Genomic DNA, 72,089 nt, shown 5'->3' on the forward strand with positions numbered 1-72,089 from the left:
ATCTTGGGGAGAAGTGCTTTATAAAACTCTGCTGAATATCCGTCAGGTCCTGGGCCCCTCCCAGATTGGAGGAATTTGACAGCATTGGACAGTTCTTCAACAGTAATCGGTCTAATTTTTCAACAAAATCACAGCTGACCAGAGGCACATCAAGCGAGTCGAAGAAATTGTTCAAATGCTTTTCTCATTTTCAGACGTATATAGAGACTGATAAAATGTCTTGAATTCATCGTTGATCTCCCTGAGGTCTAATGATATCCCAGACGATGTGCGAATTTTCGGAATCTGGCACGATGATGATGATTGACGTAATTTGTGGGCTAATAATTTACCGGCTTTATCTCCTTGTTCGTAGTAAGTGCTCCTAGACTTAACAAGCAGTTCAATAACCTGATCCGTTAATAATGTGTCAAATTTGCCTTGCAAAGTTAAACGCTCCTTATAGGTATCTGGAGAAAGTGATACTGCATGAATATCATCTAATTGGGCAATACAGCATGTTAGCACGGATAATCTGTCATTTTTAAGTTTGTTCCCATGTGCTGTATAGGAATTAATTTCGCCCCTGATGTAAGCTTTCAGTTTCCCAGAGGATAGACACAAAGATGTTTGGGGCTCTATTTGTACTTATAAAAAAATCAATTTGGTTCGAAACAAAATTGACAACATTTTCATTACTAAGCAGTTGAGACTTTAGCCACCAAGGCGGCTGCACGGTATCAACATTTTGAAAGGCTACTTCCATTGTAACAGGGACATGGTCAAATATAACAATTGGGTTATATGAGCATGAGGATATGAAATGAAAAAGGTCTGTCATCTACTAGGAAGTAGTCTATGCGAGTAAAAGTATGGTGGGCCGATGAAAAAAAGGAGTATGCTTTTATAGATGGATTGAAAATTCTCTCGGGATCTGAAACTGCAAATTCTGACATAAAGGTTTGAACAATCCTAGCTGATGTTGAAGGGGTGGGAGGTTTAGTGGAAGATCGATCCAAATGTGGGTCTAACAAACAGTTAAAGTCACCACCTAAGATCAGCATATGTGAAGACATATCGGGAAGTGTGGAGAAAACCGATTTGAAAAAATCACCATTGTCCCAGTTGGGAGCATAAATATTAACAAGAAGTACATTTGTGGTGAACAGTCTACCACTAACAATTACGTATCTGCCGCTGGGGTCAGCAGTCACGTTAGAACATGTAAAAGGTACCAATTTGTGAAGTAAAATAGCCACCCCTCTTGCCTTACTCTGAAATGAGGAATGGAACACCTGACGCACCCACCTGCATCTAAGGCTGGAGAGTTGTGCTACCTTGAGATGAGTTTCTTGGAGGAAGATGATGTGAGCTTTCAATTGATGAAGTTGGTGGAGCACCTTACTGCGTTTAACTGGGTTATTGATGCCCCTGCAATTCCAAGTGAGAAAGTTTAAACCACTTCCACCGGCTGGATATGCTGCTGCAGGCTGAGTCATATCTTCAGAAAGAGAGGACGTGTCGAGGACGAAAGAAAGTAAACAAAAGATTTTAGTTGACTCTAATAGTACAGGTTCAAAACACAAAGACAAGTAAAGCACAACAAACCCCAAAAACCTGTACAGACTATACACAAAGAGGGGGAAAAACCCCACCCCCGGATCCTCCTCAGTCGAAGCATCTCCCCAACTGAGATGCAAGCTAAACCCAAGCTACAAAAAAGTTTAGAACAAAAATCTAATAACTCTACTCTATACTACCTGAGATTTGTGACCGTTTAGCCTGAATAAACCAAATGTGCATAAATTTGTCCCCCGTAGAGTCCAAAGGGAAACGACATCAGTTAAGAGATATTCAAGGTCAATAAAGTGACTTAAATGATAAAACTTGAACTAAACTGTGCAAACAACCCAATATCGGAATTAATACGGTTGAAAATGGAAAAAAGGTCAGCAATGGAGTATTCGTGTATCCATGTATCACAGCCGTTTTCATGTTTTTCTTGACAAAGTCGGTCGCAAGAGCCTGGTCCTTGAATCTGTGCGTGGAGCCATCTGGTAAAGTCAGTCTCAGAACCGCTGGGTAGATAAGGCCGAAACTTCACGTCTGGGCAGGACCACAGTTGGCATTTCACATCTCGGAAGCCAGCCCGCTTCTTAGCCACAGCCGTGGTATAGTCCGCAAATATCGAGACTCTCCTGCCCTTGTAGAGGAGAGGAGATTTTTCTCCGAATCTTTTCAGTATTTCATTGCAGATGTGGAAAAAGTGCACCCGGATGACAAATGGTCACGGAGGTTCTCCATCCCGAGGCCGGCTGCGGAGGGAGTGGTGAGCCCGGTCTAGCAGCGGCTTGTCTTCCAGGCCGAGCAGCTCCTGAAGCAGCTGGGCCATGAACTCAGTCGATCGCAGGCCCTCCACCCCCTCCGGCACTTCCAGGTGACGAATGTTGTTCCTCCACATCCTGCTCTCCAGATCCTCGCATCTATTGTCCAGGTATGACAGTTTGGTTGTAAGTGACTCGATGGTAGCCTCTACCTCAGTAATGCGAGTGCTACGGTCGTTAGCACTGTTCTCCAGCTCTGATAAAGTTACTCCATGAACCTCGAGTTTGCTCTGTATGCTCTCAATAGACTTTTTAAACTCATCTTTAACCGATGATATCTCTGACCTGAGGCTGTTAAAGAGAGAATCAATTTTACCGAAGATGTCGGTTCTGAGGGAGACCATCAAGGAGAACAGCAGCTCAGCAGTCAGTGTTTCGGTGGGGCTAATGTTAGCCACAGCCCCCAGAGCTGGCAGAGAGCCTGGCTCATTGCGGTCTCCTCTTGCAGTCCCCGTTTTCAATCGAGTAGATGTCATTGTGACTTGAAATATCTCAAGGTTGCTCTGATTGGTTTAGGGATCTCTTCAGATGTCTGCCCAAAAGAAAATATTTATGATTTTGTGAAATAAAATATATAAATTTGGTCACTTACTCAGGAGTAGTAGGGAGACACATCCTACGTCCTCGGCTTCCAACAGAGCCCCCTCCACCAACTCATTCTTTAAATAAATTTCTCCTAATGTCTTCTTCTTTCGGCTACTGATAACTTATCTCCATGTACTTTAATCATTGACTCCTAAATTGAGATACCTTTTTATGATTTCATCTTTGTACGGTCGGGTACTGCAGCTTTTCATTCTAAATATAGAAATTATTAGCTGGAATTTACAGTGAGAAACTAATGTTTCCCCTGGAGTTCTGCATTTAACCTTGATACTGAATTTTCTGAAATATGTCTTGACTCTATGAGTAAAGAGGTAATTAAATCATGCGTTTGCTAAGACTGATAGATATGTGTAGGCTCAGTCAATATCAATAGTCATTTATTTGTCACATACACATAAATGTGTAGTGAAATGAAAAATTACCCGCAGTTCAACAATAAGACCAATAAGAATAATAATAATGGATACAAGGAATATGGTATAAATGAAGGTAAATGGTATTGAATAAGAATTGAATGGTGGAGCAGGATTTGGGTACTAATTAGCATACTCATGTACCTTTGTTCCAATTTCACAATATGCCATTTTACAGAATTTTCATTTGGAAGCCTGTTGCAAAAACTGAGCCCCCATAATTTCTTAGAATATCATTAAATAAATGCTTTAAAAAGATAAACATTACCAGGTATTGGAAATGTGAAGGAAGGTGGGAATGGTCACGGTGCATTGGGGAGGAAAACATTATGTAACCTCAATTGGCTGCTAATATGAGACAACATTCAATGATTCAATATAATTTGCCTCAAGTTATTCAGAATTTAATTGAGAAAGTAAAGAATCAGTTTAATACATCAGCATTTCCAGGGTGAATCAATATCTCAAGAAATCATAGGCATGTAAGCCATGATATTGTGTTTATTGATTTTAGTTGGCTATAGTTTCCTCAAATATGCTTCTTGTAAATTGTGCTTTCCATGGGAATTGCCAGATTGTGAAATATCTTCAATATAATTAATTCCCCAAAATTTGGAATTAATTGCATAGGTTGCCTTTGATTTCTTTGAACTAGAAAACTAGAGGCAGTTGAGGGGTGGACCTATGAGAAATACAATAGTAAGAAACATTTCCCCTTGGCAAAAGTGTCTATGACCTGAGAACATAGGTTTAAGGTGAGGCCTAAGAGACATAGAGAGGATCTGAGAAAAAACAAATTCAACCCGAGGGTAGTTAAAACTAGAAATGTGCTGCCTAAAGGTGTGGTGGAAGCAGATATACTCATAGCATTAAGATGCTTCTGAACAAGCACTTGAATTGCTGAGACTTTGTAGGCTATGGAACACGTATGGGTAAATAGGGATAGCTGAGATTTATGAGGTGTCATTAAATACAGGTGAGGTGCTGGAGACTGGAGGGTGGTAAATCGTAGCTAGACACAAAATGCTGGAGTAAATCAGCGGGACAGGCGCTATCTCTGGAGAGAAGGAATGGGTGATGTTTCGCGCCGAGACCATGGTAAGTGCTGTGCTTCCATTCAAGAAAGACTGAATGGAAAAGCCTGGAAAATACAGGCAAGTGAGCCTGACATCTGTGGTCGGAAAGTTACTAAAGAGTATTCTGAGGGATAAGATATACATGCATTTAGATGGACAAGGGCCAATTAGAGATAGTCAGCATGGTTTTGTGTGTGGCAGTACGAGTCTCACAAATGTGATTGTTTTTGAAAACTGTGACCAAAAAGGTTGTTGAGCTCAGAGCTGTAAACGTTGCATAAATGGATTTCAGCAAGACGTTCGACAAGGTTCCACATGGTAGGTTGCTCTGGAAGGTTAGATTGCATGGGATCCAAGGAGAGATGGCTGAATGGATAGAAAATTGGCTTCATGGAAGGAAGCAAGGGGAGACTTGGGCCTTTTGGAAGGGTGGGCTGAAAGATGGCAGATGGAGTTTAATGCTGATAAGTGTGAGGTGCTGCATTTTGGTAGGACAAATCAAAATAGGACGTACAGGGTAAATGGTAGGGAATTGAGGAATGCAGTGGAACAGAGGGATCTGGGAATAACTGTGCCTTGTTCCCTGAAGGTGGAATCTCATGTGGATAGGGTGGTGAAGAAGGCGTTTGGTATGCTTGCCTTTATAAATCAGAGCATCGAGTATAGAAGTTGGGATGTAATGTTGAAATTGTACAGGGCATTGGTGAGGCCGAATCTGGAGTATGGTGTGCAGTTCTGGTCGCCAAATTATAGGAAGGATGTCGACAAAATGGAGAGGGTACAGAGGAGATTTACTAGAATGTTGCCTGGGTTTCAGCACTTAGGCTACAGAGAGAGGTTGAATAGGTTGGGTCTTTATTCTTTGGAGCGTAGAAGGTTGAGGGGGGACTTGATAGAGGTTTTTAAAATTTTGAGAGGGACGGACAGAGTTGACGTGGGTAGGCTTTTCCCTTTGAGAGTGGGGAAGATTCCAACAAGGGGACATAGCTTCAGAATTGAGGGACAAAGGTTTAGGGGTAACATGAGGGGGAACTTCTTTACTCAGAGGGTTGTGGCTGTATGGAATGGGCTTCCGGTGGAAGTGGTGGAGGCTGGCTCGATTTTATTATTTAAGAGTAAATTGGATAGGTATATGGATAGGAGGGGATTGGAGGGTTATGGTCTGAGTGCAGGTAGATGAGACTAGGTCAGGGAGAATGGTCGGCGTGGACTGGTAGGGCCGGACAGGCTTGTTTCCATGCTGTAGTTGTTATATGTTATATGTTATATGAGATGGTGGAAGCTTAATTTTTGGACTGGAGGCCTGTGACTAGTGGCCTCGGAGTTCGGTGCAGTGCCCATTGCTGTTTGCCATCTATATCAATGAATTGGATGAGAACATAACTGACATGATTAACAAGTTTGCAGATGACACTAAAGTGGGTGGTAATGTTGATAGTGAAGATTGTTGTCAAAAATTGCAGCAGGATCTTGATTGGTTAGGCAGGTGGGCTGAGGAATGGTTATGGAATTTAATACGGAGAAATATGAGGTGTTGCATTTAGGGAAGTCGAACATGGGCAGTGAATGTTAGGGTTCTGGGGAAGTGGTGTAGAGCAAATGATAGAACATAGTTCCTTGAAAGTGACTTCACAGATAGATAGGGTGGTCAAAAAGGCTTTTGGCCCATTGACCTTCATTTGTCAGAGTACTGAATACAGAAGTTGGGAGGTTATGTTGCAGTTATATAAGATGTTGGTGAGGCCATATTTAGATTATTGCGATCAGTTTTGTACACCTTATTACAGGAAAGATATTGTCAAGCTGGAAAGGGTGAGGAGATAATTTACAAGGATATTGCCAGGACTTGAGTGCCTAAGATCTAGGGAGAAGTCAGGACTATATTCCTTGGAATGCAAGAGGATGAGATGTGATCTTATAGAGGTGTACAAAATAATGAGAGGAATAGATTGGGTAAATGAACAGTCTCTTGCCTAGAGTAGGGCAATTGAGAACCAGAGGACATAGATTTAAGGTGAGGGAAAGATGTAATAGGAACCTGAGGAATAACTTTTTCACTCAAAGGATGATCGGTGTAGTGACCGAGATGCCAGAGGAAGTGGTTGAGGCAGGTACTATCGCAACGTTTAAGAAACACTTAGACAGGTACATGAATAGGATAAGTTTAGAGGGATATGGGCCAAACAAAGGCAGGTGGGCCCAGTGTAGATGGGGCATGTTGATCGATGTAGGCGTTGGGTTGAAGGGCCTGCTTCTACACCGTATGACTCTAAATGAGATTAATGTAGGTAGGTATTTGATAGTTGGAATAGACAGGAGCTGAAGAGCCAGTTTCTGTGCAGCATGGCTCCACGAAAGGCTCACATTTACTCCCTTTAAAGTTACATGTAGATAGAAATAGGCAGCATCAAAGGCCATAATAATCATCTACTGTTTCATAGAACTAGTTATATTTAATCTGCAAAATCCACAAGAGTAATGTAAGCATTTATAAACGGAAAGCAATAATGATGAATGATATTAGGGAAGAAATCAGCAGCTTATTAAGACACATTAAGGAGATCAATATGTTTAATCATCATAAACTGCTCAGAAAAACAACTAACAGTTGGATCAAATTACAATGGAATATGTTCAGAATTCACAGCAGATTAGACAGTTTTTTAAAAGAGACCAGACCGATATCAAATGTATTTGTTCATTAGAACACAAATTAGCAGCTCTTTTTACAATTAGTGATATATCTGAATTGCCTGCATTTTCTGTTTCGGTTTTAAATATCCTGCATTGCAAATGTATCTTTTTATTTTTGTATTTGGGTTTGATTTAGACAAGATAAGACTGTTGCTGGAGGTGCCCTTCTGAACTGGAGAACTTACTTCAGATCTACCTGGAATGAGTGTGAAACATACAATTGTTCTGACAAAGTAGTCCTGCCAGTGGGTGTTTAAATGTCAGAAGTTCAGAGATCGTAATTTACTCTCATTGACTGCCTATTTATTTGAGCAGGTGAGGACCATTTCTACACTGCCTGCCGTGTCAGATTAAAGGCCATCAGCCATGCATCTGGTGGGAAATGGTCTCCAGGCCCCTGAAAGTAATCTAATATGCTCACCCTGTGTGCAAATGATGTAATAACATGATTTGTCTGCAATAAATCAGGTAAACACAACAGTTAAACCTGAAGAAAAATTTGGATAATATTGGAAATTTCTGCTGGCCGATCCACCAGCTTTGGTTCTGTTCTTCAAAGCAGTAAAAGATGGAAAGTTATTGTCCTGGGCAACTGAAGCTGAAAAGAAAGTTCAGCCCACAATGTCTGTGCTGAACATAATGTCAAGTTAAACTAATCTCTGCTGCCTGCATCATATCATATCATATCATATATATACAGCCGGAAACAGGCCTTCTCGGCCCACCAAGTCCGTGCCGCCCAGTGATCCCCATACATTAACACTATCCTACACCCACTAGGGACAATTTTTACATTTACCCAGCCAATTAACCTACATACCTGTACGTCTTTGGAGTGTGGGAGGAAACCGAAGATCTCGGAGAAAACCCATGCAGGTCACGGGGAGAACGTACAAACTCCTTACAATGCAGCACCCGTAGTCGACTTCAACCACCCCAGGCAGCGCATTCCAGGCACCCACGATGTAAAACATTTCTAAAACATTTTCCCCACACATCTCCTTTAGAGAGCCTAAAAGTCTGAAGGTGGATACGAAGGACTACACCCAGGGTTTTGAAAGAGGTAGCTTTAGAGATTGTGGAGGCACAAATGGTCATCTTTCAAGAATCATTGGTGTCAGGAGTGATTCCAGAAGACAGAACAATTGCAAATTATATCACTTTTCACAAAGGGACTGAGGCAAAAGAGGGGAAACTAAAGGCTGGTTAGCCTGGAGAAAAGGAATGTGTGATGTTTCTGGCCGAGGACCTTCTCATTGTTTACCTGAATTTCATGAAGGCCTTAGATATGGTGCCACACATGAAGCTGCTAAACAGATGAGAGCACATGGTATTAAAGGGGAGATACTAGCATGGGCTCTCATCTTGCTTGAAGCATGGATAGAAGATTGGCTGAATACCAGAAGGCAACGAAAGGAAATAAAGGGGGCTTTTCCTGGATGGTTGCCAGTGACTAGTGGTGTGCCGCAGGGGTCAGTGTTAGGCCCAGGACTCCAGGAGAGATTGTCTGTGATGTGCCCTCCCAAGAACTTGAAACTGTGCACTATCTCCACAGTCCTGCCATCGACCTGCAGGGGGGAGTGAGTTGATCCAGCCCTTCTGAAGTCAACAATCATCTCCTTCGTCTTGTTGACATTCAGAGAGAGATTGTTGTCTCTGCACCAGAGCTCACGCTGCCTCACCTCGTCCCTGTAGGCGGATTCATCGCCGTTGGTGATGAGCCCCATAACTGTGGTATCATCCGCGTATTTGATGATGTGGTTGGCCTGGTGTATAGTGGCACAGTCGTGGGTCAGCACGGTAAACAGAAGTGAGCTCAGCACACAGCCCTGGGGGGCTCCGGTGTTCACAGTGGCACTGAGAGATGATCGAGTGTGGACTCTGACCATCTGTGTCCTGTTACTTAGAAAGTGCAAAATCCAACTGCACATTGAAGTGCTCAGACCAAGAGAGCTCAGCTAACTTATCAGGGTCTGGGGGATGATGGTGTTAAACGCTGTGCTAAGGTCGATGAACAGCAGACGTGCATGGGCGTTTTTATTCTCTAGGTGAGACAGGACTAGATGGGTGGCAGAAGTGATTGCATCCTCAGTGGAGCGGTTCTGCCTGTATGCATATTGGTGGGGGTCCAGTGTGTTTGGGATGGAGGCGTTAATGTATGCCTTTGAGCAGCCGCTCGAAACACTTCATAATGACCGAAGTCAGTACCACGGGGCGGTAAGCATTGAGGCATCTTACTGGGGATTTCTTGGGTACTGGGATGATGGTAGCAGATTTGAAGCATGAGGGAACAACAGCTTGGGTCGGGAGGTGTTGAAGATGTCCGTTCGCACGTCGGTCAGCTGGTTGACACACTATTTGAACACGCGACTGGGGATGTTATCTGGGCCGCCAGCTTTGTGTGGGTTCACCCAGCAGGGTTCTCCTTACATCATTTGTTGTAATAGACAGTACCTGGTCGCCCTGGAGGGGGGGGATGGGGGGGGGGGGAGGGGAGGGGGGGGAGGGGGGGGGAGGGGGGTAGTCTTTAGGGCTGGCTTGTTGTTGGTGGCTTCAAAGCGTGTGTAGAAAGAATTTAATGTGTCTGGCAGGGAGCTATCATCATCTGTACAGGCATCAGGGCTATTTCTCTTGTAGTTGGAAACGGAGCAGACACTGGCTGTGGCTGAAAAGAAGAAATGCTGTCTGGGCTGCCACGTGACCATCTAAAGGCTAACCATAAGGCACACACCCAGGACTGATCATCCTGCAGTGGGCCTGCCTCGACTGAGGGTATCTTGTGATAAAAGGCCGAAACACCCAGTGATGTTGATGCAGATAGAGGAAATCAGCTCCCATTGATGAGGCATAGAATTATGATTTGCAAATTTACCCAAAAATGATGAAGAGAAATCTTTTGAAATAAGAGTGCACAACATTTGTATTCCACTGTCCCGGGTAACAATGGGGGGAGATTCAACTTTTGCATTCAAAAAGGAGCTGAATAAGTATCTAGACAATAGACAATAGACAATAAGTGCAGGAGTAGGCAATTCGGCCCTTCGAGCCTGCACCGCCTTTCAATGTGGTCATGGCTGATCATTCTCAATTAATACCCCGTTCATGATGGGCAAAGATCTTGGATTTGGACTAACCATCTTGGATGGTATGATTTATCCAAACAAAAGGTTTCCTCTTTAAGGATTCTGCGTGAACAAAAAATTATTCACCGTGTTTATTTTAAATCTGATTTCAGCACAGGTCTGCCAAGAGCCATTCAATGGTGTGTAGGAAGGAACTGCAGATGCTGGAATACACTGGAGTACACTGAAGATAGACACCAAATGCTGGAGTAACTCAGCGGGACAGGCAGCATCTCTGGAGAGAAGGAATGGATTTTGGGTTGAGACCCTTCTTCAGACTGAGTCAGGGGATAGGGAGTCATGAGATGTGGAGAAGTAAGGTGCGAAAACGACAAATCAAAGCAGACGATGATAAGGAAATGAAGAATGTTTCATTGTTGGCTGGGGGGAAGGTGAATGGTGAATGTATTGACCAGTCTACACTAATTAATCAGTTGTGCAGTGTTACCAAATAAAATCACTGATTAACCTCACTGAATATGTTAGTAATAAATAAGGAAGCAATTTACAAAAATATATGTTCATGCAAAAGAATCTTAGCATTTTGGCGAGTCTGAAGGCTTGTAACTTTGTCAAAGAAGTTTATTGCGGTAGCAATATTCAGTTACAAAGATAACAATCGAGATTGCAGACGACCATTAAACTTAAACTATTCACATCAAAGTCCTCTTCCAACGGCCTGGTTTTGGGCGCCAAAACCACCATGTGACCTTGCTGGCCAATCCGAGGGTTCGACTCTCTGGACCAATTCCTATGGTCGCTACAGCATGTACATTTCCTTAAATGCTGTGAATGGCAGGAGAATTTTTTTAAACATTATCCCCTAATATGGAAGAATTTCCCAATTTGAAATTATAGACATAAATGCAGTGCAATTGCATCAAGTGTAACTGAACAGCTGACATTTAATCTCTCTTGCTTTCAACAAGTGTGGTGCACTGCACATAAATGGTAATTCAAATACATTACAAATCTCCAAAATACAGCAGATTGAGCTCTGGACACCAGGCTGAAATTATAACCATTTCTCTCTCCACTGAACATGCTTGGCCTACTCAATATTTCCAAGAGTGACAGTTTTTATTTCAGATTTTAGGTCTCTGCAGATTTCATACCCTGTTTTGCCACTTCTAGAAATATTAAAAAGCAATATGATTTAGCAGAAATTATTTTAAAAAATAAAGTCATCCCATAACCTGTGCAAATGGGGTCAGCCACATGTGCAAAAAGTTCAATTTTTTTATCAGAACTTATGTGGTGCACTTGTACAAAATGCTCTCTTTTACCCGTGAGGCTTGAAACTCAGTGTTAATTTTCCACTTCAGCCATCTATTTACATAGCGATTAAAAGGCAGAGAGTATACACAGGTCCATCACTAATTTTCCAGCTGATGGTCTCTACTTTAATCCGGACTGAAGTCCCCGCGAAAATGTGGTGCCTAGACCGGGTGAGGCCGTCCACTTTAAACAAGATCCTTCGTTGATTTTGGTGCAAAGGAATCACTTCAGTATTTGGGTAAAGTGACAATGGTAAGACCCAAATGGTGTGTTGAATTTGCCCCAGAGCAACCAGGGATGTGGATCTCCAGGCCCAGCTGGAGCCGGCAGATCCGATCCCACAGCCAAACGTGGCCATTCGGCAGGTTGTTTTTGCCGGCTGCGGCCGGAGCTCTGGAACTCCGACCCAGCTGGAACCAGCCGTTCACATTGCTGACATACTTGCTGTCTTTGCGAGCTGGCATGTGCCCCTCCCCCATCCCTCATGACCTCTGATGGTCTGGCAAAATACAGAATACGGCAAGGATCCAGAACGAAGGGTGCCGGAAAATCGGTAGTGAGCCTGTACAAATCAAATGGGTCATCAATAAATGCTGTAACCATTGACTTATTTACTTTATCCAAACCAAGTAAACAAGTTTAAGTGGCACATATTTCGCTTGACAATAGACAATAGACAATAGACAATAGGTGCAGGAGTAGGCCATTCAGCCCTTCGAGCCAGCACCGCCATTCAATGCGATCATGGCTGATCACTATCAATCAGTACCCCGTTCCTGCCTTCTCCCCATACCCCCTCACTCCGCTATCCTTAAGAGCTCTATCCAGCTCTCTCTTGAAAGCATCCAACGAACTGGCCTCCACTGCCTTCTGAGGCAGAGAATTCCACACCTTCACCACCCTCTGACTGAAAAAGTTCTTCCTCATCTCCGTTCTAAATGGCCTACCCCTTATTCTCAAACTGTGGCCCCTTGTTCTGGACTCCCCCAACATTGGGAACATGTTATCTGCCTCTAATGTGTCCAATCCCCTAATTATCTTATATGTTTCAATAAGATCCCCCCTCATCCTTCTAAATTCCAGTGTATACAAGCCCAATCGCTCCAGCCTTTCAACATACGACAGTCCCGCCATTCCGGGAATTAATCTAGTGAACCTACGCTGCACGCCCTCCATAGCAAGAATATCCTTCCTCAAATTTGGAGACCAAAACTGCACACAGTACTCCAGGTGCGGTCTCACCAGGGCCCGGTACAACTGTAGAAGGACCTCTTTGCTCCTATACTCAACTCCTCTTGTTACGAAGGCCAACATTCCATTGGCTTTCTTCACTGCCTGCTGAACCTGCATGCTTCCTTTCATTGACTGATGCACTAGGACACCCAGATCTCGTTGAACTCCCCCTCCTCCTAACTTGACACCATTCAGATAATAATCTGCCTTTCTATTCTTACTTCCAAAGTGAATAACCTCACACTTATCTACATTAAACTGCATCTGCCATGTATCCGCCCACTCACACAACCTGTCCAGGTCACCCTGCAGCCTTATTGCATCTTCCTCACAATTCACACTACCCCCCAACTTAGTATCATCTGCAAATTTGCTAATGGTACTTTTAATCCCTTCGTCTAAGTCATTAATGTATATCGTAAATAGCTGGGGTCCCAGCACCGAACCTTGCGGTACCCCACTGGTCACTGCCTGCCATTCCGAAAGGGACCCATTTATCCCCACTCTTTGCTTTCTGTCTGTTAACCAATTTTCTATCCATGTCAGTACCCTACCCCCAATACCATGTGCCCTAATTTTGCCCACTAATCTCCTATGTGGGACCTTGTCGAAGGCTTTCTGAAAGTCGAGGTACACCACATCCACTGACTCTCCCTTGTCAATTTTCCTAGTTACATCCTCAAAAAATTCCAGTAGATTTGTCAAGCATGATTTCCCCTTCGTAAATCCATGCTGACTCGGAACGATCCCGTTACTGCTATCCAAATGCTCAGCAATTTCGTCTTTTATAATTGACTCCAGCATTTTCCCCACCACTGATGTCAGACTAACTGGTCTATAATTACCCGTTTTCTCTCTCCCTCCTTTCTTAAAAAGTGGGATAACATTTGCTATTCTCCAATCCACAGGAACTGATCCTGAATCTATAGAACATTGAAAAATGATCTCCAATGCTTCCACTATTTCTAGAGCCACCTCCTTAAGTACTCTGGGATGCAGACCATCAGGCCCTGGGGATTTATCAGCCTTCAGTCCCATCAGTCTACCCAAAACCATTTCCTGCCTAATGTGGATTTCCTTCAGTTCCTCCATCACCCTAGGTTCTCCAGCCCCTAGAACATTTGGGAGATTGTGTGTATCTTCCTCAGTGAAGACAGATCCAAAGTAACGGTTTAACTCGTCTGCCATTTCTTTGTTCCCCATAATAAATTCCCCTGCTTCTGTCTTCAAGGGACCCACATTTGCCTTGACTATTTTTTTCCTCTTCACGTACCTAAAAAAACTTTTGCTATCCTCCTTTATATTATTGGCTAGTTTACCCTCGTACCTCATCTTTTCTCCTCGTATTGCCTTTTTAGTTAACTTTTGTTGCTCTTTAAAAGAGTCCCAATCCTCTGTCTTCCCACTCTTCTTTGCTATGTTATACTTCCTCTCCTTAATTTTTATGCTGTCCCTGACTTCCCTTGTCAGCCACAGGTGTCTCTTACTCCCCTTAGAGTCTTTCCACCTCTTTGGAATAAATTGATCCTGCAACCTCTGCATTATTCCCAGGAATACCTGCCATTGCTGTTCTACCGTCTTCCCTGCTAGGGCCTCCTTCCAATCAATTTTGGCCAGCTCCCGCCTCATGCCTCTGTAATCCCCTTTGCTATACTGTAATACCGACACTTCCGATTTTCCCTTCTGCCTTTCCATTTGCAGAGTAAAACTTATCATGTTGTGATCACTGCCTCCTAATGGCTCTTTTACCTCTAGTCCCCTTATCAGATCAGGATCATTACACAACACTAAATCCAGAATTGCCTTCTCCCTGGTAGGCTCCAGTACAAGCTGTTCTAAGAATCCATCTCGAAGGCACTCTACAAACTCTCTTTCCTGGGGTCCATTTCCAACCTGATTTTCCCAGTCTACCTGCATGTTGAAATCTCCCATAACCACCGTAGCATTACATTTTTGACACGCCAATTTTATCTCCTGATTTAACTTGCACCCTAAGTCGAGGCTACTGTTTGGGGGCCTATAGATAACTCCCATTAGGGTCTTTTTACCCTTACAATTTCTCATTTCTATCCATACTGATTCAACATCTCCTGATTCTATGTCACCCCTTGCAAGGGAATGAATATCATTCCTTACCATCAGAGCAACCCCACCCCCTCTGCCCACCTGTCTGTCTTTTCTATACGTTGTGTACCCCTGAATATTCAGTTCCCAGCCCTGGTCCTCTTGTAGCCATGTCTCAGTGATCCCTACAACATCATACTTGCCCATGACTAACTGAGCCTCAAGCTCATCCACTTTATTTTTTATACTACGCGCATTTAAGTACAACACTTTAACTTCTGTATTTACCTCCCCTCTCACATCGTTCACAATTGGCCCTGCCCTTAATTTCTTTTCCGCTCTAGAACTTCTGTTCCCATTCTTCCGAGAGTCTTTTGCAATATCTCCTGTATTCCCTTTTACCTCATCTTCATATTCACAATTTGTTAACCCCTCCCCCCCACTACTTAGTTTAAAGCCACAGGTGTCACACTAGCAAACCTGCCTGCCAGAATGTTTGTCCCCCTGCTGTTAAGATGCAACCCGTCCCTTTTGTACAAGTCACCCCTAGCCCAGAAGAGATCCCAGTGGTCCAGAAATCTAAATCCCTGCTCTCTGCACCAGTCCCTCAGCCATAAATTCATACCCTCTATCTCTCTGTTCCTGGCCTCACCAGCACGAGGTACCGGTAGCAGTCCAGAGATAACTACCTTCGACGTCCTACTTCTCAGCGTTTTTCCCAACTCTCTAAACTCCCGCTGTAGCACCTCCTTCCTCTTCCGCCCGACGTCATTCGTGCCCACGTGCACAACGACTTCAGGTTGATCGCCTTCCCTCGCTAGGATTGGGTAGATTACACCCAGTGGTATTAGCATTGACTTCCCTAACTTCGGATAGTCCCTGCTTACCCTCTCTATCCCCTCCCCCTTCCTAGGTATCCCACCAGTTTTCCTGTCAAGATTCAAGATTCAAGATTCAAGATAGCTTTATTTGTCATCCAAAAAAAACCGGATTTTTTTGACGAAATTCAGTCACCCACAGTCCAACAATAAAAGCATTAAAATAGGCAGATTACACAATAAAGCATTAAAATAGGCAAATTACACAACCCCAAAAACACACAAAAAAAAGAAACATCCATCACAGTGAGTCTCCTCCAGTCCTCTCCTCACTGTGATGGAAGGCCACAATGTCTTTTCCCTTCCCCTGCCGTCTTCTCCCGCGGTCAGGTTGTTGTGGTTGCAGGCCGCGCTGGACGGTCCGCAGCGGGCCGACCCAAGCCCCGCGATCCGGGGCGGGCGAACACGCTGCCGCTGTTGCTGCACGTCGGGGCGGTCGTGGCTCCCGACATTGAAGCCCCCGCCCAGCAGAGAAAAATCCAGTAGGCCGCGCCGGACGGTGAAATGTCCGCGACCCAAGCCCCGCGACCCTGGGCGGGCGAACACGCTGCCGCCGCCGCTGCTGGAGCTCCCGATGTCGGCATCCACGCGGCCCGAGCCTAAGACGAGTCGCAGCCGCTCCCGCAGCCTCCGAAGACGGCCGGCTCCGCTGATGGTAAGTCCGATCCGCGGCCTCTGCGAACCAGAGCCCTGGAGGCCGCCAGGTCCAGGAGTTGGGCCGATGGTAGGCCGCAGCAGGAACGGAGACCCGACCCAGAAAACAAAGGTCGGGTCTCCGTTCGGAAGGGACACATATTTACAATTTTACAGTTCCCCCCCTCCCCCCCACACCTACACATAGTACACAAACACAAAAACACGACATCACATCGACAATTAAGACGCATAAAAACAACAAAACACAAAGACAAATGGACCGCAGGTAAGCCGCAGCTGCTATGGCAGCGCCGCCATTTTGGTTCCTACTACATCCTATCTTTTTCTCCCCCGTCCGCTGATATCAGTCTGATATCTACAGATCTCTCCCCAATTTACACTTCCCTTACTTAAATTCACCTTTATATTCTTATATTCCACAAATTACATCTGCCCCCATAATTAATCCTAAACTTCAAATCAAATTGTTTCATGTATACCATGGATCTCTTTATCTCCTTGGGCCACTCATGCAATGGCAACAATATTTTTATGGTTCTTAAAGCAAGTTGCTCTCCTAGTATGTATTGCACTGCCTGATTGTGGTGCCATTCTGCAACAGTTACAGGTCTCCATTCATTTTTGTGGAAAAAAGTGTCCAGTGTGTGAATCCATACAGTAAAGGCCTATAGGAAAGTCGAATCATGTTTGTACCCAATAAGCATATCTTTCAGCAAGATAGTAAACAGCAACTCTAAATAGTTTTATTTCTAACAAGCATCAATGAGACCAGATATAATGCTGTTGGGCTGTTGCTGAAAGAATGCAGAAAATCTAGAAATAAACAAGTCCCTTCTTATCCTCATTTAAACATCAGTGTAGACAAGACTACGTAGTTCCAATGGAGTCATGAATGAACTACACACAAATTTTATTTATCATGATACAAATTTCATTGCGTGTTTTTCAATTTGGTACTAAAAGAAAGAAAAATCCCACTAATATCCATATGTGATTGTTTCCAACCATGCCATATCATTACTTCTGTTGCTGTGTTGTCCAGTGTAATTTGCACAAAAAGCTAATCTCCAAAACATTTTTGATGACCATTCATTTCCAACGATTTGAACAGAAGTTTCACAGAATTCTATGTCTACTTCAATTCCTTTGCTGCAGACTCTGGATAATATCTATACTTGTAGCCATATGGTCGGAGATGATAAGTCAAGTACTCTAAAAGATACATGTTCACAGGATCAATATAGTGGAATGCCACTGTCAGATCAGAACAACATCCAGGCCCCTAAAGAGAAAATAAACTGCATTAAAGAAACATCCAAATTTATGCAAGTCTCATGCCAAGTACAGTCGACCCCCACATTATTCCCTTAAGAATTATGAATTATGGATTTTGGGTGACTAACACTTCATATTTACATAGAACACAAAGTGCTGGAGTAACTTAGTGGGTCAGGCAGCATCTCTGGAGAACATGGATAGGTGACATATTGGGCCAGTGCAAGGGAGGAGGTGCATGTAAACCACTGCCTCACCTGGAATGACGAGTAGGATCCCCGAATGGGGGTGAGAGAAGTTGTGTAGGGAAAGTTGTTCTTCCTGCAATTGCAGTGGAAAGTGCTTGAGGATGGATAGAGGTGTGTGGAGGGGGATAAGCAAACCATGAAATAGAGGAGCAGATATGTTGATAAATAACAGATAGGTGCAAGAGCAATAGGGTTATAGTTGTGAGGAACTTTAATCACACAAATATTGAGTGGGAGTGCCTCGTGCAAAGGGCTTTGATAGAGAGGAGTTTGTAAAGTGCATCCAGAGAGTATTTTTGCCAATAAGTAGATGGTCATACTGGACAAAAGGCTTTACTGGATTTAATCTCGGGGAATGAAGCTGGACAAGTGGTGGAAGTCTCAGTGGTTCAGCATTTGGGTTCAGTGATCATAATTCTGCATGTTTCTAGGTGGTTATGGAGAGGGATACAGATGGTCTGCAACTTGGGGACCGAAATTGGGAGAGGAACATTTTTAAACACACAGGGCAAGACCTCATGAAAACAGGTGAGGAACAGTTACGTGCAAGTAAAATTACATTCAATAAGTGGGTGTTTAAAAAAAAATAGAGGTAATGAATGTTCTGGGTCAACATGTTCCCATGATGGTGAAAGGTAAAGAATGACAAGATTAGCAAACCCTGGCTGGCGAAGGATACTGAGGAGTTGAAGGTTTTTTAAAAGCACAGCTATAAGCAACTGAAAAGAGTTGAGTGCCCTGAGGAATATGGAGACTATGGGAGAGTACTTATAAAAAATAAGGAAGACAATTGAAATGATCATGAAATGTCATTAGCAGAGAAGATTAGGGTGAATCGGGGTTATAATATTGTAAAGTATATTAAGAGGAAGACAGTAACCAGGGAGCCATCAGATGTGAGCGATAAACTACATTAATATGCCTCAAATACAAAGAATGAAAAATATATGATACAGAAAATGTTCCCAGCGAGGGATGATGCTCAAGAGAATGATAACACGAGGAAAGAGGAGAAGTTAGATGTTCTTGGATATTTAAAAGATGGGTAAATCTAGAGCATGATGAGATGTATCGCAGGCTTTCTTAGGAGGTAAGGAAGGAGATTGGTGGTGGCCCAAGCTGACATTTTGCATTGAGGGAAGTAACGGGTGATTTAACGACAGCAAATTTCAAAAGCGCCGTGTGGATACGCCACATAACTACAAGCTTGTGAGCCTGAATGGTTACCCTTACGGGGAATGGGGGGTGAGACCAAAATAAGATGGGAACAGGCGGCAGAGAGTGGGGGGATCAGTTACTTTTCTGATGGGAGGTCCAGTTAACTTAAAGGACTGGTGTTGGGATGTTTGTATTATACTTTAACAATTTGATGTAGGAGGTATGATGAATTTTAATCTGCAATTTGAGAAGGAGAAGGTTAAATCGGAAGTGTCAGTGTTGCAGTTGAACAAAGGGGATTATGAAGGCATGAGAGAGGAGCTGGCCATGGTTGACTGGAAAGGGATCCTAGCAGGAATGACCGTGGAATGACGGCAGGAATTTCTGGGCATAATGATGCAGGATCATTTCATTCCAAAGTGGAAGAAAGATTCCAAGGGGAGTAGGAGGCAACCGTGGCTGACAATGGAAGTTAGGGATGGAATAAAACTAAAAGAAAAGATGTATAACACAGCAAAGAGTAGCAGGAAGCCAGTGGATTGGGAAACTTTCAAAGGACAACAGAAGGTAACAAAACGGGCAATAGGGGCTGAAAAGATGAAGTACGAGGAGAAGCTAGCCAAGAATATATAGGACAGTAAAAGCTTCTTTAGACATGTTAAGAGAAAAAGATTAGCAAATAAAAATGTGGGTCCCTTGAAGGCAGACACAGGTGAAATTATTATGGGTGACAAGGAAATGGCAGAAGAGTTGAACAGGTACTTTGGATCTGTCTTCACTAAGGAAGACACAAACAATCTCCCAGATGTACTAGAGGACAGAAGATCTAGGGGGATAGAGGAACTGAAAGAAATTTGCATTAGGCAAAAAATAGTATTGGGTAGACTAATGGGACTGAACGTTGATAAATCCCCAGGGCCTGATGGTCTGCATCCCAGGGTACTCAGGAAGGTGGCTCTAGAAATAGTGGACGCATTGGTGATCATTTTCCAATGTTCAATAGATTCAGGATCAGTTCATGTTGATTGGAGGATAGCTAATGTTATCCCACTTTACAAGAAATGAGCAAGAGAGAAAATGGGGAATTACAGACCAGTTAGCCTGACCCGTGGTGGGGAAGATGCTGGAGTCAATTATTAAAGAGGTAATAACAGTGCATTTGGATAGCAGTAAAAGGATAAGTCCAAGTCAGCATGGATTTATGAAAGGGAAATCATGCTTGACTATTCTTCTAGAATTTTTCGAGGACGTGACAAGTAAAATGGATGAAGGGGAGCCAATGGATGAAGTGTATCTAGACTTTCAGAAAGCCTTTGATAAGGTCCCACAAGGGAGATTGGTGAGCAATATTAGAGCACATGGTATTGGGGGTAGGGTGTTGACATGGATAGAGAATTGGTTGGCAGACAGGAAGCAAAGAGTAGGAGTAAACGGGTCTTTTTCAGAATGGCAGGCAGTGGCGAGTGGAGTGCCGCAAGACTCGGTGTTGGGGCCGCAACTATTTACCATATATATTTATGATTTGGATGAAGGAATTAGAAGTAACACTAGCAAGTTTGCAGATGACACAAAGCTGGGTGGCAGTGTGAACTGTGAAGAGGATGTTAGGAGGTTGCAGGGTGATCTGGACAGGTTGAGTGAGTGGGCAGATGCATGGCAGATGCAGTATAATGTCGATAAATGTGAGGTTATCCACTTTGGCGGCAAAAACAAGGAGGCAGATTATTGTCTCAATGGTGTCAGGTTAAGTAAGGGGGAAATGCAGCGAGACCTGGGTGTTCTTGTACACCAGTCACTGAAAGTTGGCGTGCAGGTACAGCAGGCAGTGAAGAAAGCTAATGGCATGTTGGCCTTCATAATGAGAGGATTTCAGTATAGGAGTAAAGGGTTTCTTCTGCAGTTGTATTGGGCCCTGGTCAGACCGCAACTGGAGTATTGTGTACAGTTTTGATCTCCTAATTTGAGGAAGGACATCCTTGTAATTGAGACCGTGCAGCGTAGGTTCACGAGATTAATCCCTGGGATGGCGGGACTGTCATATGAGGAAAGATTGAAAAGACTAGGCTTGTATTCACTGGAGTTTAGAAGGATGAGAGGGGATCTTATAGAGACATATAAAATTATAAAAGGACTGGACAAGCTAGATGCAGGAAAAAATTTCCCAATGTTGGGCGAGTCCAGAACCAGGGGCCACAGTGTTAGAATAAAGGGGAGGCCATTTAAAACTGAAGTGAGAAGGGACTTTTTTACCCAGAGAGTTGTGAATTTGTGGAATTCTCTGCCACAGAGGGCAGTGGAGGCCAAATCACTGGATGAATTTAAGAGAGAGTTAGATGGAGCTCTGGGGGCTAGTGGAATCAAGGGATATGGGGAGAAGTTGGGCACAGGTTACTGATTGTGGATGATCAGCCATGATCACAATGAATGGCGGTACTGGGTCGATGAGCCAGATGGCATCCTCCTGCACCTATTTACTATGTTTCCATGATTTTATGACAATGATAGAAAAACCGCTGGTGTTGTGGATATCGAGGAAGATTTTTAAAGGCTACAATAGGATATACATCAGCTGGAAAGCTGGAAGGAGTGATGGCGGATGGAATTTAGTTCTGACAGCTGCGAGGTCTGGCAAGTTGTCGGTGGATGCAGATGAGAGGTAGGTTTATTGGCAGATGGGTGAACATAGGCCAGAGATGAAAAGAAGACAAAAGGTAGTTTGGGAGAGAAGAGAAGTAAATGGTGAAGCCAGAAGAAATTATAAAGTTGACGGGGGGGTGGCAGGGAGAAAGGGGAGGGGGATATGGGACAAAGGGGTGTGCATCCAGATGGGTACAGGGAAGAGAGGGGGGCAAAAAGAGGAGGTTTTTGGAAGGTATTTTTTAAATCTAAAATTGGCGAATTCAATTTTTATAGTGTTGGGTTATAAACAACCCAAGTAAAATATGAGGTGTTGTACATCCAGTTTGTGTGTGGCCTCATTCTGGCAATGGAGGAGGTTGAGGACAGAAAGGTCAGTATGGGAATGGCAGGCAGAGTTAAAATGGTTAGCAACTAGGAAACCCAGCAGCCCTTGACAGACTGAGTGCAAGTGTTCGGTGAAATGGTTGCCTAGTTGATGCTTGGTTTTGACAATTTGTTTTCTACGATAAATGATATCCCCCGTGATTTTGACAGATTTCAGCCAGATCAACGTCTGTATTTTAGATCAAGAAAGAAAAACTTGCATCCTTTCCATCAAACACTAACTTGTACAGGAAACAAAAGTAATATCCCCCTGCAGATGTCAACTCTCAATAATCTGTGCACATTTCGAACGTATGCCAAGGATTTAAATTGCTAATCACTATTTATCCCCTTAGAAACTTTAGACGTCAACCATTTCCTTTTGTCAATAACCTCAAGCAAAAAGGGCTGACCAGGAAATCTGATTTTAAATCACATTCCAAATCACAATTCCCAAGATATAATAGACAAATAAAAATAGATTCATTGACATTTTCAAGTTTGTTTCCAGAACAAATGCAAAGCCACATAGCAAAAAGCGTCTGTGTGCTCAGTGCGAAGTTCTTCCAGTCAACTAAATAGGAGGCAATGGGTGGGCATGGCTTGGAGGTCAATTTGGAAGTTGGGAAAGGGAAATGTTCTGAGAGATCTTTTTATGACTAAACCAAATTGATCGAGAAAGATAAAAGTTTAAAATGTATTTGAATGGTATATGAAAAGTATATGAAAAGGATATGAAAAGAATGTGAAATATGTATATTGATAGGTTGCTTTTTAAGTTCACATCTTTAATGTCTCACCTCTGTAATGGGATAAAAGCAATACTTTCGGTACCAGGATGATTGTGGTATATATTTTTTAATCAAATGATGTTTTGGCGAAAGAGGATGAAAGGTTTCCCTTTTGTTTGTGTCCCTGGAGTCGCCAGCTTCTACATTAAGACCCGCCAAACACTTCGAAATGGCGACATCCTCTGCGCCTGTGGAATAACTGCATTTACCAGTCTTGACGCCATCAACGTATCTTTTCACTGCTTCTTTGCTAAGTACATATCCAGCTCCACCACTCATATATCCTTGCTTAACAAATGGCTTAAATTTTCTTCCAAAGAATATGGGTTGGTCTGGGGAGTACTTTGATAAAAGCCATCGCAGGTTGTCAACAATAACGTATGTGTCATCATCTGCTTTCAAGAACCAATCAGCTTCATTCAAATGATGGTCAAAAACATATTGGAAAGCTTTGATAGTTTTCTTATTAAGTTGACTTCTGCCTTCTTTAACATCCAGTCCCACTGTAGGGAAATCTTTGTTTTCTTTAGAACTCACGAAAAGCACAACGTTACATTTTTTAGCCCAGGTGGCTTTGACATGTTTGGTCTTTTTTTCCAGATTCTGGGGCCCAGTCATCACCCAGCAAAGGATCCGCACTCTCTTATACAGATCATCAGCAAGGTTTCTGTTTTCATCTGGAGGGAGAAGATTCATGGATTTCTTTTGAAAGCAATGGCAAAATATTAATGAGGAACAGCCTAAAGAGGTTACTTTGGAAAAACACAAGTGCTGTAAATGCACAGATTGTAAAGTAACTGCAGTTCACCCATCCTTCCACTTTCAGAAATAGTTATTTTGTGACACAAAGTAACAATTCATTCCGAATAGAATCCATCCACTTATTCAAAATGAAGCATGATTCCAATGGGTCATAGGACTTGGGAAAGAGAAATAACCTGGGACACAGTGGAGTCAGAGGTATGCTTGTAACAGCTCAATCAAGAATTGAACTTCTATCTACGGTGCTTATGAGTCGGTGTTTTTAACATTGTCACCCTCGACTCTCCGTTAGGGAATAATTAGTTATTTTACTTGAATGAAAAGATTGTAAATAGATTGAAACACAAAATGCTGGAATAAAAGTAAGCATGTCAGGCAGCGGACTTATCATCAGCGGAGCCGGCCGTCTTCGGAGGCTGCGGGAGCGGCTGGGACTCACCTTGGGCTTGGCCCGCTGTGGACCGTCCGGCGCGGCCTGCAACCACAACAACCTGACCGCGGGAGAGGACAGTAGGAGATGGGAAAGACATTGTGGCCTTCCATCACAGTGAGGAGAGGACTGGAGGAGACTCACTGTGGGATGTTTCTTTGATGGATGTTTCTTTTTTTGTGTGTTTTTGGGGTTGTGTAATTTTAATGCCTATTTAATGCTTTTATTGTTGGACTGTGGGTGACTGAATTTCGTCCAATATTGGATGACAAATAAAGCTATCTTGAATCTTGAATCTTGAATGGACAGGCAACAGTTCAGGACAGGATCATTATTCAGAATTGTGGTTACATATAGAGAAATGTCTATTGGAAAGTACATCCTGTATTTACAATTTTTACAATTTTATATTTTAGAGGTAACTTTCAATTAAAGCCATTCAAAAACAAGGATCAATTGCTAACTGTAGGAATGTAGCATTATTTAACATGCAAACATACAGATATAATATTTAGTATAAAACACCAAGTGCTGTAGTAACTCAGCAGGTCAAGCAGCCTCTCTGGAGAACATGAAAGGCAACGTTTCAGGTCGGGTCCTTTCTTAAGACGGATTATAATGGGAGGGAGAAAGCAGAGTAGACTTGACGGGCCAAATGGCCTAATTCTGCTCCTAGAACATATGAATTTATGAACATTTCTATTTCCTTTTGTCGTCCTTTTGCCTTCTTTTCAACTCTAGCCTTTTTTCACCCATCTGCCAATCCAAACCTACTTTCACCTGTATCCACCTATCACTTGCCAGGCTTTGTCACACCCCCACCTCTCTTCCCGCACTACTACAATCATTCTGAAGAAAGGTCCCACTCCATAATGTTGCTTATCCATTCCTCCACAGATGCTGCCTGACCTGCGGAGTTACTCTAGCGCTTTGTGTTCTATTGAGGGTTCAAAGGATGGTGGGCTTATGGAACAAGCTGCCAGAGGAGGTGGCTGAGGCAGGGACTATCCCAACATTTAAGAAACAGTTAAACAAGTACATGGATAAGACAGGATTGGATCCTGGCCAAAGGCAGGGAAGGTAGGACTAATGTAGCTGGGACCTGTTGGCCGGTGTGAGCAAGTTGGGCCAATGGGCCAGTTTCCATGCTGTATCACTCTATAACTCTATGACTCTATTCTGTTAGATAATATCTGTAACATCAATGTAACTGTAGGTGGTACCAATACAATCAATTACCTTGACATGACTGAACTCTTAATTATTTAGAAAAAGATATCTTCTAGACGTTTGTTACAATGTCCCAATTTTTTTCAAAACTTAACTTTAAATGAAATTTTGAATACAAAATTTGTTTTGATTTATTTATTTATATCGCAAAATAAATTAATACTTTCTGTGAGTAATTTACTATTTCTAAATAATAACTCTTTACTCCAAAGGGAGGAAATAAACCCGAAATAGAGAGTAAAGAAAAATTAAAGAACTTGAAGCAGTGAATTTTGTGAAAAAATCAAGTTGAAGGAATTTATTGCAAGAAATTAAAGCTGGAAACTCAAGTTAGCTAGAAGATCTGCTAGTAATATCTGGAAAAAGACACAAAATGTGGGTGTCACTCAGCAGGACAGGCTGCATCTCTGGAGAGAAGGAATGGGTGCTGTTGGGTCGAGACCCAAGGGTTTTGTGCCGATTTTTGCAGGAAAACCAGCATCTGTAGTTATATCTGGAGTTGGATAGATTACTTACTAACATAATGTAGTTATGTTAGTACATAACTACATTATCCCTGAAGATCAGCAGAGGGGAAAAAATGAGTGAACTATATAATAATGACAAAAAAAACATAAAGTGCTGGAGTAACTCAGCGGGTCAGGCAGCTTAGAAACATAGAAACATAGAATATAGGTGCCGAAGAAGGCCATTCAGCCCTTCGAGCCAGCACCACCATTCAATATGATCATGGTTGATCATCCAAAATCAGTACCCCGTTCTGGCTTTTTCCCCATATCCCTTGATTCCCTTAGCCCTAAGAGCTAAATCTAATTCTCCCTTGAAAACATCCAGTGAATTGGCCTGATTCACAACACTCTGGATGAAAAAGTTATTCCTCATCTCAGTCCAAAATGGCTTACCCTTATTCTTAAACTGTGACCCCTAGTTCTCCCAACATCGGGAACATTTTTCCTACATCTACCCTGTCCAATCCACTAAGAATTTTATATGTTTCTATAAAATGCCCTCTAATCCTTCTAAATTCCAGCGAATACAAGCTCAGTTGACCCATTCTTTCATCATATGTCAGTCCCGCCATCCCGGGAATTAACCTTGGAACCCACGCTGCACTCCCTCAATAGCAATAATGTCCTTCCTCAAATTAGGAGACAAAAATTGCACACAATACTCCAGTTGCGGTCTCACCAGGGCCCTGTACAACTGCAGTAGGACCTCCTTGCTCCTAAATTCAAATCCTCTCGCAATGAAGGCCAACATGCCATTAGCTTTCTTCACTGCCTGCAGTATCTGCATGCTTACTTTCAGTGACTGATGTACAAGCACACCCCCAGGTCTTGTTGCACCTCCCTTTCTCCTAATCTGACACCATTCAGATAATAATCTGCCTTCCTGTTCTTGCCACCAAAGTGGATTTATCCACATTATACTGCATCTGCCATGCTTCGGCCCACTTACCCAACCTATCCAAGTTATCCTGCAGCCTCATAGCATCCTCCTCGTATCTCACATTGCCACTCAGCTTTGTGTCATCTGCAAACTTAGAGATGTTACATTTAATTCTCTCATCTAAATCATTAATAAATATTGTGAACAACTGGGATCCCAGCACTGAGCCTTGCGAAACCTCACTAGTCACTGCCTTCCATTCTGAAAAGGACCTGTTAATTCCTACTCTTTGCTTCCTGTCTGCTAACCAGTTCTCTATTCACGTCAATACCCGCCCCCAATACCATGTGCGCTGATTTTGCACCCTAATCTCATACAGTAACATATAGAATAGTGAAAGGCTTGAAAGGCTTGGATAGAGTGGATGCAGAGAGGATGTTCTTGGTTCTTGGTTCTTGGTCCTCCAAAATATTCCAAATGTAATATGTTTCCACTATTGGGAGAATCTAAGATTAGAGGTCATAGCCTCAGAATTAAAGGACATTCTTTTAGGAAGGAGATGAGGAGGAATTTTTTTAGTCAGAGGGTGGTGAATCTGTGGAATTCTTTGCCACAGAAGGCTGTGGAGGCCAAGTCAATGGATATTTTCACAGTTGAGATATATAGATTTTTGAATAGTACAGGGTCAGAGACTATGGGGTGAAGGCAGGAGAATGGTGTTTGAAGGGAGGGATAGACCAGTCATGATTAAATGGCGGAGTAGACGTGATGGGCTGAGTGGCCTAATTCTGCTCCTATCACTTTTGAACTTATGAACTTATAAACAATGGAAAATGATCACCAATGCATCCACGATTTCTAGGGCCACCTCCTTGTGTACTCTGGGAATCAGACCATCTGGCCTTAGGGAATTATCTGCCTTCAGTCCCAACAGTTTACCTAACACCATTTTCTGATAAATGTGGATTCCCTCCAGTTCCTCCCTCCCATTAGATAATCGGTCCCCTAGTATTTCCGGGATTTTTTTTCACTTCCTTCGTGAAGACAGAACCAAAGTATCCGTTTAACTGGTCTGCCATTTCTTTGTTTACCATTATAAATTCACCTGTCTCTGACTGTAAGGGACCAGCATTCGGCTTCACTAATCTTTTCCTTTTTATATACCTAATGAAACTTTTACAGTCAGTTGTTATATTCCCCGCAAGCTTTCTTTTGTGCTCTTTTTTCCCTTCTTAAGTAACCCCTTTGTCCTCCTCTGTTGAGTTTTGAATTTCTCCCAGTCCTCTGGTTACCCGCTTCTGGACAACTTATATGCCTCTTCCTTGGATTTAACATTATCCTTCACTTCCCTCGTCAGCCACTGTTGAGCCGACTTCCCAGTTTTATTTTTTCGCCAGACAGGGATGAACAATTTCTGGAGTTCATCCATATGGTCTTTAAATCTTTGCCATTGCATCTCCACTGTCAACCCTTTAAGTATAATTTCCAGTCTATCCTAGCCAATTCCCGTCTCATAACTTCAAGCTTCTCTGGAGGATATGGTTTGGTGACATTTCAGATCAGGATCCTTCTTCAAACCTCAGTATTCAGATTCAGTATTTATAGTATAAAATACTATTCACGTTCTTTATTTGAACAAGAAATCCTTACTTATAATAGAAACTATAATACTGATTGATGCCACCCCCCCCCCCCTTATCAATTTAAATGTATATTGACAGAGGTCTCCTAAAACTTCAGATGCAAGAGATGGAGCCCACATATTCTATTATTTTGCAAGAGAAAATGAAAAGTTTAATTTAGCTTGAATTAAAACTGTTTCAAATCCCTGGGCTTTAGCTTTGATTCCAGAATTAGTAAAGCTTAAATTTTAGGGCAGCAGGGTGGTGCAATGGTAGAGTGGCTGCCTTGCAACGTTAGAGACCCAGATTTGATCCTGACTACAGGTGCTGTCAGTACGGAGGTTATAACTTCTCCCCGTGACCTGCGTGGATTATCTCTGGGAGTTCTGGTTTCCTCCCACACTCTGAAGGCATACTGGTTTGTAAGTTAATTGGCTTGGTATAATTGTAAATTGTCCCCAGTGTGTGTGGGATACCGTTAGTGTGCGTGGATCGCTGGTTGGCGCAGAGTCGGTGGTCCGAATGGCCTGTTTCCGCACTATTTCTCTATTTTTAAAAAGTACTCACAAGGGAAATGCAATCATGTTTTAACAGTTTCTGTGGGGGCAAGCCATGTGTTTCAGTAAAACAAATATTGAATTACTCCATTTATATTGTTACCTGAGACTATCAACAACTTTATAATTCACCATCATGCATCATGATGGAACAAAAGAGCTTTCGTAACCACATTGCCATATAAAAAAGGCACCTTTATGTTGTGCGAGGTTAAATTTCATCGCTCCTTGAAGATGTTGGTGTAGGTGGTGGTCAGAATCATCTACGATTCCATTTGGAACATTGAAGAACACACGTCTGTGCCCCATTACTTTTGTATTAATTGCATTAATCAGGACATTGCAGCCAAGAAATCCTATTCCAACCCCGCAGACAAACATGACCACAGATATTGCTGATCGTGGGGCAAACATTTTCAAGTTGTAATCAACTAGGGAAGAAGAAAAAATAGATTGCAGGTAGATTGTGACACATTATAGATACATTCACAAACATTAACAACCGACTAGGCAAAGAATTATTACACTAGATGGTGCTTCAAAGGGAATGTTTCCATGTGCCCAGGTTCTTGTCAAAATCACTCCTAAAAAGAGACATCCTGTTGTGTTGTACAATGCATTCAGAAAGTATTCAGACCCCTTAACATTTTTTCCACATTTTGCTATGTTATAGCCTTATTTTAAAATGGATTAAATTCATTTTAAAATTATCAATCTACACACAATACCCCATAAAAAAGCAAAAACAGGTGTAATTAAAAAGAAATAACTGAAATATCACATTTACATAAGTATTCAGACCCTTTGCTATGACTCTCAAAATTGAGCTTATGTTCATCCTGTTTCCATTGATTATCCTTGAGATGTTTCTACAACTTGTTTGGAGTCCACCAGTGGTAAATTAAATTGATTGGACATGATTTGGAAAGGCACACACCTGTCTATATAAGGTCCCACAGTTGACAGTGCATGTCAGAGCAAAAACCAACCCATGAAGACAAAGGAATTGTGCGTAGACCTCCGAAACAGGATTGTGTCGAGACATAGATCTGGGGAAGGGTATAAAACAATTTCTGCAGCATTGCAGGTCCCGAAGAGCACAGTGGCCTCCGTCATTCTTAAATGGAAGAAATTTGGAATCACCAAGACTCTTCATAGAGTTGGCCGCCCAGCCAAACGGAGCAATCGGGGGAGAAGAGCCTTGGTCAGGGAAGTGACCGAGAACCTGATGGTCGCTCTGACAGAGCTCCAGAGTTCCCCTGTGAGGATGGGAGAACCTTCCTGAAGGACAATTGTATCTGCAGCACTACACCAATCAGGCCTTTATGGTAGAGTGGCCAGACGGAAACCACTTCTCAGTAAAAGGCACCTGAAAGCCCGCTTGGAGTTTGCCACAAGACAACTAAAGGACTCTCAGACCATGAGGAACAAGATTCTCTGGTCTGATGAAACCAAGATTGAACTCTTTGGCCTGAATGCCAAGTGACACCGCTCATCACCTGGCCAATCCCAGACCTACGGTGAAGCATGGTGGTGGCAGCATCATGCTGTGGGGATGTTTTTCAGCGCCAGAAAACTGGAAGACTAATCAGGATCGAGGGAAAGATGAACGGAGCACAGTACAGAGAGATCCTTGATGAAAACCTGCTTCAGAGTGTTCTGGACCTCAGACTGGGGCGGAGGTTCACCTTCCAACAGGACAATGACCATAAGCACATAGCTAAGACAATGCAGGAGTGGCTTTGTGACAAGTCTGTGAATGTCCTTGAGTGGCCCAGCCAGACTTGAACCCGATCGAACATCTCTGGAGAGATCTGAAAATAGTTGTGCATTGACACTCCCCATCCAACCTGATAGAGCTTGAGAGGATCTACAGAGAAGAATGGGAGAAATTACCCAAATACAGGTGTGCCAAGCTTGTAGTGTCATACCCAAGAAGACTTGAGGCTGTAATCACTGCCAAAGGTGCCTCAACAAAGCACTGAGTAAAGGGTCTGAACACTTATGTAAATGTGATATTTCAGTTATTTATTTTTAATTACTTTGCAAAAATTTCTAAACACCTGTTTTCCTTTTTCTATTATGGGGTATTGTGTGTAGATTTTTGTGATAATTATTTTTTTTAATCCATTTTAAAATATGCTGTAACGTAGCAAAATGTGGAAAAAGTGAAGGGGTCTCAATACTTTCTGAGTGCACTGTATGTACATTTATATTTCTGTGGAAGTTTTAATGTGGTGACCTGCGTTTGCATAAGCACTTATATCCTGAATAAGACCATATTTTCCTAAACCCAAGACAAGCACAAACGTTGTCAAAAAAATGTAGATCACTACAGGCAGGGTAGGGTATACTCACACACGGCTAATTGGAGGAATGATAGCTTGCGGTTCAAATATCATTCAGGGTCGATCTTGAGTTTGGTATAATCACAGTGACCTTGTATAATCTTGTGACCTGTCGAGTCTGCAGTCTTGGCTCTTGTGATTTTCAAGAATTATAAATTTTCACTCTTGGCATTTAAAACAGGGAGGGAAACATATCAAAACCTCACAATGCACATTGTACTAAGGTTGGCATCCTGAATGATAGATCAGTGACTCGGAAAGTTATCTTTGCTCTCTCCAGGATGCTGCCTAACCTGCTGAGTATTTCGTAGTTTCTTATAACTTCCTGTGACTAATTGTCTGGTTCAGAGATTGGAGTTCAGAGATTTGTTATTGTCAATCAATGATTTGGATGAGAATGTAGGCATAATTAGTAAGTTTGCAGATGACACTAAAATGGATGGTATGGTAGATTGAGAAAGTGGTTATTAATAATTACAGCAATATCTTGATCGGTTTAGCAAAATGGACTGAGGAATTGTTATTGGAATTTAATACAAATAAATGCAAGGTGTTTCATTTTGGGAAGTCAAATCAGAGCTGGACTTTCACAGTGAAAGGCAAGGCCCTGGGGAGTGTTGTAGAGCAGAAGGATCTAGGAGTACAGGTACATAGTTCTTTGAAAGTGGCACCACAGTTAGATAGGATGGTCAAGAAGGCTTTTGGTACATTGGCCTAAATCAGTCAGGGTATTGAGTATAAAGGTTACATTTGGAGTATTATTTTCAGTTTTGATCACCCTGCTATAGGAAAGATGTTGTTAAGTTGGAAATAGTGCAGAAGTGATTTATGAGGATATTGCCAGGATTTAGGGCCTGAGCTGTAGGGAGAGGTTGGGCAGACTAGCCAGGCAGATGAGGTGTGATCTTATAGAGGTATATAAGAACATGAGGAGAATAGACAGGGTAAATGCACAGAGTCTTTTACCCAAAGTAGGGGAGTCAAGAACCAGGGGTCAGTGGTGAGTACCTACCGACGGTGGTCCGAGGAGGGACAAACCACAAACCGGCGACATGGTGTTGGGCGCCCAAGGCTCATCGATGCACCAGAATGGGAATGGACAGAAGAATATATTCAAATAGGAAGGGGATACGGGCAGTTAGGCAGAGCAGAGAGCCATAAGTGTAACTCCAGTGTTCTGAATGTCTGATGCACCACAACTATGTGTATTATAGCAAAAAACAAAGTGTTGGAGGAACTCATCTTGCCAGGCAGCTTTTCTGGAGGGGGGAACGGACAGATGATGTTTCTTATCAGGGCCCTTCTGCAGTCTACAAAATGTCCCCAATCCAAAACATTATCTATTAATCTCTCCACCAGAGCAGACTGAGCCGTTGAGGTCCTCCAGAACTTTGGATTTTGCTACAGTTTCCAGCATCTCCAGTCACTTGTATCTCAATTCATATTACAGATTGTTAATCGGAGTCCGGGTTGGCGGAGCGGCCGATGGAGCCCACGGCTGGGGCCTGGGTCAGCATCATGGAGGCGTGAAGTGGGGCGTCGAAGGCAGTGAGGCCTCGCCGGTGGTGAAGCCTCGCGGGCCAGCACGCGGTCAATGAGAGCGTGGAGGACAACCGTGGTGGGGGGGGGGGGAGGGGAAGAACAATAGACAATGGGGAGGGTGGGAGAACAAATGACAATGGGGACCTGGCATGGGGGAACCACTGTGAGGGGGGGATGGGGGGAAACAAAAGGAGGGGCCAGCGTGCTTTGTAACTTTGTCAGCACCGTAGGGCGCTGCTATTTGAATCCGTTGGGTGTGCAAGCAAAGAATTTCACTGTGCCTAGTCACGTGTGACAATAAAGTATTCCATCCCTATCCATTTCGTTTAGCTTAGCGTAGTTTATTGTCACATTTACCGAGGTACAGTGAAAAGCATTTTTGTTGCATGCTATAAGAAAATGTGGGCATCTACATCTTGCAGGTCAAACCTTTGCGTTTATTATGCCTGGAGAACAACGGCACACTAGACAATTCCTGCACGTTTGTTGGCAAAGCAGACACCCATTCCACTGCTACCACGCAGGTGATGCAAGGATCAGACCAGGTGTCACATTTCAAGTGAATGTAATTGATATCATAATGAAACTACTGGGTATTTCACAGAGATTTCATCATTTGCATCATGATCCATCAAGGAGACTGAATCTTCAGTCGAATAGGATTACTTAAATAATAATTTGTACCTCAAGGAATGATCCGGAAAACAGTCCAACAAAACAATTCCACGTGGCACCAGGTATAGGCACACATGTCGATGATAATCAGATGGTGTCGACCCCAGAAACGTTACCCTATTCTGAGATGCTGCCTGCCCCGCTGAGTTATTCCAGCATTTTGCATCTATCAAGAGAGATAAGGAGGTATAGACATAGACAGACATAGACATAGAAAAAGGTGCAGGAGTAGGCCTTCGAGACAGCACCGCCATTCAATATGATCATCGTTGGTCATCCACAATCAACACCCTTTTCGTGTGTTTTCTCCCCATATCCCTTGAGGGCATGTAGGTGATGGACACTTGGAATCGGATAGGCGAGAATGATAGTCTGGATAACGGAGGAACGGGCAGAAACGCGGAGGGGGGGGGGGGGAGGAAGACAACGTTTCGGGTCGGGACCCTTCTTCAATTCGTACATAAGAAGAAATGTATACAAAATAAATAAATACAAAAGATAGACACAAAATGCTGGAGTAACTCAGCGGGACAGGCAGCATCTCTGGAGAGAAGGAATGGGTGTCGTTTCGGGTCGAGACCCTTCTTCAGACTGGTTAGGTATAAGGAAACGAGAGATATAGACGATGACGAAGAGAGATATCAAGAACGATTAAAGGATATGAAAAAAATTAACGATGATAAAGGAAACAGGCCATTTGTTAGCTATTTGTTAGGTGAAAACGAGAAGCTTGTGCGACCTGGGTGGGGGAGGGATAGAGAGAGAAGCAATATATCAAAAATCGAGTACACTAGATTGCGACGAGGATCCTATTGCGCTCAATCGCCGCAGTTCACTATTATTTCCATCGAATCAATTTTCCTAGATTTATAACAATTGACTGATTAACCGGTTGTAAAATTAGATTTGACTCTATCAGGGAAAGACGGTCTAAACCCCTATTGCTGTCGAGCTCTATTTTGTCCAGCCAGCTTCTTACGCCCCCCCCCCTCCAACCCCATAATACTTCCACCCGTCCCCATTTCCCTTTAATGAAACATGTCTAGGTCCACGCCGCTATTGCTCCCACGACACTGTCTGCTCCCAGGCAAGTGATTCCTTCAGCAGCCCTGAATACGCGAGAGTCAATCCTCAGACATTGCAATAAACGACTGCTCGGACTCTCATGACAGACGCGACTCCCCTGTTCCCCTACCTCGTCCGGTCCAAGTGTTTACACCACCTGTGTCTACTGGAGCTGGTCCGAGAGACAGGAGCCCGCCCGCTACTCCGCAGCCTCCGCCGGGAATGTTAGGTTATCTTTTTTAAAGCTGATAAATAGGGCGAAGGGTGAAGCAGAAACTGACAAGCGAGAAGTGGAAATACCTGCTAGTTTTTGCCACACCTCTTCCCTTTACTTCTGGGATCAGGGGGTATGGAGAAAAGGCAGGTACGGGATACTGAGTTGGATGATCAGCCATGATCATATTGAATGGCGGTGCAGGCTGGAAGGGCCGAATGGCCTACTCCTGCACCTATTTTCTATGTTTCTATGTTTCTATGTTTCTCAGCTTTCTCCACTCTAATCATTTAGACTCCAGCAGGGTCCCTGCCCAAAAGATGGTCTCCCCATTCCCGCCACAGATGCTGCGATATGAATAGGAACGCAATAGGAACAGTCGCCACCTTAGTAATATCAATAACTGCGCATAGGTACGTGTGAACCCCGCAAATAAAGGTGTTTTAATTAAGGCGCAGGGAACTCCCAACGCGGATCAACTGTTGATCAACTATTGAAGTGCTCCAGGTCATGTTTAAATGCTACATTATTACACGTATAATAAGTGATTAGTAGTCAGTCAGAAAAGTGCATAACTCCAAGCTCGTCAGGAAGGCAGGATAGAAGTGAGTACCTGAATTGGTTGATCAATTAAAGTAGAAGATTGGTAAATTGGCCATTTAAGTAATTTAGTGACTGATATAAGCAAGACTTGCACAAGGATAGAAAATTGGTTGACAGACAGAAAGCAAAGAGTGGGGATAAATGGGTCCCTTTCAGAATGACAGGCAGTAACTAATGGGGTACCGCAAGGCTCGGTGCTGGGACCGCAGCTATTTACAACATACATTAATGACTTGGATGAAGGGATTAAAAGTACCATTAGCAAATTTGCAGATGATACAAAGCTGGGTGGTAGTGTGAACTGTGAGGAAGATGCTATGAGGTTGCAGGGTGACTTGGGCAGGTTGTGTGAGTGGGTGGGTGCATGGCAGATGCAGTTTAATGTGGATAAGTGTGAGGTTATCCACTTTGGTGGTAAGAATAGGAAGAATTATCTGAATGGTGTCAAGTTAGGAACAGGGGACGTACAACTAGATCTGGGTGTCCTAGTGCATCAGTCACTGAAAGGAAGCATGCAGGTACAGCAGGCAGTGAAGAAAGCCAATGGAATGTTGGCCTTCCTAACAAGAGGAGTTGAGTATAGGAGCAAAGAGGTCCTTCTGCAGTTGTACAGGGCCCTAGTGAGACCGCACCTGGAGTACTGTGTGCAGTTTTGGTCTCCAAATTTGAGGAAGGATATTCTTGCTATTGAGGGCGTGCAGCGTAGGTTTACTAGGTTAATTCCCGGAATGGCGGGACTATCATATGTTGAAAGACTGGAGCGACTAGGCTTATATACACTGGAATTTAGAAGGATGAGAGGAGATCTTATCGAAACGTATAAGATTATTAAGGGGTTGGACACGTTAGAGGCAGGAAACATGTTCCCAATGTTGGGGGAGTCCAGAACAAGGGGCTACAGTTTAAGAATAAGGGGTAGGCCATTTAGAACTGAGATGAGGAAGAACTTTTTCAGTCAGAGAGTTGTGAATCTGTGGAATTCTCTGCCTCAGAAGGCAGTGGAGGCAAATTCTCTGAATGCATTCAAGAGAGAGCTAGATAGAGCTCTTAAGGATAGCGGAATCAGGGGGTATGGGGAGAAGGCAGGAATGGGGTACTGATTGAGACTGATCAGCCATGATCACATTGAATGGCGGTGCTGGCTCGAAGGGCCGAATGACCTCCTCCTGCACCTATTGTCTATTGTCTATTGATTATGGAGTAATCATTTGTTCCTGGGTAGTGCTAGTACCGCAGGGAATGAACAAAGATCATATTGAGAGGCCGGAGAAAATAGGCGGCGTGGAGAACTGAAGAACGACTGATCGGAGGGAAGGATCAATGAATGGAAGATATCGAAAGTGATTGTTATTTCGAAGTGGGGAGGGGCGGTGAGAGACACAAGAAACTGTAGATGTTTGAACCTTAAAAAAAACACCAAAAAAACGATCTGGAGGGACACATCAGGTCTGGCAGCATCTGTGGAGGGAAATGGAGAGCCAACCTTCCACAGGCTGTCAGGAAGAGGGTCAGAGTCTGGACTGTTCTTCAGACTGGTGGAGTAGAATGCAGCAAGCTGGTAAAGAGAGGTGAGGGGAAGGGCTGGAGCAAACACTAGCAATTGACAAGTGGAATCACTTGCCAGTATTTGCCACACACCTTCCCCTCACCTCTCTTTATCAGCTTTCTCCATTTTAATCCATTAGACTGAAAAAGGGTCCTGACCTGAAACTTCGTCTTTCAAGTAGATGGCGTGATTTTAATGTCCCCCTGATGCTGGAACGGTAGTTGATTCCATGAGGGTAAGCCAGAATGTATAAGGCAAGATGAACTCAATACCTGAAACTTGCATTGCACTTTGTTCGAACAATGTGGGAGGACAAAAACAGAGGGGTAAAATTTGAGTGAGACAGAGAACGAAGATGCCACATGTTTGCCTTACACAATGTGGCGCATAGAACAACAGGAGCAGTGAACAGATTGTGCCAAACAAATAAAAACACACTGCTGGATGAACTCAGTGGATCAGGCAGTGTCTGTGGAGTGAATGGACAGTTGATGTTTTGGGTCGGGACCCTTCCTCAGACTGACGGAGGAGAGTGGAGAAAATTAGTAAAGAGAAGTGAGGGTGTGGAGTGGAGTAAGAACTGGCAATTGACAGGTGGAATTACTTGCCTGAATTACATCAGATGGAAGAAGGATCCCAACCTGAAACGTTGTCTGTCCATTCCTTCCTAACAGATTGAATTTCTCCAGCAGTATGTTTCCTGCTCATGTTTCCAGCATCTGCTCTTTCTTGCATCTTCATGTCAAACATAAAGTGATGCAAGTAACATTGAATGGTTGCAGAAGGGTGCCATTTAGCTCAGTATAATTGCACCTGTCATGGAAACAGTGGGGTGTAGATGCACGATCAGATTATACATGAGAGATGAGACACAAAGTACTGGAGTTGCTCTTCAGGTCAGACAGCATTTCTGAATAATATGGATAGGTGACGTTTCAGGTCAACATTGTAAACTATACATCACATTTCACTTTAGCCAGTCAAGTACTGACATACCATCCAGGTACAAATTCTACATTTTGTAAATATTCCACAACCATCCATCTTCAGATCTGGCATGAACAAATGGAGTATTATGAGTCCTGTTTTATTATTATTATAGTTCAATATGCAAACATATTTCTCGGGGCCTCTGAGTCCGTGCCAACAGCGATTACACTCATTGCAGATTTCTAAAAATTAAAATGTGTTGAATCAAAACATGAGCAGCACACCTCTCAGCTTCTCTCGGAGTTCACTGGATTTGTCGTGGACGTCATGCGCAGCTGGGGCAGCAGGAAAATGAGACAAAGTATTAACATGACAAGGTATTAACATGACAAATGATCACAAGCCTGATCACCACTTAGACTAATTGGAGGTTTTGCAGAGTTGTCGTCCAATTACTCCTTCCAGTGCAGAGAAAAATCCATCAGATATAGCCCATGGAAAAACGCACATGTATTTGAGACGCTAAATGGCACGAAAGCAGGTGTTAAAAGAAGGTGGTGCACACTTTGGCAAATATTGTGAGGTGTATAGCAAGTAAAGGGGCTGTTATTGATGATTGAAAAGCAGATTATGGATGGAATCGTCTCTTGGTGTGGAGAAGGGAAAGGAGTTTTGTTGATTTCACACTGGGCATGTCGTAAGTGGCAGTTGCCGATGTATTTGGCCTTCATTCAGGGAAGACGTTTGATGGTCTAAGTTCTATCCTGGTGGAGGAAACAGGGGAAGATGGAGTTCCTGAATCTGGTGGTACATGTGCTTTGGAGAAGAGTTTGGATGGGATTATGGCGCTGTGTACAGTCTCCACAGATGTTCATCAAACAACAGCATTGCCACAATTCTCTTTAGATTTATTGGCAATGGGAAAATAGCCTCGACCCGCGGCGGGAAGGTCCATACTAAGTGTTGCTGACTGCGCATACTGCCGTGCGGGCCCAACGGAAACGACTTGGGTCCACGCATCGCCTGTGAAAGTTGCTGCACCATCGGACCAGCAAACCAGTGGCACGGAAAACTCGGGGATGAGGACTAATTGAATCGGCACCTTTGATGATTACTATGTGCGTTAGGTTGTGGATATTCTGTGTGGTTGCCTTCTGCTTGAACGCGAAATTTCACTGCAATACCTTTTTACGCCTTAGTTACGAGTAAGCTCTGTGACCAATTATTTTAGAATACTCATCTCATAGTGGGTGAGTACCCGAGCCTTCAGATATTCCTGTTATGTCACTTGAGCAAGGTGCTCAAAAAGTGAATTACATCCAATAGAGGGGTGTCGACCTGATATGTCTTCTTTCCATAGATGCTGCCTGTCCAGCTGAGTTACTCCAGCTTTTTATGTCTATCATTCAATAGGTTGAGTATCTAATCGGCATTTACGTCTGGAGCAGTTATCAAAGCGGCGTGCTTTGGAAAGCCAATGGAATGTTGGCCTTCATAACAAGAGGAGTTGAGTATAGGAGCAAAGAGGTCCTTCTGCAGTTGTACAGGGCCCTAGTGAGACCGCACCTGGAGTACTGTGTGCAGTTTTGGTCTCCAAATTTGAGGAAGGATATTCTTGCTATTGAGGGCATGCAGCGTAGGTTTACTAGGATAATTCCCGGAATGGCGGGACTATCATATGTTGAAAGACTGGAGCGACTAGTCTTGTATACACTGGAATTTAGAAGGATAAGAGGAGATCTTATCGAAACGTATAAGATTGTTAAGGGGTTGGACACGTTAGAGGCAGGAAACATGTTCCCAATGTTGGGGGAGTCCAGAACAAGGGGCCACAGTTTAAGAATAAGGGGTAGGCCATTTAGAACTGAGATGGGGAAGAACTTTTTCAGTCAGAGAGTTGTGAATCTGTGGAATTCTCTGCCTCAGAAGGCAGTGGAGGCAAATTCTCTGAATGCATTAAAGAGAGACCAAATAGAGCTCTTCAGGATAGCGGAGTCAGAGGGGTATGGGGAGAAGGCAGGAACGGGGTAGTGATTGAGAATGATCAGCCATGATCACATTGAATGGCGGTGCTGGCTTGAAGGGCCGAATGGCCTCCTCCTGCGTCTATTGTCTATTGTCTATTGTCTATTGTCTACTGTCTAATCATTTGTTCCTGGGTAGTGCTAGTACTGCAGGGAATGAACAAAGCTCATATTGAGAGGCCGAGAAAATAGGCGGCGTGAAGAACTGAAGAACGACTGATCGGAGGGAAGGATCAATGAATGGGAATGGAAGATATCGAACGTGATTGTTATTTCAAAGTGGGGAGGGGCGGTGAGAGACACAAGAAACTGTAGATGTTTGAACCTTAAACAAAACAAAAAAAACGATCTGGAGGAACACATCAGGTCAGGCAGCATCTGTGGAGGGAAATGGAGAGCCAACCTTCCTCAGGCTGTCAGGAAGAGGGTCAGAGTCTGGACAGTTCTTCAGACTGGTGGAGTAGAATGCAGCAAGCTGGTAAAGAGAGGTGAGGGGAAGGGCTGGAGCAAACACTAGCAATTGACAAGTGGAATCACTTGCCAGTATTTGCCACACACCTTCCCCTCACCTCTCTTTATCAGCTTTCTCCATTTTAATCCATCAGACTGAAAAAGGGTCCTGACCTGAAACTTCGTCTTTCAAATAGATGGCGTGATTTTAATGTCCCCCTGATGCCGGAACGGTGGTTGATTCCTTGAGGGTAATCCAGAATGTATAAGGCAAGATGAACTCGATTCCTAAAACTTGCATTGCACTTTGTTTGAACAATGTGGGAGGACAAAAACAGAGGGGTAAAATGTGAGTGAGACAGAGAACGAAGATGCCACATGTTTGCCTTACACAATAGACAATAGACAATCGACAATAGGTGCAGGAGTAGGCCATTCAGCCCTTCGAGCCAGCACCGCCATTCAATGCGATCATGGCTGATCACTCTCAATCAGTACCCCGTTCCTGCCTTCTCCCCATACCCCCTCACTCCACTATCCTTAAGAGCTCTATCCAGCTCTCTCTTGAAAGCATCCAACGAACTGGCCTCCACTGCCTTCTGAGGCAGAGAATTCCACACCTTCACCACCCTCTGACTGAAAAAGTTCTTCCTCATCTCCGTTCTAAATGGCCTACCCCTTATTCTTAAACTGTGGCCCCTTGTTCTGGACTCCCCCAACATTGGGAACATGTTATCTGCCTCTAATGTGTCCAATCCCCTAATTATCTTATATGTTTCAATAAGATCCCCCCTCATCCTTCTAAATTCCAGTGTATACAAGCCCAATCGCTCCAGCCTTTCAACATACGACAGTCCCGCCATTCCGGGAATTAACCTAGTGAACCTACGCTGCCCGCCCTCCATAGCAAGAATATCCTTCCTCAAATTTGGAGACCAAAACTGCACACAGTACTCCAGGTGCGGTCTCACCAGGGCCCGGTACAACTGTAGAAGGACCTCTTTGCTCCTATACTCAACTCCTCTTGTTACGAAGGCCAACATTCCATTGGCTTTCTTCACTGCCTGCTGTACCTGCATGCTTCCTTTCATTGACTGATGCACTAGGACACCCAGATCTCGTTGAACTACCCCTCCTCCTAACTTGACACCATTCAGATAATAATCTGACTTTCTATTCTTGCTTCCAAAGTGAATAACCTCACACTTATCTACATTAAACTGCATCTGCCATGTATCCGCCCACTCACACAACCTGTCCAAGTCACCCTGCAGCCTTATTGCATCTTCCTCACAATTCACACTACCCCCAACTTAGTATCATCTGCAAATTTGCTAATGGTACTTTTAATCCCTTCGTCTAAGTCATTAATGTATATCGTAAATAGCTGGGGTCCCAGCACCGAACCTTGCGGTACCCCACTGGTCACTGCCTGCCATTCCGAAAGGGACCCATTTATCCCCACTCTTTGCTTTCTGTCTGTCAACCAATTTTCTATCCATGTCAGTACCCTACCCCCAATACCATGTGCCCTAATTTTGCCCACTAATCACCTATGTGGGACCTTGTCGAAGGCTTTCTGAAAGTCGAGGTACACCACATCCACTGACTCTCCCTTGTCAATTTTCCTAGTTACATCCTCAAAAAATTCCAGTAGATTTGTCAAGCATGATTTCCCCTTCGTAAATCCATGCTGACTCGGAATGATCCCGTTACTGCTATCCAAATGCTCAGCAATTTCGTCTTTTATAATTGACTCCAGCATCTTCCCCACCACTGATGTCAGACTAACTGGTCTATAATTACCCGTTTTCTCTCTCCCTCCTTTCTTAAAAAGTGGGATAACATTTGCTATCCTCCAATCCACAGGAACTGATCCTGAATCTATAGAACATTGAAAAATGATCTCCAATGCTTCCACTATTTCTAGAGCCACCTCCTTAAGTACTCTGGGATGCAGACCATCAGGCCCTGGGGATTTATCAGCCTTCAGTCCCATCAGTCTACCCAAAACCATTTCCTGCCTAATGTGGATTTCCTTCAGTTCCTCCATCACCCTAGGTTCTCCGGCCCCTAGAACATTTGGGAGATTGTGTGTATCTTCCTCAGTGAAGACAGATCCAAAGTAACGGTTTAACTCGTCTGCCATTTCTTTGTTCCCCATAATAAATTCCCCTGCTTCTGTCTTCAAGGGACCCACATTTGCCTTGACTATTTTTTTCCTCTTCACGTACCTAAAAAAACTTTTGCTATCCTCCTTTATATTATTGGCTAGTTTACCCTCGTACCTCATCTTTTCTCCCCGTATTGCCTTTTTAGTTAACTTTTGTTGCTCTTTAAAAGAGTCCCAATCCCCTGTCTTCCCACTCTTCTTTGCTATGTTATACTTCCTCTCCTTAATTTTTATGCTGTCCCTGACTTCCCTCGTCAGCCACAGGTGTCTCTTACTCCCCTTAGAGTCTTTCCACCTCTTTGGAATAAATTGATCCTGCAACCTCTGCATTATTCCCAGGAATACCTGCCATTGCTGTTCTACCGTCTTCCCTGCTAGGGCCTCCTTCCAATCAATTTTGGCCAGCTCCTGCCTCATGCCTCTGTAATCCCCTTTGCTATACTGTAATACCGACACTTCCGATTTTCCCTTCTGCCTTTCCATTTGCAGAGTAAAACTTATCATGTTGTGATCACTGCCTCCTAATGGCTCTTTTACCTCTAGTCCCCTTATCAGATCAGGATCATTACACAACACTAAATCCAGAATTGCCTTCTCCCTGGTAGGCTCCAGTACAAGCTGTTCTAAGAATCCATCTCGAAGGCACTCTACAAACTCTCTTTCCTGGGGTTCATTTCCAACCTGATTTTCCCAGTCTACCTGCATGTTGAAATCTCCCATAACCACCGTAGCATTAGATTTTTGACACGCCAATTTTATCTCCTGATTCAACTTGCACCCTATGTGGCGCATAGAACAACAGGAGCAGTGAACAGATTGTGCCAAACAAATAAAAACGCACTGCTGGATGAACTCAGTGGATCAGGCAGTGTCTGTGGAGTGAATGGACAGTTGATGTTTTGGGTCGGGACCCTTCCTCAGACTGACGGAGGAGAGTGGAGAAAATTAGTAAAGAGAAGTGAGGGTGTGGAGTGGAGTAAGAACTGGCAATTGACAGGTGGAATTACTTGCCTGAATTACATCAGATGGAAGAAGGATCCCAACCTGAAACGTTGTCTGTCCATTCCTTCCTAACAGATTGAATTTCTCCAGCAGTATGTTTCCTGCTCATGTTTCCAGCATTTGCTCTTTCTTGCATCTTCATGTCAAACAGAAAGTGATGCAAGTAACATTGAATGGTTGCAGAAGGGTGCCATTTAGCTCAGTATAATTGCACCTGTCATGGAAACAGTGGGGTGTAGATGCACGATCAGATTTTACATGAGAGATGAGACACAAAGTACTGGAGTTGCTCTGCAGGTCAGACAGCATTTCTGAATAATATGGATAGGTGACGTTTCAGGTCAACATTGTAAACTATATATCACATTTCACTTTAGCCAGTCAAGTACTGACATACCATCCAGGTACAAATTCTACATTTTGTAAATATTCCACAACCATCCATCTTCAGATCTGGCATGAACAAATGGAGTATTATGAGTCAATAGACAATAGACAATAGGTGCAGGAGTAGGCCATTCAGCCCTTCGAGCCAGCACCGCCATTCAATGCGATCATGGCTGATCACTCTCAATCAGTACCCCGTTCCTGCCTTCTCCCCATACCCCCTCACTCCGCTATCCTTAAGAGCTCTATCCAGCTCTCTCTTGAAAGCATCCAACGAACTGGCCTCCACTGCCTTCTGAGGCAGAGAATTCCACACCTTCACCACTCTTTGACTGAAAAAGTTCTTCCTCATCTCCGTTCTAAATGGCCTACCCATTATTCTTAAACTGTGGACCCTTGTTCTGGACTCCCCCAACATTGGGAACATGTTTCTTGCCTCTAATGTGTCCAATCCCCTAATTATCTTATATGTTTCAATAAGATCCCCCCTCATCCTTCTAAATTCCAGTGTATACAAGCCCAATCGCTCCAGCCTTTCAACATACGACAGTCCCGCCATTCCGGGAATTAACCTAGTGAACCTACGCTGCATGCCCTCCATAGCAAGAATATCCTTCCTCAAATTTGGAGACCAAAACTGCACACAGTACTCCAGGTGCGGTCTCACCAGGGCCCGGTACAACTGTAGAAGGACCTCTTTGCTCCTATACTCCACTCCTCTTGTTATGAAGGCCAACATTCCATTGGCTTTCTTCACTGCCTGCTGTACCTGCATGCTTCCTTTCATTGACTGATGCACTAGGACACCCAGATCTCGTTGAACTCCCCCTCCTCCTAACTCCTCCTGTTTTATTATTATTATAGTTCAATATGCAAACATATTTCTCGGGGCCTCTGAGTCCGTGCCAACAGCGATTACACTCATTGCAGATTTCTGAAAATTAAAATGTGTTGAATCAAAACATGAGCTGCACACCTCTCAGCTTCTCTCGGAGTTCACTGGATTTGTCGTGGACGTCATGCGCAGCTGGGGCAGCAGGAAAATGAGACAAAGTATTAACATGACAAGGTATTAACATGACAAATGATCACGAGCCTGATCACCACTTAGACTAATTGGAGGTTTTGCAGAGTTGTCGTCCAATTACTCCTTCCAGTGCAGAGAAAAATCCATCAGATATAGCCCATGGAAAAACGCACATGTATTTGAGACGCTAAATGGCACGAAAGCAGGTGTTAAAAGAAGGTGGTGCACACTTTGGCAAATATTGTGAGGTGTATAGCAAGTAAAGGGGCTGTTATTGATGATTGAAAAGCAGATTATGGAGGGAATCGTCTCTTGGTGTGGAGAAGGGAAAGGAGTTTTGGATGGGATTATGGCGCTGTGTACAGTCTCCACAGATGTTCATCAAACAACAGCATTGCCACAATTCTCTTTAGATTTATTGGCAATGGAAAAATTGCCTCGACCCGCGGCGGGAAGGTCCATACTAAGTGTTGCTGACTGCGCATACTGCCGTGCGGGCCCAATGGAAACCGACTTGGGTCCACGCATCGCCTGTGAAAGTTGCTGCACCTCCGGACCAGCAAACCAGTGGCACGGAAAACTCGGGGATAAGGACTAATTTAATCGGCATCTTTGGTGATTACTATGTGCGTAAGGTTGTGGATATTCTGTGTGGTTGCCTTCTGCTTGAACGCGAAATTTCACTGCAATACCTTTTTACGCCTTAGTTACGAGTAAACTCTGTGACCAATTCCTTTAGAATACTCATCTCATAGTGGGTGAGTACCCGAGCCTTCAGATATTCCTGTTATGTCACTTGAAGCAAGTGTTCTGCTAGAGCAAGGTGCTCAAAAAGTGAATTACATTCAATAGAGGGGTCTGGACCTGAAATGTCTTCTTTCCATAGATACTGCCTGTCCAGCTGAGTTACCCCAGTTTTTTATGTCTATCATTCAATAGGTTGAGTATCTAATCGGCATTTACGTCTGGAGTTGTTATCAAAGCAGCGTGCCTTTGTAGTTTTCTACAAAATTCCACATTATGATTTCCTGATTCCATTGACTAGCCTCGAAGATTCGTTAATAATTGTTTTTAAGTGATATATGTGAATTAATTTCCTTTAGGAGTTTGTCTACTGTCCTCACTAATTCCTGATTATTTAGTTGTTTGTCCTGCAGCCTCCTCGCATTTTGGTTTGGTTTGGCACAAATGGTCCGTTGGAATCATTTGTTGTCCATACCTGACACTTGTGATATCCAGTGTAATTAAGAATGTCTACAAAGAAGTATGATTACATCGGAACAATTTTTCCTAAGGAACACCAAATCTCAAAATCAACATGTCAAAATCTTGCACAAAATCTTTTAAACTTCTGGAAAAGAAAAACATTTATGTTCGCAAAACAACTTTTAAGATTTAGACATCGAAAATATGTCCAGATTTTGCCTTTCGTGACCCATCTCTGGTTTCTACTTGATATTTTGGCAAAGATTTAGATTAAAAAATCATTGAGAATGAATTCATACCTCGTCAGTGTAAAGAGTTGCACACTAATTAAATATGCTAATTATGCTAATCAGCCGAGGGCTCTGTCGATCCGCGAGACCCCGCCCTGGCCTGCCCCGGTCCCGGCTTCTCCGTGGCTTTCCGGGAGCTCAGAGAATTCTGAACATGCACTGCAGGGTTTTCCAGGATTTACTGCAGAGATATTCTGTTTGGGTTGATATGAAAACTAAATTGGACAGAGAACTTCTTAATCTGTGAATTTGCGTTCTTAAATTGGTATCGGTGAATGCACTCTTTATTGAAAATATTCATTCAAGGGATGTGAGCATCACCAGGCTGTGCCAGCATTGAATTACTCATCTCTAGATGTTCTTGAGAAGGTGCAGGTGAGCTGCCTTCTTGAATGGCTGCAATCCTTGTGTTGTTCGTGAGTGAGTGAGTTCCAGGACTTTGACCCATCAACAGTGAAGGAAGTGGGGATGGTGTCTGGCGAGCAGGGCAACTTCCAGGTGGTGGCGTCCACATACTTTGGCTGCCCTCGTCCCTCTTATGGATTTGGAAGGTGCCTTCTCAAGTGTTTCAATGACTTGCTCCAGAGCATCCTGTAAATGGTGCAAACTGCTGACACGATGAAGAAATATGAGATGCTGTCTGTCCCGCTGAATTACTCCAGCTGTATGTGTCTAACACCTGGATTCCACTTGGCCAGTACAGCATCCAGGTCTCTCTCCCAAATCAATTTCAAAGGAAGAAATAATAAAAAACACACAGGGCAAAACAAAACTCTATGGTTTCCCTTCTCCTTCCTTAGAACCTTAAAAAAAACCTGGAAAAATTGGAATAAACAAAGCTCCCTCAGAGAGAATGATGACTCTGAAGCGAATCATAATTGCCAAACATTACTTCATTTTATTAGAGTTAAAACTTTTATAGTGATTCATAGAAAGATTCATGATAAATTATTACACAAATTTTAAAAAACCCAATTTCATTGGAATTTTATCACAGATTGAAAGCAATATATAATTTTATCTTTACAGAAATAAGCAATTAAAATAATGTTGGAAATATTTCATTAATATATAAAGCTGCTGGCTCTCAATTAAAAAAAATCTCACAAGACCAATATGGAGGAGGCACATCAAGAGCACCGAATGTGTCTTGGAGAAGACACATGAGTGAAACTTGTGTTTTTGGACATGCAGGAAACATGGTGGAGTTCCCCAGGGGTTGGTGCTGAGACCAATGCCTTTCATAAAAGAATTAATGACTTGGATTAAGGAGCAAAGGGCACTATTTCCAAATATGCAGATGACAAAAAAATTGGAGATGTAGTGCACTGTGAGGAGGATAGTAATAGATGTCAAGAAGATTTGGACAGGCTGGTAGAAGGGCAAATAAGTATCAAGTTAAATTTCATGCTCAAAAAATTGTACACTTGTTGAAAGATTAAGAGACAACATAAATTAGAGGACAGAATTCTAAAAAGGGTGCAAGAACTGAGGATTTGGCAACATACTTGCACAACAAAGGTGAAAGTTGTGGGGAATGTTGAGAATGAGGTAAATAAATTATGACCCTGGACTTTATGTCTAAATACAGAACACATAAAAAGAGGGGGTAACGGAGAACCTTCATGAAACACTGTTTTATCCACAATTGGAGTGTTACATCAAGTGAAATGGGTAAAGGCTTGAGCAGCGGTACAGAAGTGATTTACCAAATAATTCCAGGGATGGGCGACTAATTACATTGATAGAATGGAGAAGCTGAGGCTATTCTTATTGTAATATGAGGGTACAACAGGATCGCATTAAGATATTTAAAATCATGAATGGTACAGACAGAGCAGATAGAGGAAATCAGTTCCCATTGGTGAGGCATAGAATTATGATTTGCAAATTTACCCAAAAATGATGAAGAGAAATCTTTTGAAACAAGAGTGCACAGCATTTGTATTCCACTGTCCCAGGTAACAATGGAGGGAAATTCAACTTTTGCATTCAAAAAGGAGCTGAATAAATATCTAAAAGCATGATGGACAAAGATCTAGGAGAAAGAGAGCTAGGAGAAAAACTTAAAAGTAGGACCTCAAAGGTAATAATCTCTGGATTATTACCAGTGCCACGTGCTAGTCAGAGTAGGAATAGGAGGATAGTTCAGATGAATACGTGGCTTGAAAAATGGTGCAAGGGGGAGGGATTCAAAATTTTAGGACATTGGAACCAGTTCTGGGAGAGGTGGGACCAGTACAAACAGGACGGTCTGCACCTGAGCTGGAATGGAACCAATGTCCTAGGGGGAGTGTTTGCTAGTGCTGTCGGGGAGGATTTAAACTAATGTGGCAGGGGGATGGGAGCAGGAGCAGAGAGACAGAGGGGTGTAAAATGAGGGTAGAAGCAACAGGTAGCAAGGTGAAAAGTAAAAGTGGCAGGCAGACAAATCCAGGGCAAAAATCAAAAAGGGCCACTTTTCAACATAATTGTATAAGGGGTAAGAGAGTTGTAAAAACAAGCCTGAAGGCTTTGTGTCTCAATGCAAGGAGTATACGTAATAAGGTGGATGAATTAAATGTGGAGATAGTTATTAATGATTATGATATAGTTGGGATTACGGAGACATGGCTCCAGGGTGACCAAGGCTGGGAGCTCAACATCCAGGGATATTCTATATTCAGGCGGGATAGACAGAAAGGAAAAGGAGGTGGGGTAGCGTTACTGGTTAGAGAGGAGATTAAAGCAGTGGAAAGGAAGGACATTAGCTTGGAGGAAGTGGAATCGATATGGGTAGAGCTACGAAACACTAAGGGGCAGAAAACGCTAGTGAGAGTTGTGTACAGGCCACCTAACAGCAGTAGTGAGGTTGGGGATGGCATCAAGCAGGAAATTAGAAATGCGTGCACTAAAGGTGCAGCAGTTATAATGGGTGACTTCAATCTACATATAGATTGGGTGAACCAAACTGGCAGGGGTGCTGAGGAAGAGGATTTCTTGGAATGTTTGAGAGATGGTTTTCTAAACCAACATGTCGAGGAACCAACGAGAGAACAGGCCATTCTAGACTGGGTATTGAGTAATGAGGAAGGGTTAGTTAGCGGTCTTGTTGTGCGAGGCCCCTTGGGCAAGAGTGATCATAATATGGTAGAGTCCTTCATTAGGATGGAGAGTGACAAAGTCGATACAGAAACAAGTGTTCTGAACTTAAAGAAAGGTAACTTTGAGGGTATGAGGCGTGAATTGTCCAAGATAGACTGGCGATTGATGCTGAAAGGGTTGACGGTGGACATGCAATGGAAGGCATTTAAAGGTCGCATGGATGAACTACAACAAGTGTTCATCCCAGTTTGGCAAAAGAATAAACCAGGAAAAGTAATGCATCCGTGGCTAACAAGGGATATCAAGGATATTATTAAAACAAAAGATGAGGCATACAGATTAGCCAGAAAAAGTAGCATACCATAGGACTGGGAGAAATTCAGAATCCAGCAGAGGAGGACAAAGGGCTTAATTAGGAAAGGGAAAATAGATTATGAGGGGAAAACTGGCAAGGAACATAAAAACTGACTGTAAAAGCTTTTATAGATATGTCAAGAGAAAAAGATTAGTTAAGACAAATGTAGGTCCCTTGCAGTCGGAAACAGGTGAATTGATCATAGGGAACAAGGAGATGGCAGACCAATTGAACAAATACTTTGGTTCTGTCTTCACTAAGGAAGACATAAACCGTCTGCCGGAAATAGCGGGGGACCGGGGGTCTAATGAGATGGAGGAACTGAGGGAAATCCAGGTTAGTCGGGAAGTGGTGTTAGGTAAATTAAATGGATTAAAGGCAGATAAATCCCCAGGGCCAGATAGGCTGCATCCCAGAGTGCTTAAGGAAGTAGCCTCAGAAATAGTGGATGCATTAGTGATAATTTTTCAAAACTCTTTAGATTCTGGAGTAGTTCCTGAGGACTGGAGGGTAGCTAATGTAACCCCACTTTTTAAAAAGGGAGGGAGAGAGAAAACAGGGAATTATAGACCAGTTAGCCTAACATCGGTAGTGGGGAAAATGCTAGAGTCAGTTATTAAAGATGTGATAGCATCACATTTGGAAAGTGGTGAAATCATCGGACAAAGTCAGCATGGATTTACCAAAGGCAAATCATGTCTGACGAATCTTATAGAATTTTTCGAGGATGTAACTAGTAGAGTGGATAAGGGAGAACCAGTCGATGTGTTATATCTGGACTTTCAGAAGGCCTTCGACAAGGTCCCACATAGGAGATTGGTGTACAAACTTAAAGCACACGGTATTGAGAGTTCAGTGTTGAGGTGGATAGAAAATTGGTTGGCGGACAGGAAGCAAAGAGTAGGAATAAACGGGTCCTTTTCGGAATGGCAGGCAGTGACTAGTAGGGTACCGCAAGGCTCAGTGCTGGGACCCCAGTTATTTACAGTGTATATTAATGATTTGGACGAGGGAATTGAATGCAACATCTCTAAGTATGCGGATGACATGAAGCTGGGTGGCAGTGTTAGCTGCGAGGAGGATGCTAGGAGGCTGCAGAGTGACGGATAGATTAGGCGAGTGGGCAAATGCATGGCAGATGCAATATAATGTGGATAAATGTGAGGTTATCCACTTTGGCGGCAAGAACAGGAAAGCAGAGTATTACCTGAATGGTGACCGATTGGGAGAAGGGGAGATGCAACGTGACCTGGGTGTCATGGTGCACCAGTCATTGAAAGCAAGCATGCAGGTGCAGCAGGCAGCGAAGAAAGCGAATGGTATGTTGGCATTCATAGCAAGAGGATTTGAGTTTAGGAGCAGGGAGGTTCTGCTGCAGTTGTACAGGGCCTTGGTGAGACCGCACCTGAAGTATTGTGTGCAGTTTTGGTCTCCTAACCTGAGGAAAGATGTTCTTGCCTTAGAGGGAGTACAGAGAAGGTTCACCAGATTGATCCCTGGGATGGCGGGACTTTCATATGAGGAAAAACTGGATAGACTGGGCTTGTACTCGCTGGAATTTAGAAGACTGAGGGGGGATCTTATAGAAACATATAAAATTCTTAAGGGGTTGGAGAGGCTAGATGCGGGAAGATTGTTCCCGATGTTGGGGGAGTCCAGAACCAGGGGTCACAGCTTAAGGATAAGGAGGAAGTCTTTTAGGACCGAGATGAGAAAACATTTCTTCACACAGAGAGTGGTGAGTCTGTGGAATTCTCTGCCACAGAAGGTAGTTGAGGCCAGTTCATTGGCTATATTTAAGAGAGAGTTAGATGTGGCCCTTTTTGCTAAAGGGATCAGGGGGTATGGAGAGAAGGCAGGTACATGCTACTGAGCTGGATGATCAGCCATGATCATATTGAATGGCGGTGCAGGCTCGAAGGGCCGAATGGCCTACTCCTGCACCTATTTTCTATGTTTCTATGTTTCTATCTTGGATTTGGACTAACTGGAGAGATGGTATGATTTATCCAAACAAAAGGTCTCTTCTTTAAGGATTCTGCATGAACAAAAAATTATTCATTGTGTTTATTTTAAATCTGATTTCAGCACAGGTCTGCCAAGAGCCATTCAATGGTGTGTAGGAAGGAACTGCAGATGCTGGAATACACTGGAGTACACTGAAGATAGACACCAAATGCTGGAGTAACTCAGCGGGACAGGCAGCATCTCTGCAGAGAAGGAATGGGTTTTGGTTTGAGACCCTTCTTCAGACTGAGTCAGGGGAAATGGAATCTCCAGATATGGAAAGGTAAGGTGTGAAAATGACAGATCAAAGCAGACGATGATAAGGAAATATAGAAAGTAGACACAAAATGCTGGAGTAACTCAGCGGGTCAGGCAGCATCTCACGAGAGAAGGAATGGGTGACGTTTCGAGTCGAGACCTTTTTTCAGACTGAAAATTCAAATATTTTATCAGAACTTATGTGGTGCACTTGTACAAAATGCTCCCTTTTACCCATGAGGTTTGAAAACTCAGTATTAATTTTCCACTTCAGCCATCTATTTACATAGCGATTCAAAGGCAGAGGGTACATATAGGTCCAGTACCAATTTTCCGGCTGCCGGTCTCTAATCTGGACAGAAGTCCCACAAAAATGTGGTGCTAAGGCCGAGTGAGGCTGTCCACTTTAAACAGGATTATTCGTCTTGTCTTGGCTTGTTGATACTGCACCAACCACCGCTGTTGGGCTATAAACGTGCAATCCCTCATGCATGCAGTTGCAGATTTAAAATTTAGTGTTTGCAAGCAACAGTTTAAAAGATTTACTATCAGCAGCCGATTTTATATGGGGTGGCAAAGGATTCCAAACAGGGATGGTTCTGGGGTACAGTCTTTGTTGGTCTGGATGTTTATATAATTCAAGGATTGGTTTAGATTGCTTTTGGTGCAAAGGAATCACTTAAGTATTCGGGTATAGTCAATGGTAAGACCCAAATGGTGTGTTGAATTTACCCCAGGAAAGCCAGGGCTTCGGCATTTCAGCTCAGCTGGAGCCGGCAGATCTGTTCCCACAGCCAACTTCCGCGGCCGTTCAGCAGGTTGTTTTTACCAGCTGCGGCCGGGGTTCTGGAACTCTGACCCGGCTGGAACCAGCTGTTCAGATTGCCGGTATTTAGGCCCCACTCCCCCCCCCCCCTGCCCTCGTGACCTCTGTTGGTCTGGCAAAATGCAGAATACGTCAAGGCTCTGGAACCAAGGGTCCCGGAAAATTGGTAGTGAACCTATACTAAAAAATGTATCATCAATAAATGCTGTAACCATGGATTTGTTTACTTTATCCAAACCAAGTAAACAAGTTTACGTGGCACAAGATATTCAACAATATATTTATATAAATGTACAATACTCAATTCTTGCCATTGTATTTCCCCGCCTTAGTCCTTTGCAAAGAAAGATTCCATTCTAAATCTAGATACCTAATTGGTATAATTTAAAGGCAGAAAAAAAATAGTTTATGATTTAGTAGTCATAAAGATATAATGCTGTTGGGCTGTTGCTGAAAGAATGCAGCAAATCTAAAAATAAACCAGTCCCTTCTTATCCTCATTTAAACATCAGTGTAGACATGACTTCGTAGTTCCAATGGAGTCATGAATGAACTACACACAAATTTTATTTATCTTGATACAAATTTCATTGTGTGTTTTTCAATTTGGTACTAAAAGAAAGAAAAATCCCACTAATATCCATATGTGATTATTTCCAAGCATGCCATATCATTACTTCTGTTGCTGTGTTGTCCAGTGTAATTTGCACAAAAAGTTAATCTCCAAAACATTTTTGATGACCATTCATTTCCAACGATTTGAACAGAAGTTTCACAGAATTCTATGTCTACTTCAATTCCTTTGCTGCAGACTCTGGATAATATCTATACTTGTAGCCGTATGGTCGGAGATGATAAGTCAAGTACTCTAAAAGATACATGTTCACAGGATCAATATAGTGGAATGCCACTGTCAGATCAGAACAACATCCAGGCCCCTAAAGAGAAAATAAACTGCATTAAAGAAACATCCAAATTTATGCAAGTCTCGTGCCAAGTACAGTCGATCCCCACATTATTCCCTTAAGAATTATGAATTATGGATTTTGGGTGATTTCCACTTTGTATTTCATAGAACACAAAGTGCTGGAGTAACTCAGTGGGTCAGGCAGCATTTCTGGAGAACATGGATAGGTGACATATTGGGTCAGTGCAAGGGAGGAGGTGCATGTAAACCATTGCCTCACCTGGAACCACTGGTGAGATCCCCAAATGGATGCGAGAGAAGTTGTGTAGGGAGACTTGTTCTTCCTGCAATTGCAGTGGAACATGCGTGAGAGATGTGTGTGGAGGAGGATGAGCATACCAGGGAGTTGTGGAGAGAGAGGACTCCGTGGAAAGGAGGAGAGAAAGATGTGTCTGCTGGTGGGATTGCATAGATGCTGGTGGACATGTCAGAGAATGATGTGTTGGATGCGGAGGCTGTTGTGGTGAAGAGTGAGGAGCAGAGGAACTCCATCCCTGTTCTGCCTCAGGAGTGAGGGGTGAAAGAACAGAACAGCTGGGAATGGAGGACACATAGATGAGGAATTCTTCCCCAACTGCGTGGGCCGGGGGTGGGGGAGGGGGGGGGGGATTTCCTCATGATCGTGTGGTTTTAAACTAAATAGGGGGGGTGTCAAAGGGTATGGTTAAGGATGGAGTTAATGGGAAAGAGAGTAAAGGGAGAGATAATGACCCCAGAATTAACAGGAAAGAAAGCTCACAAAGGGATAGGAGAGTATGGCCAAGTGTAATAGGAATCGATGTGAAAGGTGAGATGAGTAAGGAATTACAAGTATTGTATATGAATACGCGAAGTATAAGAAGTAAAGTAGATGAGCTTGAGGCTCAGTTAGAGATTGGTAGATATGACATTATGGGGATTACAGAGACGTGGCTGCTGGAGGATCGGGCCTGGGAACTTAATATTCAGGGTTATACATCCTATCGAAAGGATAGGCAGGTGGGCAGAGGCGGTGGGTAGCTCTGTAGGTGAGGGACGAAATTCAGTCCCTTGCGATGGGCGACATAGGGACTGACGAGGTAGAGTTACTGTGGATAGAGTTGAGGAATTGTAAAAGTTTGTAGACACTAATTGGTGTTATCTACAGACCCCCAAATAGTAGCCCATATGTAGGGTGTAAGTTGCAGCAAGAGTTAAAACTGGCATATAACAAAGGTAATGCCACTGTGGTGATGGGGGATTTCAATATGCAGGTAGACTGGGAAAATCAGTTTGGTTCTGGACCCCCAAAAAGCGAGTTTGTAGAGTGCCTCTGCGATGGATTCTTAGAGCAGCTTGTAATGGAGCCTACCAGAGAAAAAGCAATTCTGGATTTAGTGTTGTCCAATGAACCAGATTTCATAAGAGAACTCGAGATAAAGGAATCGCTTGGATCATAATATGAATAGTTTAAATCTGCAATTTGAGAAGGAGGTTAAATTGGAAGTGTCAGTGTCGCAGGTGAACAAAGGGGACTATGAAGGCATGAGAGAGGAGCTGGCCAAGATCGACTGGAAAGGGATCCTAGCAGGAATGACGGTGGAACGGCAATTGCAGGAATTTCTGGGCATAATCCGGAAGATGCAGGATCATTTCATTCCAAAGAGGAAGAAAGATTCTAAGGGGAGTAGGAAGCAACCATGGCTGACAAGGGAAATTAGGGATGGAATAAAACTAAAAGAAAAGAGGTATAACACAGCAAAGAGTAGCAGCAAGCCAGAGGAGTGGGAAACTTTCATAGGACAACAGAAGGTAACAAAACGGGCAATACAGGCTGAAAAGATGAAGTAGGAGGAGAAGCTGGCGAAGAATATAAAGAAGGACAGTAAAAGCTTCTTTGGATATGTTAAGAGAAAAAGAGTAGCATGGTGAAATGTGGGTCCCTTGAAGGCAGACACGGGTGAAATTGTTATGGGTAACAAGGAAATGGCAGAAGAGTTGAACAGATACTTCAGATCTGTCTTCACTAAGGAAGACACAAACAATCTCCCACATGTACTAGAGGACAGAGGATCTAGGGGGATAGAGGAACTGAAATTTGCATTAGGCAAGAAATAGTATTGGGTAGACCAATGGGACTGAAGGTTGATGAATCCCCTGGGCCTGAAGGTCTGCATCCCAGGGTACTCAGGGAGGTGGTTCTAGAAATAGTGGACGCATTGGAGATCATTTTCCCATGTTCAATAGATTCAGAAACAGTTCCTGTGGATTGGAGGATAGCTACTGTTACCCCACTTTTCAAGAAAGGAGCGAGAGAGAGAGAGAACGGGGAATTACAGACCAGTTAGCCTGACATCGGTGGTGGGGAAGATACTGGAGTCAATTATTAAAGAGGTAATAACGGTGCATTTGGACAGCAGAAAAAGGATAAGTCCAAGTCAGTATGGATTTATGAAATTGAAATCATGCTTGTTTTCTGGAATTTTTCGAGGATGTGACAAGTAAAATGGATGAAGGGGAGCCAGTGGATGTAATGTACCTAGACTTTCAGAAAGCCTTTGATAAGGTCCCACACAGGAGATTGGTGAGCAAAATTAGAGCACATGGTATTGGGGGTAGGGTGTTGACATGGATAGAGAATTGGTTGGCAGACAGGAAGCAAAGAGCAGGAGTAAACGGGTCCTTTTCAGAATGGCAGGCAGTGGCGAGTGGAGTGCCGCAAGGCTCGGTGTTGGGGCCGCAACTGTTTACCATATATATTAATGATTTGGATGAGGGAAACAGAAGCAAGTCTAGCAGGTTTGCAGATGACACAAAGCTGGGTGGAAGTGTGAACTGTGAAGAGGATGTTAGGATGTTGCAGAGTGACCTGGACAGGTTGAGTGAGTGGGCAGATGCGTGGCAGATGCAGTATAATATAGATAAATGTGAGGTTATCCACTGGCGGCAAAAATAAGGAGGCAGATTATTATCTCAATGGTGTCAGGTTAGGTAAGGGGGAAGTGCAGCGAGACCTGGGTGTCTTTGTACACCAGTCACTGAAAGTTGGCATGCAGGTACAGCAGGCAGTGAAGAAAGCTAATGGCATGTTGGCTTTCATAACGAGAGGATTTCAATATAGGAGTAAAGAGGTTCTTCTGCAGTTGTACAGGACCATGGAAAGACCACATCTGGCATAATGTGTACAGTTTTGGTCTCCTAATTTGAGGAAGGACATCCTTGTAATTGAGGCAGTGCAGCGTAGGTTCACGAGATTGATCCCTGGGATGGCGGGACTGTCATATGAGGAAAGATTGAAAAGACTAGGCTTGTATTCACTCAGTTTAGAAGGATGAGAGGGGATCTTATAGAGACACAAAATTATAAAAGGACTGGACAAGCTAGATGCAGGAAAAATGTTCCCAATGTTGGGCAAGTCCAGAACCAGGGGCCACAGTCTTAGAATAAAGGGGAGGCCATTTAAAACTGAGGTGAGAAGGAACTTTTTCACCCAGTGAGTTGTGAATTTGTGGAATTCTCTGCCACAGAGGGCAGTGGAAGCCAAATAACTGGATGGATTTGAGAGAGAGTTAGATACTCTACTTGCCATCATCTCGGTCAAAATCTCTTTCTTCCAAGTTACAAAGTGAATCATCCAGCTGTGTATTGTGGTCTGGCTCTTCACAAAATGTAGTTCATACACTCAGTATACTTAGTTCTTCCAGTGAGGGTACATGGGTAGAACTTTGAAATAAGAGGAGGGTGAGTACTTTGCTTGTTAATTAAAGGCTTTCCAAACGTTAGTGGGAAATAGAGGAGCAGACATGTAGCTAAATCAGAGAAAGATGCAAGAGGAATTGGATAATAGTTGTGAGGAACTTTAACCAAACAAATATTGAGTGGGAGTGCCTCGTGCAAAGGGCTTTGATAGAGAGGAGTTTGTAAAGTGCATCCAGAGAGTATTTTGGCCAATAAGTAGATGGTCATGCTGGACAAAAGGCTCTACTGGATAAAATATCAGGGAATGAAGATGGACAAGTGGTGGAAGTCTCAGTGATTCAACATTTGTGTACAGTGATCATAATTCTTGATGTTTCTAGGTGGTTATGGAAAGGGATACAGATGGTCTGCAACTTGGGGACCGAAATTGAGAGAGGAACATTTTCAAACACACAGGGCAAGACCTCGTGAAAACAGGCGAGGAACAGCGACGTGCAAGTAAAATTACATCCGATAAGTGGGAGATTAAGAAAAAACAATAATGAATTTTCTGGGCCAACATGTTCCCATGATGGTGAAAAGTAATGGATCAAAAGTGACCTCCCTGACAGATGTCAACTCTCAATAATCTGCGTACACACATTTAAAAAAAAAAAGAATTTGACCTCCTAATCACTACTTATCCCCATATAAACTTTATACGTGAAACCATTTCCTTAGTGTAATATTCTTCCAGTCAATTAAATAGGAGGCAATGGGTGGGCATGGCTTGGAGGTCAATTTGGAAGTTGGAAAACGGAAATAGTCTGAGAGATCTTTTATGGATTCAACCAAATTGTTCAAGAAAGACAAAAGATTTAGGGCGGCACGGTAGCGCAGCGGTAGAGTTGCTGCTTTACAGCGAATGCAGCGCCGGAGACTCAGGTTCGATCCTGACTACGGGTGCTACACTGTAAGGAGTTTGTACGTTCTCCCCGTAACCTGCGTGGGTTTACTCCGAGATCTTCGGTTTCCTCCCACACTCCAAAGACGTACAGGTAGGTAGGTTAATTGACTGGGTAAATGTAAAAATTGTCCCTAGTGGGTGTAGGATAGTGTTAATGTACGGGGATCACTGGGCGGCACGGACTTGGAGGGCCGAAAAGGCCTGTTTCCGGCTGTATGTATATGATATGATAACTCTTAAAGATAGCAGAGTCAGGGGGTATGCGCGAAGTATATTAAAACAATTTTTTTTAATAAAGTGGATGAGCTTGAGGTTCAGTTAGACATTGGCAAGTATGATATTGAGGGAATCACTGAGACATGGCTACAAGAGGACCAGGGCTGGGAACTGAATATTTAGGCGTATACAACATATAGAAAAGACAGACAGGTGGGCAGAGGGGGTGGGGTTGCACTGTTGGTGAGGAATGATATTCACTCCCTTGCAAGGGGTGACATAGAATCAGGAGATGTAGAATCAGTATGGATAGAAATGAGGAATTGTAAGGGTAAAAAGACCCGAATGGGAGTTATCTACAGGCCCCCAAACAGTAGCCTTGACATAGGGTGCAAGTTGAATCAGGAGCTAAAATTGGCATGTCGCAAATGTAATGCTACGGTGGTTATGGGAAATTTCAACATGCAGGTAGACTGGGAAAATCAGGTTGGTAATGGACCCCAGCAAAGAGAGTTTGTGGAGTGCCTCCGAGATGGATTCTTAGAACAGCTTGCACTGGAGCCTACTAGGGAGAAGGCAATTCAGGATTTAGTGTTGTGTAATGAACCTGATCTGATAAGGGGACTCGAGGTAAAAGAGCCATTAGGAGGCAGTGATCACAATATGATAAGTTTTACTCGACAAATTGAAAGGGAGAAGGGAAAATCGGAAGTGTCAGTATTACAGTATAGCAAAGGGGATTACAGAGGCATGAGGCAGGAGCTGGCCAGAATTGACTGGAAGGAGGCCCTAGCAGGGAAGACGGTGGAACAGCAATGCCACATTTCCTGGGAATAATGCAGAAGTTGCAGGATCAATTTATCCCAAAGAGGAGGAAAGATTCTAAGGGGAGTAAGAGGCACCCATGGCTGACAAGGGAAGTCAAGGACAGCATAAAAATAAAAGAGAAGAAGTACAATAAAGCAAAGAAGAGTAGGAAGCCAGAGGATTGGGACTCTTTTAAAGAGCAACAGAAGATGACTAAGAAGCCAATACGGGGAGAAAAGATGAGGTACGAGGGTAAACTAGCCAATAATATAAAGGAGGATAGTAAAAACTTTTTTAGGTATGTCAAGAGGAAAAAATAGTAAAGGCAAATGTGGGTCCCTTGAAGACAGAAGCAGGGGAATTTATTAGGGGGAACAAGGAAATGGCAGACGAGTTGAACCGGTACTTTGGATCTGTCTTCACTAAGGAAGATACAAGCAATCTCCCAGATGTTCTAGTGGCAAGAGATCCTAAGTTGACAGAGGAACTGAAAGAAATCCACATTAGGCAGGAAATGGTGTTGGGTAGACTGATGGGACTGAAGGCTGATAAATCCCCAGGGCCTGCATCCCAGAGTACTTAAGGAGGTGGCGCTAGAAATTGTGGACGCATTGTTGATGATTTTCCAATGTTCTATAGATTCAGGATCAGTTCCTGTGGATTGGAGGGTAGCTAATGTTGTCCAGCCTTTTAAGAAAGAAGGGAGAGAGAAAACAGGAAATTATAGACCAGTTAGTCTTACATCAGTGGTGGGGAAGATGCTGTAGTCAATTATAAAAGACGAAATTGCGGAGCATTTGGATAGTAGTAACAGGATCTTTCCGAGTCAGAATGGATTTACGAAGGGGAAATCATGCTTGACTAATCTCAAACTCTTTGAGGATGTAACTAGGAAAATTGACAGAGGAGAGCCGGTGGATGTGGTGTACCTCGACTTTCAGAAAGCCGACAATGACAATAAAGATATATTGTTTGTATTGTATTTCGCTTACGACCCAGTGGTATGAATATTGACTTCCTAACTTCAAGTAAACCTTGCTTTCCCTCTCTCTCTCCATCCCTCCCCCATCTTGGTTCTCCAACCAGTCTGTCTGTTCTGATTAAATTTTACATTGTTTGCCTCATTGACACCTTCTCCCAGTTATCAATGATCTATTCTACATCTTCCTTGAACTTTGTCCCCTTTAATATCTCATTTTCATACTTTACCCTTCCAAATCTCTCATTTCCCTTTCCTCTGACCCTCAGTCTGAAGAAGCATCTCAATTCAAAACGTCACCTATCCTTTCTATCCAGAGATGCTGCCTATCCCGCTGAGTTACTCCAGCATTTTGTGTCCATCTACATAATTGTCTAATCAACCTTTGTGATTCTTCAAATGCTTTTGCCTCCCCTACTGCTCCAACACTGTTCTCCCACAGTGGTTGTAGCAAAGATGGTGGGAGGCTGCCTATTGACATTGAAGGAAGCTGAAGACACTGTGAGAATCCACCTCAAGCAGCTCTAGGTCCACATGCTGGTATTTTGTCCTGCACTGCATTACCAAGAATGGCAACTTAGTACGATGGCTTACTTGAACAACAGAACCTGGTTGACAGTGGATTATCCTGGTAAGGCACAACCATGTTGTGCTTCACTAATGCACTCTCACACCAGCGAGAGACCTGCCGCAGCAGCCTGAGGCATCTGCTGAAGAATGGTTTGCTGGGGACCAGTCAAACTCTCAGAGCACATCTAAATACATATGCTGAGTTAGCAGAGTGAGGAGAATTAGTTAGAAGGAACAGTATCTTCTTAAACAGCCCCTGCATTAGTACTATTGTTTGTAAAATATATTGTCAAATGTGGAAGTCCCAACTACTGTCGGAGGTGTTTATTAATACATTAGTTCAAGTTGCCAGCTGGCGTCTGTCATTAACATGCTCATTTCCCTTTGTACTCTGCTGCATCCCTTATACTCCATTGTGCACAGAGTCCAAAAGACACCTGTCAGTGTCTATCACTTCACATACTGTCAGTTCCACTATATTCCGGTTCTCGCAGACTCGCTATTAACACCTTTATTGACTTTACCTTTGTACTCCGTAAGTCACAATCCAGTGTCAAATTATTAACATATTAAGTATGCTTACCTTTGTATCCTGTTGCAGACAGAACAAGGAAGTCGCGACTTTTATACCATGTAAAGCACAATTCCTGTAATTAACTTATCAATCTACCTCACATCTGTACTTCCCCACAAGCTGGAAAGGGTGCAGGGAAAATTTATGAAAATATTGCCAGGACTCAAGGGCCTGCTCTACAGGGAGAGTTTTGTTTTATTTTTTTTATTTTTGAAAAGCATATGTACAAATCGAAATAAGAAAAAAACACATTTGTTACAAAGTTCTTACATAGCTTCAATTTTTAAATTTTTGAAGAGTGAGAGTAAAAAATAAAAATATAAAACTATAAACTTGGGGAGAGAGAGTAAAAGGGTTTAAAAAAAAAAAAAAAAAAAAAAAAAAAAGGATCTAACAATAAAAATTAACGGGAGTAGATCCGGGAGACAAAAACCACAGCTGTACATCCAACCCCCAACTCAAGTTTCAACTTTTTATTTAAATTTTTTTTTATTTTAGTCCTGTGCCAAACCCATTTACTTTTCTAAAAATTCAATAAATGGAGACCATATTTTTAAAAATAACTCAGGTTTGTCGATTAAGGCAAACCTTATTTTTTCCAAATGCAGGGTCTCTGTCATTTCCATAGTCCACATTTTAATTGTGGGGGTTATTGGTTTTTTCCAAAATTTAAGTATTAGTTTTTTCGCAGTTATTAGACTGTAATCAAGAAAATGTACCTGACTTACTGTAAAATTTGTAGTATGTTCTGATAATCCTAATATAATTAATTTTGGGTCCATATCTAATTTTTTATTAATAACTTTAGAAACTATTTTAAAAATCTCCAACCAGAAGTTTTGCATTTTTATACAAGTTACGAAAATATGAGTTAAATTAGCTTCTTGAAATTGACATTTATCACACATAGGAGAGATACTAGGAAAAATCCTATTTAATTTCGTCTTCGAATAATGTAATCTATGTATTATTTTAAATTGTATTAAGGAATGTCTAGTATTCAATGAACATTGATGTATATGTTGTAAACTTTCATCCCATATATCTTGCATTATAAATTGATTCAATTCGTCCTCCCATGCTCGTCTATAAGATTCTGATGACGGAATGTCAATGTCAAGGAGAGTATTGTAAATAAAAGATATTAATTTATTTGAGTTATAATGTCGATTCAGGCATACATCAAGTGTTTCTGGACCTCTAAACTTATATTCTTGCATGTGTGATTTTACATAATCTCTAAGTTGTAAATATCTAAAATAATTATTAACATGTAATCCGTACTTCTGCTGTAACTCCTGAAACGAAAGAAAAGTTCCCTTATGATAAAGATCTCCCACCCTTTTGATTCCATAACTTTTCCATTGAGCAAAGCCTCTATCTAAGACAGACGGTTTAAAAGAAGGATTATTCGCAATAGGAAGGAAAACAGATAATTTACTCAATTTTAACGTAAGCTTTAATTGTTTCCAGGTACGGATAACACTATGTATAATGGGATTACCTCCATATGTTTTTTTATTTAAATTTATTGGAGCTAAGAGGATCGCACCAATATCGAATGGTAAACAATCCTCTTTCTCCATCTTTAACCAATCCGGTTGTTGATCAGAATCATCCAACCAGCAGGTTATATTTTTAATATTAACCGCCCAATAATAAAATAAAAAGTTAGGTAAAGCTATTCCTCCATTAATTTTAGACTTACATAAGTGTCTTTTATTTATTCTATGAGTCTTGTAGTCCCAAATAAAATTAGTAACAATTGAATCAATTTAAAAAAAAAACTTTTTTGGAAGATAGATCGGAATTGCTTGAAATAAGTATAGTAGCTGTGGAAGAAAGATCATCTTTATAGCATTACTACGACCAACTAATGATATAGGAAGTGTTTTCCAAAATTGGATATTTCTGTGTAATTTAGCAAGTAAAGGAGGAAAATTTGATTTAAATAAAGAAGTATATTTCCTAGTCACATAAATTCCAAGATATTTGAACTTTTCATAGGAAATTTTAAAAGGAAATTGTTGAAGTATGGCCGGATTATGCTCCATTATTGGCATAATTTCACTTTTATACCAGTTAATTCTATAACCTGAAAATGAACCAAATTGAGTTATGAGATTTAATAAGTTCGGAATGCTAATTTCTGGCTTTGTAATATATATTAATACATCATCCGCATATAAAGAAATTTTATTGGTTGTATGTTTAGTGTTGTAGCCATAAATATCTGAATTTGATCTAATACTCTCAGCAAGTGGTTCTATAATAAGGGCAAATAAAAGTGGTGATAGTGGACATCCTTGTCTACAACCCCTAGCTAAATGAAATTTAGATGACAGCATTTGATTAGTTAATATTCTAGCTGTTGGGGATGTATATAAAAGTTTCACCCATGCACAAAAATTTTCACCTCGTTGAAATTTTTCCATCACTGAGAAAAGATAGGGCCATTCTACTTGATCAAATGCTTTTTCAGCATCTAGCGAGATGATTGCTAAATCTTCATTTAATAGTCTATTTGAATAAATTATATTAAACAAGCGTCTCAAGTTGAAAAATGAATATCGTTTGGCTATAAAGCCTGATTGATCGGGGTGTATCAATTTGTCTATAACTAGACTTAATCTCTGAGCTAAGATTTTCGCTAATATCTTCTGATCAGTATTTAAAAGAGCTATCGCCCTATACGAACCAGGGTCTTCAGAATCCTTATCTTTTTTAGGAATGAGGATTATTGTTGATTCAATCAGAGTTTGTGGCAATCTCTGTTGTTTAAAGGCGTGACTATATACAGTTTGCAAACGTGGAGAGATCAAACCACTGAATTTTTTATAAAATTCATTATTTAAGCCATCAGGGCCAGGAGTCTTCCCATTTTTCATGGATTTAATAGTCTCTTCAACGTCTTTCATAGTTATTTCTGCGCCCAGTAAATTTCTATCACTCACATTCAAACCAGGAAGGTTACATTCCTGCAAAAACTTTTGCATCTGCGCAGAAGTATCTGTTATTTTTGATGAATATAATGACTGATAAAATTGCAAAAATCTCTGATTAATATCCTTAGGTAGTTTAAGCAAATCTCCATTTTCTGATCTAATTTTATGAATTGTAGAATCATCTTCTAATTTACGGAGTTGACGTGCTAGCAATTTCTGTGGTTTATCTCCAAATTCAAAATGTTTTTGTTTAGTATATTGAAAAAGCCTTAAAATATGAGCTGAAAGGATATAATTTAACTTATATTTGAGAACTGCAATTTTATTATGTATTTCAATAGAGGGAGCGATGGCATTTGTTATGTCTAACTGTTTTATCTGACTTTCCAGGTCATTCTGTTCAGCTCGGTTCTTCTTGTTTTGAGACGCTTGAAAAGCAATAATACATCCTCTCACAAACGCTTTAAATGTTTCCCAAAGCAAGGACGCAGGTGTTTCAGGAAGGTCATTTGCGTTAAAAAAAATCTCAAATTGCGATTTAAGATAGTCATAACATGCTTTTTCATTTAAGATTTGCGGATTAAATCTCCAATTAGTCTGTTTCCCCGTTACTCCTTGGAGTTTTACCCTAAATGTTAAAGGGGCATGATCGGATATAATAATATTATGATATTTTGAATTATACGTATAAGGAATAAGTTTGGAGTCCACCAAGAAATAATCAATTCTTGAATAAGTTTTATGCACAGGTGAATAAAATGAATACTCTCGGCCTGAAGATTTATCAATCCTCCAAACATCTTTTATATTTGCACTATTTATATAAGAGTTTAATAATTCACACGACTTGGATTTTGTTTTCCTTTGCGTTGAAGATCTATCCAAATAAGGATCTAATGTACAATTTAAATCTCCTCCAATTATCAAGTTATATTGTCCAAATTCTGGAATGGTATTAAATATATTTTTTAAAAATAACGGGTTATCAAAATTTGGTGCGTAGACATTCACCAATATCAATTTTGTAGAATATAGTTCTCCCACTAATATAACATATCTACCTTCAGTGTCGACTATAGAGGAAGTATTTATAAATGGTATACCCTTACGAATTAAAATAGCAACACCTCTTGATTTAAAGGGAAACGATGAGTGAAATACTTTATCAATCCATTTGCCTTTCAGTTTATTATGTGCTACATTTTTTAGATGAGTTTCCTGAAGGAACATTATGTCTGCATCAATAGATTTTAAATGTGAAAGTACTTTACCTCTTTTAATTGGTTCATTAACACCCTTGACATTCCAACTACAAAATGTAATACCTTTAACCCCTGTTTTCCTAATAGAATCTTGCATCTTAACCGGTAAATGGTCTATAATAAAGCAAATGGTCTGGCACCCGGACTACAACATTTTTCTTGAATGAGGGGTGGATGATCTTTTGTACAGCGTAGAGTGTCTCCCGGAAATATCTCCCAAAAGTATATAATTTCTGAAAAATGACATGATAATAAAAGTTAAATCTAAAAAAAAAATCAATATATAAAAGGTTAAAAGAGTGCAGGAAAAAAGAAGAGACAACTAAAACTACAACTACAATTAGTGCAGTTAGTGTTAGCCACCCTAAGGTGGCAAAAAATCTAAGGACTTCCGTGAGATGTAAAAAAAAATTAATACTAGCTCCGTTTTTTAACACAGTTATTGTTTGTTTTTTTTATTTTTAAAAAGAGAGATAAACGGGGCAGGCCCGAAACTAATTAGTCTATAATAAATCGATTTTTCTATCTAAAGTGTATTAATTAAATATTCAAGGTAAGGTTTACATAAATCAAATATTACTTATACTTCTTATTAGTAATGATTAATAAAAATATATATGTTTTTTAATTAATAATTATTAGTTACGGTTAATATACGTATAGTATATGCACTAAACTTAAATCTTTGAATTTTAATATTTTTAAAGTCCAATTAGATGTCTGCCAATTAAGATAGCCGTGAAATCATAATCAAGCCTTCAGCGACCTTTCGATCTCCCGAGCAAATTCCAGTGCTTTATTTTGGTCAGTAAAAAAGGATTCATTTTGATTGTAGGTCACTCGGAGTTTTGCTGGATACAACATACCAAATCTGAGCGCTGGGATCTTCTTGAGAATAGATCTTGTCTCATTAAACAGTGCTCTTTTCTTAACCACCTCAAAGGGGTAGTCTCTGAAGATGCGAATCTCATCGCCTCGGAATGATAAAGCTCTGTTACTAGTAATTCTTGACAGCACATCTTCTAAAACGTGAGCATTATGCACCCTCAGAATCAAATGTCTTGGAGGCGCATTAGCACCTGGTCGTGCTCTCAGTGCTCTATGGGCTCGATCCAGCAAGGGCTTTGAATCCATTTTCAAAACTTCTTGTAATAACTCAGCAGTAAAATCACGAACGTTTTTATCTTTTTCTTTGCCTTCTTTAACTCCAAGGATTCTTAAATTTTGTCGTTTTGAATGACCCTCTAAGTCAGTACATTTTTCGGTTAATCTCATCAATAAATCAGAAAGACGCTGAGTCTCCGACAATACTACTTTTGTAGTTTCAGCACTCGTCTCGGCTAAAGTTTCCAACTCACCTATAGCCTCATCATGTTGTTCTATTGACGCCGTGATGTGGTTCAGCTTACCAGAAAAATCAGAGTCCAACTTTTGTAACTTGGAGGTTACTTCCTCCATGTGTTCATTCATAATTACACACATTTCAGCCTTTGATTTATCCAACTGATCCTTAATAGTAGATAGTATTTCCCCCTTCATTCCTTTAAGGGAAACTAATTCAGCTTTCATCTCTTGTAATTCAACTGTCATATTTACCACTTGAGACTTCATATCTGAAAGCTCCTCACCCACAACGCTGCGAAATTCTTCCAATCCAATTTTTTTAGGCTGTGGATTCCGGGTTGTTCGTTTGGCAGTTTCTTCCTGACCCGACGCTGAGGTTTGAGCTGTAGCAGAGGCTTCCATCTGGCTTGGTTCTTCTTCTTCCACGGGTCTTGCTTTACCCGTTCCTTTTTTAACGGTTTTTAACGGGGGGGTGCGACTTGTCGACATTTACTTTTAAAAGTCGCGATCTGATGACGTCACCCACCCTTCGTTGAAAATTGCCGGTAAGTTGCAACGGGCCCGTCCCGTTCCTCTCTTCCTAAATCGGAATGTTCACGGAGCTAGTTGACGTGCGACTTGTTCAGTCCATAACGCCACCGGAAGTCCCTCTACAGGGAGAGTTTGAGTAGGCTTGGACTCTATTCATTGGAGCACAGGAAGATGAGGGGTGCTCTTATAGAGGTGTACAAAATCATGAGAGGAATAGATTGATTAGACGCACAGTCTCTCGTCCAGTGTAGGGGAATTGAGAACCAGAGCACATAGGTTTAAGATGAGGGGAATAGACTTAATAGGGACTTGAGCGGTAACTTTTTCACACAAAGGATGGTGTGTGTATGGAAGAGCTACTGGAGGAAGTTGTTGAGGCAGGTACTATCGCAATGTTTAAGAAACATTTAGACAGGTACATGGGTAGGACAGGTTTAGAGGGATATGGGCCAAATGCAGGCAGGTGGGACTCATGTTGATGGGACCTTTTGGCCTGTGTGGCTAAGTTGGGCCAAAGAGTCTGCTTCCATGCTGTAAGACTCTATGACTCTATTGGTCACAGAGTCTGTCGTAGCTGCTCCCATTATGGTCAGCTCCATGGAACTTATGCAGCTGTTTGTTGCTGCTAATGGCTGTTGTGTGGAACCTGTTGCTGCAAGAGAAAAGGGGAATCTCTTGCTATTGAATATCTTCTATTTATGTGAAATCACTGCCCTAATTCGGTAGCTGGGAATATGTTGTGGCGCCACCTGAGTGTTTGGCCACTCCCTGATCGAACCCTCGGCACGGAGATTACGAGGGGCGGGTTTTGATGATACGGTGACAAGGTCACAAAGAGTGCTTGGTGTGTGTGAGGAGAGACACTGCTATGGGTGTGTGCTGTTCGTTTGCTGAGAAAATAAAACCTTCCTAACCGGACTACAAGGCATCTAGTCTAATTCTGAGTTGGACCATACTGAGTCCCGCCACAATGTTTAAATTGAGAGGTGGGTGAGATAGATGTCTTTAATCAGGACATTTAATCAGCAGCAGAGCAGCAATCAGCAGCAGCCAGCAGCAGCAACTTGGGAAGTATTGTGTGGAGATAGTAAGGAGTAAGACCTGTGTGATCTCCCGGACAAGTTTCGATCGCCTATCTTGGGGTTGGAGAGGAATTTCCCGGATTTTTTTTCCCAAATTGGCCTGGGTTTTTAATCCGGTTTTTCGCCTCTCCCAGGAGGTCACTCAGTTCTTTTGGGTGGGCGGTTGGAGCGGGTGGAGCAGCGGCCGGGCGGTAGGTTTAGTAACCGAGCACGGGGCTTTGTTTGGAGAGTATGAGTGCCAGGGCAGTTTATTGTTCTGGGTGTCGGATGTGGGGAATCTGGGAGTCTGATAGTCTTCCAGACATCCACATCTGCGCCAGGTGCGATGAGATGGGGCTCCTAAGGGACCGTATTAGGAACCTGGAGCGGCAGATTGATGACCTCCGTCTGGTTAGGGAGAGTGAGGAGGTTATAGAGAGGAGTTATAAAGAGGTGGTCACTCCAAGACCACGGGAGGTAGACAAGTGGGTCACGGTTAGGGGGGGCAAGGAGCAGAGGAAGGGACGAAAGAGTACCCCAGTTGATGTACCCCTTGGCAATAAATACTCCTGTTTAGGTGTTGTTGGGGAGTATAGCCTACCTGGGGGCAGCGACGGCGCCCGGGCCTCTGGCACGGAGTCTGGCCCTGTTGCTCAGAAGGGTAGGGAAAGGAAGAGGAGAGCGATAGTGATAGGGGACTCTATAGTGAGGGGGTCAAATAGGCGATTCTGTGGACGCAGTCGGGAGACCCGGAAGGTGGTTTGCCTCCCTGGTGCCGGTGTCCGGGATGTGTCTGAGCGTGTCCAGGATATCCTGAAAGGGGAGTGAGAGGAGCCAGAGGTCGTGGTACATATAGGTACCAACAATATAGGTAGGATAAGGGAAGAGGTCCTGAAAGGAGAATTTAGGGGGCTAGGAAGAGAGTTAAAAAAATGACTAGGTAGAGGATTGAAGTGTAGGACATCTAAGGTTGTAATCTCTGGATTACTCCCTGTGGCACGAGCTAGTGAGTATAGAAATAGGAGGATAGAGCAGTTTAATGTGTGGCTCATGAGTTGGAGCAGGGGGGAGGGATTCGTTTTTCTGGATAATTAGGCCTGTTTCTGGGAAAGGTGGGAACTGTATAGGCCGGACGGTCTCCACCTTAACCAGAGGGGGACCAATATCCTGGCGGGGAGGTTTGCTAGCACTGTTGGGGAGGGTTTAAACTAATTTGGCAGGGGGTTGGGATACAGCATGGAGCTAGTATAGGGGGTGAGGAGAAGGAAAATATAGAGGAAAAAAACTGGTCAGATTGGGAGGCAGAACAAGAATGCCCCAGCACAATGGGGTAAGGCAAGTCTGAACGGCATTTATTTTAATGCAAGGAGTATTGGAAGCAAGGGGGATGAATTGAAGGTGTTACAGAACACATGGGAGTACGACATTGTTGCCATTACGGAAACATGGTTGAAGGAAGGGCAGGACTGGCAGCTCAATATTCCAGGATATAGAATCTTCAGGAGAGACAGAGAGCAGGGAAAAAGGGGAGGGGGTGTTGCAGTATTAATCAAAGAATCTATTTCTGCTGTAAGAAGGGATGACATATTAGCGGGTTCCTCAAATGAGGCTATTTGGGTGGAATTGAGAAATAGAAAAGGGGCATGCACCTTACTGGGTGTATACTACAGACCCCCAAACAGTCAGAGGGAAATAGAAGAACATATTTGTAGGCAAATCTCGGGGGTGTGTGAAAACAACAGGGTAGTAATAGTAGGGGATTTCAACTTCCCGAATATTGATTGGGATAGCCAAAGTGTCAAGGGCCCTGAGGGTGCAGAGTTCCTAAGGGTCATCCAGGAGGGCTTTTTGAGCCAATATGTTGAAAGTCCAACAAGGGAGGGGGCGGTATTGGACTTAATCTTGGGAAATGAGGCCGGACAGGTGGCTGAAGTGTCAGTGGCAGAACATTTTGGTGACAGTGATCACAATTCAGTGATATTTAAGGTGGTAATGGAAAAGGATAAAGAGGGACCAGAGGAAAGAGGAAAATTTCTAAATTGGGGCAAGGCCGATTTTAATCTGATAAGGCAGAAGTTGGCCCTGGTGGAGTGGGATCAGCTTCTCGTGGGGAGGACCGCATCAGAACAGTGGGAGTCATTCAAAGGAATAATTAAAAAGTACAGAGGAAGCATGTTCCCCTAAAGTTCAAGGGTGGGACAAACAAGTCCAAAGAACCTTGGATGTCGAACGATATAGTAGGATTGATTCGGAATAAAAGGGGGGCTTTTGGAAGGCATAAAGAACTTAAGGCACAGACATCATTAGAGGAATACAGAAGGTGTAGGGCGGTTCTTAAAAAAGAAATTAGGAGAGCAAAAAGGGGCCATGAGATAGCACTAGCGGGCAAAATAAAAGAAAATCCCAAAGTGTTCTATAAGTATATCAAGGGTAAGAGGATAACGAGGGAAAGAGTGGGGCCCATCAGGGACCATAGTGGAAAGCTGTGTGTGGAGCCAGAGGATGTAGGAGATGTTTTAAATGATTTTTTTGCATCTGTTTTTACGAGGGAGGAGGGCGATGCGGACTTAGAAATGGAGCAGGAGGGTTGTGATGTTCTTGAGCATATTGCTATTGACAGGGAGGCGGTGCTGGAGGCTCTGGCAGGCTTAAAAGTGGATAAGTCTCCGGGCCCTGACGAAATGTATCCCAGGATGCTGAGAGAGGCAAGGGAGGAGATTGCGGGGGCTCTGGCACAAATTTTCAGAGCCTCTCTTGCAACAGGGGATGTACCGGAGGACTGGAGGATAGCTAATGTGGTGCCATTATTTAAAAAGGGCAGTAGGGATAAACCTGGGAACTACAGGCCGGTGAGTCTGACATCGGTGGTGGGGAAGCTGCTAGAAAACATTCTGAGGGACAGAATCAGTCTTCACTTGGAGGATCAAGGGTTAATTAAGGATAGTCAACATGGCTTTGTTAAGGGAAGGTCGTGTCTGACTAACTTGATTGAATTTTTTGAAGGGGTGACCAAGGAGGTAGATGGGGGTAGTGCAGTGGATGTGGTATACATGGATTTCAGTAAGGCTTTTGACAAGGTCCCACACAGGAGACTAGTCAAGAAGGTAAGAGCCCATGGGATCCAGGGCACCTTGGCAAAATGGATAAAAAACTGGCTTAGTGACAGAAGGCAGAGGGTGATGGTAGAAGGGTGCTTCTGTGACTGGAGGCCGGTGTCCAGTGGGGTGCCGCAGGGATCGGTGTTGGGTCCCTTACTGTTTGTAATCTACATAAATGATCTGGATGTCAACGTACAGGGCATGATCAGCAAGTTTGCAGATGACACAAAGGTAGGGGGGGTGGGTGGTGAATAGCGAAGAAGGGATCTGC

General features: G+C 42.7%; 1 protein-coding gene across 1 annotated transcript; it reads right to left on the reverse strand.

Annotated features, from left to right (window-relative positions):
- Positions 1–17,516: 17,516 nt before the first annotated feature.
- Positions 17,517–31,273, reverse strand: LOC144610355 (glycoprotein-N-acetylgalactosamine 3-beta-galactosyltransferase 1-like). Its single transcript, XM_078428982.1, has 4 exons — positions 31,208–31,273; positions 29,044–29,280; positions 22,869–23,536; positions 17,517–17,666 (listed from the first exon to the last, which is right to left on the reverse strand). The coding sequence occupies exons 2-4, from the start codon at positions 29,261–29,263 to the stop codon at positions 17,517–17,519; spliced, it is 1,038 nt and encodes a 345-aa protein (XP_078285108.1). The 5' UTR covers positions 29,264–29,280; positions 31,208–31,273.
- Between the last annotated feature and the right edge of the window lie 40,816 nt (positions 31,274–72,089).

Source organism: Rhinoraja longicauda, chromosome 2 (assembly GCF_053455715.1).
Source record: "Rhinoraja longicauda isolate Sanriku21f chromosome 2, sRhiLon1.1, whole genome shotgun sequence".
Lineage (NCBI taxonomy): Eukaryota > Metazoa > Chordata > Chondrichthyes > Rajiformes > Arhynchobatidae > Rhinoraja > Rhinoraja longicauda.

Excerpts from the sequence above, each read along its gene's own strand:
- LOC144610355 (XM_078428982.1), bottom strand. The coding sequence starts at position 29,263 with ATGTTTGCCCCACGATCAGCAATATCTGTGGTCATGTTTGTCTGCGGG. Across the intron at positions 23,537-29,043 it reads TAACCTCGCACAACATAAAG|ATGAAAACAGAAACCTTGCT; the intron begins GTGCCTTTTTTA and ends TTCTCCCTCCAG. Across the intron at positions 17,667-22,868 it reads GCTTTTATCCCATTACAGAG|GGGCCTGGATGTTGTTCTGA; the intron begins GTGAGACATTAA and ends TTTTCTCTTTAG.